Source organism: Corvus kubaryi, unplaced genomic scaffold (assembly GCF_017639235.1).
Source record: "Corvus kubaryi isolate FWS band 111438036 unplaced genomic scaffold, C.kubaryi_AGA036_p1.0 137, whole genome shotgun sequence".
Classification (NCBI taxonomy): Eukaryota; Metazoa; Chordata; class Aves; order Passeriformes; family Corvidae; genus Corvus; species Corvus kubaryi.
In genome coordinates, this window is record NW_024580671.1 from 24,734,086 (window position 1) to 24,806,174 (window position 72,089).

The following is a 72,089-nucleotide window of genomic DNA, read 5'->3' on the forward strand; positions in this document are numbered from 1 at the left end:
AGAAAATATTGTAGAAATTATAGTTTGGAGAGCAAAGCCCAAATACCATCTTTGCTTGACCCTTTGCTTGAGAGAAATGAAAATTTCACTTTGCAAAGTGGCCATTTGAAAAAATTACAGGATATTCTGATTTGCCAAATTTCTCCTATTCAAGTTTCTCCATTCTCCACAGATAGTTGAAGTCTTCAGAAAAATCTACTCACTGCAATTTCTGTGTCCATAAGAGAGTTGACAGAAAGTTCATGTCAAAAGGTTTTTGACACAATTAGTTACAATACATTTCAGGCAGGAACCTCTGTTTCAGTATCTTGTTCAGATCAAGCAGACTTTGAATTTGAATCTCTCATCTGCCAGGTGCATACAAACTTTAATTACTCTGCTTTTTAGAAAGGGTAGCATCCTTGCATGGTATAGAAACTATTAAAAAGATCAGAGAAGAGTGACTTCAAAATGCTTGTTTTAAACAGGAAAGGTAGTTGAGTTTTCCTGCTAAAGTCAGAAAATGTCATATTCCACAGAGTTCAAAAATTATTTCAGAATAAAGGAAAAGTATCTGCACTCCATAAAAGCCACAGAAGAAAACAAATTCTGTGAGTATTCTTCACTGAGATTCACTGCTTCACTGTTTTAAAATTATTTACTTTATTTTCCTCTATTAAGATAAAGACATTAAAATACACACCAAACTTAAGATCATACTTGAGAAGGAAGAAAAGAAGTCTATCTTGAACTTCTCAACTGACCTGCAGAAGCCTTTGCTGCTATTCCACAATGTCTTTGTTAGCGTGACTCACTGGGAGCCATGACTGATCACTCAATTAACATTTCTTGTTCTTGCAGCTGCACTCAACAGACCCAGATGTTCCATGAATAAAATAATTGTAGTGTCCCTGAGAGTGTCAATTTTTATTTGTCACTTCCCTTCCTCAGTCTGCTAGAGCTCATCCCAACTCTTTTAAAGCTGGTCTGTCCATCTTTTTGCTGGTGGTTTCTGTCCTGTAGGATACCCAAAAACAGAGGATATAGCCATTCAAAGATTTGTTCATTTCGGGGCCATGCCAATGAAAGGACATATATCCTTGAACAGACTTACAGTCAAGACACTATTTGCAATTTACATTTTAATAGTGGTCAAACTCTAAAGATTGTTAAGTACTTGGTTCCATTAGTTACCCCCTCATCCTTTTCAGGATTTAGACCCCTGTACCTGAAGAATGCAGGGTAGCACAAATAAATGCACAAAATATCCTCAAGGGTCCTGAGTCTGAGCTGTAGATTTTGTTTCTGCTCTTCTCTGTTTTACTCAATAATCTCCCTTTTGTAGCAGACAAGCTAATAAATAAATTCAGTGCAATCCCAAATACAATATCCTGAAGAAGACTGGTACTAAGTCCTAAACTGTGTTGTTCCAAATAAAACACATTAATCAGAACAGATTTGTGTCCTGCCATTAATTAACATAATCACTTTTAGGTTATGGGAAAATTTTTTGTCAGATTTCTATGTCTGAATTCTGTGAATTCTACAGAGTACTATAATATCACGTTGTTTAAACATTCCCAATATGATGCCATAGATTTTATTTGGCATGTTATTTTCTCTTTCCAAAGAATTTAAAAGAATCAAAACAAGGTAAGACAGCAATAGCTAGGAAATCAATTTACTGAATAATAAAAAGGTTTAAGTGGGACAGAACTCAGAAATTCAGAATATATGAGATGTAAGTAGTCAGGATGAACATGAGAAGGAAAGAAAATGGAAGAATGTCTGACACCATAACTAAAATAGAAAACGATTCTTTTAACATAGTTTTAGAAGAAATTTTAATGTGACCATTTACATAAGGAGGAGCTGTTACTAGTAGTGTAAAAATCTACTAATTGGAAAAAAATAAAGTGCCTATATGATAAGCCTGTAAGATAAGCTTTACTGTTGCTGTGTTTGAGGAGGGGTGAAAAGTGTTAGGAAAAGCTTTCCACTTACAGGACTGTTTATTCTCAACTTTGGTTCGTTAATTTAAATGTCACAGTTGAAGGTTTTTATCTCTACCTGTGTGAAAAGTGCAGGCAGGCATTTCACTTAATCTTCAGCTTGTTTCTGTGCAATGATTAACCTGGGTAAAACTTTAAATAGTTATTGATTATTCCATTACCTAAGCACCTAATAGAGCAGAGGTTAAGTTTATGGAAAAGTAATGAAGTTTTGACTGGTTTTATCCTCTAGATTTTGTTCTCTGAATACTTTGTCTCAGATCTACAAAATGTGTATGAAGTTCAGTGTAAATTGTGTCCCTGAAGTCAAGGATATAATTTGCTTACTTAACATTAAAAATATATTTAAGAGTTGTGATAGATGAAGGTCATATCTAATATAGCACAATCAAGCTTAAATGAAAGTGTTAAACTTTACATTAATTTATAATTCCTACAGTTAAGAATTTATAATTCCTACAGAGGAATTTAAATTTCACATGACAATATAGATTTTTTTTTAAAATATTTCTTGTTAGATTGTCTCCTTTTAGCTTTATTTTGATTGGATATGTGTTTTGGTGAGGCAGATGATGTTTGAAGAGCAAAAGTATACTGGAAACTTAAACCAAAAAATTATGTTAGAAAAACTTAAAGGCTTCTCTGCATCCTGAAACTGTGAGGTTCACAGTTACAGTGTGAGTGTTCACAGACACAGTGTGAGGATATTCCTATTGCTGTAATAGTACTTATTATTCCTAAGTATGCTACTGGGAACTTCTAGTTTCCTTTATGTTAATGAATAAGACCAAGTTTTATAAACAGACATCTAAGAATATCTGGAAAAATATTAGTTTTTGTTCACGTGGTAGAAATCAAGACACAATGACTTGCTCGGGTTTAATCACCTTTATCACAAACATGTAAAGCTAAACAGGATTAGTTCAATTCAGAACATCCCACCATCTTTCTATAGTGATCATTTGTTTAATTACAGGTAACAGTGAAAGGGATAAAGCAGTCTTCAGTGTTCCTGACTGTAGAAGACTGTACCTTCTTGCTGGTATATTTGAGCCAAAGTAATTCAGTTCTTATACTGGCTCAAATAACAACTGGGTCACTCCACTGCTGAAGAAGACACCTAGAACATACTAAGATTTAATGTATGATATATTTTTCCCTGGGAGTAGAGTTGCTAACATGCTAACCTTGTTCAGGGAAAATTGAGAAATTACAATCTAGTTAAATAGGATTTGTTTTTCCACTCCTTTTTATAATCAATGAATTCAAGAACACTTTCTAAGCTAATATTCTTAGTGTTGGCATACGGTAATCATGTTTTACATAGGAATACATATAGCTGAAGCTATTAAGGTCCTTTCTCTATCTCTCTGAAATTCCTAACCAGTAAAACCTGCTTCACTGAGTAAAGATAAAGCAGTAAAGTACTGGGTTTTCATCCTAATTTTAGTAATGACCTTTTACACTACAGAAATAATATCTACAGCACACAAAACAGTGGTTTAGATGGGCAGATTTCAATTTAGTATTTCTTCTTACAAAGTGAGCTTGGGAATTTCCTAAAATCCAAGCCTTTTATACTAATATCAATGTATATTGCCACAAACCCCTTATATTTTATTTAGTGTAAGAATGGAAAAATTGACTTAAAGAGATACAATTCATGTTCCATCCAAGAACTTTATTAAAGTTTAATAATACAAAAAAATTTGTATCATTGCATGTATATTTACTTCTACCTTCCATCATTCTATCTCTCTGCATTCTTGTCAAACCAGGACATCACTGGAAGTAGAGAGCTGGTAAGACTGATTTCTGTCTGTGATACATTCCTAAAAGGATTATCAATCCTTGATTTAAAAGAAATCAAAAAGTTTTCTAACAAGATTTCATTTAAATCAGTACTGAGAATTCAGGAATGTCCAAATCAGCATTCAGATTATTCACTGTATTGGGAATCACATCTGTGAGGGGGTGTAGAGGAGGGAGAGAAGAAACCCCCACAATAGTATTCTAGAATATGAAATGTGTGTATTCCAACCTACAGAATATCTGGTATTATATTTGATTTATATGGGTCTTAAATTATAGTTCATCTGTTACTGAGGTCATTGTTATCAATGGGGCATTCTATCAGTATTATAATTTTGATTAATCCATTCGTCATTGCTCAATTGACTTGCAGGTTTTGAAAAATCCTGCTAAGAAATTCTAACTGCACTTTCCTAAGTGCAATGTGAGCCATGCCAGCATGTAAATATAACAATGTTTCTGTTAAAATTGGTGGTACTTACACTTTTAGATATGAAGACTTACATGTTAAAATACTGAAAATACATTTCCCTTTTGATTTTAACTTGATATGAAGAGAAATACTAATTGTCTAAATATACTTTTATTACTAAGGATAAATTATGAAAAACAAGCAAACAAAACTGTTATCTGTTGTTGCTGTGTTTGGGGATTTGAGATGGCTTTGGGGTCTTTTTTCAGTTTAAGCCACATATAAATCGTATTATGATTATCCTAAATATACTAAATATGAGAAAAAAAATTTATAACTATTCAAATGGCTCCTCTATATAAAACCCAGGTTTGCTTTCTCCTGCCTGCTGGTTGCATATGCCAGTTATGTCTTGTCTTTCAGGCAGTAAACTCCTTGGAGCAGAATTCTGTTGTCCTCTTCTTTAAGGGGCTTAGCACAATGAAAAACTTACTTGATTTAGCCTCCACTTGCTCCTGCAGTATGTATTGCTTATAGAAGTGTTCCAACATCAGAAAGAGGTGACTAAGTTAATTTTCATTTTACACACGGCTTTGGGAAAGGCATGAAATTCTACAATTTTTGACAACTCAGTATTTAGGTGGCATTTATTTTTCATTTTAAGAAAAGCATTGATGCATAAATTGTTAGGGATTTTTTGAAAGGATGAAGCAAAATATGTGTGCCAGACAGTCTGACTATGATCAAGTGAAGGTTATAATGCTGGCACCACCCAGCAGCCCCAGCTCCAATATTTGCTCTTGTAAGCACCAGCTGAGCGCTAGATCTATAAAGTGATCTGGGATGGTCTTTCTTGCACTACACACTTCTTAGCTTCTAAAAGTCTTCTTCTTTCCTGATATAGGAAAATTATTTAGATTATCCCGTTCCTTATGGACTTTCGTACTAACAAGAGAGTTTTGCTTCTTCCATTGTGGTGTTTTGAAATGGTCTTTTTACTCAGTTCTCATCAATGTGGGAAACCTTTATCAATGAAGCACGTTTCATGCTTCAGTAAGACAACTCCTATGCCTTAAGTACTGAAATGTTTTGCAGAATGAAGATACTGGTTATGAAATTTTATTTTTTTCCTTCATCTTTTTGGACCACAAAAGCTGAACTAGTATGGAATATGAATTCTTTCAGCTATCAAATCTCCAGAGGTTTTCTTGTATGAGCCATTTCCACAAACTTGCTTCACATGAAGTATCACTAGACCCAAAACCACTAAATTTTTTGGTGTGTGTCATACATTTACAATAAATTTGCAAAAGATGTGCCATTATCTGTGCAGAGAGATAGAGCGACCTTTTAAAGAAAGTAATATTTTCAACCCTGCGGATTCAGTCAAGAATTAACTTTATGTACATGAGTGATGCTACTAACTGATCAACTCGTGTTTATGATCAGATTTCCTTAGAATATTAATTTGCCATAGCCCATCCTAATGGGAATTTTAAAAATTACCATAAGCGCTCAAGAAACTTGAATGCATACAGAAATTACTTTGGAATTAAAACAGACAGCATGATTTGCATTTCTGTATCTGTTCACAACCACAGAACTAACAATTATTCTTCAAAGTCATTAGCAGAATACCCAGACCAAGGAAAAAATTGGTACCACCTTTGACATTGGTTGTCTTATTTTTGGAAAGTCAGCAAAGGGCTGCTCATTCAACTCAGAACAAAGTCTAGGACAGATGTAATACTTGGCTTAGGGAAAACAGCAAAAGTATATGGATCAAACATTTATTATTGAGTATAATTGCAAAGGTAATGATGCAAGAAGCCACACATAAACTTTGTCAATTTATTTGTCTACTAGATGCAAAGAAGCTATATTCTATGATTCTATATTGAACACCTTTCTTTTCTCAAAGTAATGTCAAACTACTTCCTGTTCATGGTAAGTCTCTGAAAGGCAAAGAAAAAGGAGAGAAGGAAGCCTCCATTTACATATGCCAGCATTGAACTGCGAGCTGTGGATCATAGGGTCAGAATTATTTGGGTTGGAAAGGAACTTAAAGATCATCTTGTTCCAACCCTCCAGTCACAGGCAGGAATGCCTTTCACTAGGCCAGGTTGCTCAAATACCATCCAGCCTGGCCTTGAACACGAGCAGAGATGCAGAGAGCACAACCTCTCTGGGCAACCTGTTCCAGTGCCTCACCACCCTCACGGTGAAGAATTTAATCCTGATATCTAATCTAAACCTCTCCTCTTTCATCTTGAAGCCACTACTCCTTGTCCTACATGCCCTCGTAAAATAGATACTGGAAGACTATTATTTCTATCATCAGTCTTTATGGATGCTCATGGTAACTGAACAGAAGGAATAGGAAAACTGGATGTGTTCTCCCTCTATCTCATTCCTTCCTACAACACCTACCAAATCACCTGATCACAGTAATGAATTGGAGGGAGTGCACTCCTATCAGGATTGCAGATGGCAGCAAATCGAGGGGAACTGCCCAGGGTCATGGCTGCCATCCAGAGGGGCCTTCTGGAGGAATGGGCTCAGAGCAGCCTAATGAATTCATGGACAAATGCAAATCCCTGTACCTTTTTCTTCTAGGAAGAGAGCCTTGAAACACTACAGACAAGGTGGGGGACAGCTTTGTAGAAGAGCCCCTGGAGATCCTGGCAGACATCAAGTTGAGAAGCAGACAGGAGAATGCTCTGGCAACAAAGGCAGCCAACAGCATCCCAGACTTTTGTGACACAGCCTGTCAATTAGGGAAGTGATTATCTCCATGTGCACAGCACTTGCTGGGCTGTCTTAAGTACTGAGTATCTGCCCAGTTTGGGCCTTCCAATACGGAAGACACGAATAAACTGGACTGAGTTCAACACGTATTATTGGCAGGGCAACATTTGCCTTGTCAGGAGAGGCTGAGGGAAGGTGAGCTTCTTCCTCCTGCAGACTTCAGGAGGAGAAGGCAACAGCCCTCAGCACCTACAGGGAGGGCATCAAGGAAGTGGAGGACAAGGGGCAGAACAAGAGATAACAGGCATTGTCTAATATAACAAACATATGGCCAGATATAAGAAAAACTGTAGCATGATGAGGACATGTCCAAGGAGAATATACAACTTCCACGGTTACTGATTTCCAAGGCCAAATTGACTAAGCCCTGAGTAATCTGTCTGGCCTTGCAGGTCATTCTGCTCTGAGCAGGAGGCTGAACAAGAGATCTCCTGATGTGCCTTTGACCTGACCTGTCCTATGAACAGCCTGATCCAACAAGGCTTACATGGCTGAGAAAGTTTTTCAGCAAGAAAAGACTTCGTGGTCTTTGGGAGAAATTGGGGTGTATAGTTTTTGTTGTTTGTGGGTTTGGTTTTTGACTTTTTTGCACAAATCAAACATTTATGTCTCTTTTCTATGGAAAACAGGAGTTTGCTGAGATAGAGCAGAATACTGTGTCCCAGAGTTTTGGCCCTAGCATGGGTATGACAGGTATTCATACAAGTCCCTGAACCCCACAGCTGGAATGTGCTCCCAAGTCCAAAAGTTCACACACTGGTATAGGAAATAGAAAGGTATGGAAAGCATGTTTGTAAACTTGGCTGATGATCTTGGTGCAGTGTGGCACAGTAGCTGCAATTTGAACAACTTTCATGATTAGAAGAGAGACGTGCAAGCTGCACATACTGTATTTAGGGAGTCCTGTTGCTATATCAAATTGCACGCCTATCCACAACATAAATATTTTTTTTAATTCTGAGCCATAACTGAACTTCCAGTGTATTCACTGAATGCATATTGCTTTATTCTTAGTTGTAATATCATGGAATTTTGAACAATTCCTTATCAGTCATACGATTTTGGCTTTGAAGAAGAAATTTTTCCCTCGCTATCTTTCTCCTTGAGGGGCAGAGAGTGACAACAGGTATAAATCAGGCAAGTGACTGCTTTGTCAATAAAATGCATTAGAGTATAAACATGTTTCTTATTATAACACTTATTTTAGATGTTTGTTATAGGGAAAGCTAATCCAGTAACCTATACTACTTGTGTGCAATGTGGGCACACAAGCTTAAAGTAAATGTGTTTATTGGTTTGATTACATGGGGATATATCACTTCTGCACAGGGAATCAATTAGCTCACAGAACTGGAAGGACATATTTACAATAAACAAAGATGTCAAGTTGTTTATTAATGATATTTTATCTACCTGAAACATACAAAGCAAATTTCTGGAAAGCTAGAAGTGAAGACTACTTGGGTTTGTTTGGTTTTTTTTCGAGTGCAGCAGCACTGAATTACAAAGAGAAACTGACTTGCATATATGGAGAAGGTAATCACATGGGTGTATCCTCAAATGCCATCAGCACTGGGTTGTGCATCCTAAATGGGATGATTAAAAGATGCCTGTAAGTAAATGAAGCAATACGTAATAGGTGAGCAGAGACATTGTAATGACTGACCTAACAGCACTGGTGTAGACGTGAAGGTAAGTCAGAATGCATTTAGAGGTGGCATGCCACCTTATGCTATTATTAACAGTCATTTACAAGCTTTATTAGACTTTTTTTCCAGAAGCTACTTTTGAGCTTAAACAAAAATTTGAGTCTGATGCAGAAATTTCTAGGCAAATGTATCATCTGCATTACAAAAGTGGTCATATTATTTAGTTAGAATGGTCCCTTCAGGCCTGAAAATCCGCAGCTTGACAAACGCGTCGTAATTAACATAATCACTTGCTTGAGGTATATATGGTAGTAGAAAGCCAGGCTACGTGTAAGCATGCAGATAGGTGATGACCATAATGGTGTGTTACCTTCACAAATTGCTGGGTCTGGACATCACTCTGTTGTGGCATAATAACAAAGGGCAATTTTTGAGCTGTGAGGCAAGTGCTTCTAATCCACTCAGGTTCTTGTCATTTGAACCTAAAGGTGCAGTGTTCATCCACAACTTCTAATGAAATCAGTGGATGCAAATACTTAGCAGACGTGAAAATAATGCTCATAAAAATTGGTAGGTATTTCTTTCCAGAGATAAAGCTGAATGACAATCTCATAATTAAATTAAGAAGACTATCCAGTGTAGGTCTGGTTTACGGTACATATAAAATTTAATGGAACATTAAGCAATGGATCTATTTTATTTAGTTCTGCTATTATCTTATACAAAGAATTTTGGATTTTGAAGGCATTTATGGCTAAGCAAACGGAGTGTAGACAGCATGAAGACTTTAGCTACTTGGTTATTCTAATGGCCTCATGCACTGGGTTAAAAAGACAAGCTTATATTTCATTGCTGTTTGTTCACAGGTAAGTTGATCAGATATACATTTTCTTATTCTCAGATAGAAATAGTCTGTATGATCTTAATTACTGAAAGTAAACTGTACTGAGAGCTAATCAGATAAGAGTAGTCTAGGCCAATGTAATGTTGCTTCACCAGGCCTTTTAGAAAACATCTGATATCTTGTGAAATATTTAAACAGATTAATTAAATAAAGCACTTGTTTAACTGTGTTAAAATAGGAGCATCCTTTCTTTAAGGAGTTATTTGCAGTGGATATTAGAATCAACATTGCCATTTTATTTTAATATTTGAAATACGCTTTTTAAAACATGTTTTCACATTTTTGCAGTTTAACAATGTTAAAAATGTTTGCCTCAGAACTTATCTAAAGTAAACATGGCTCAAGAAGCAATGAACACATTTATTTATGCTAGTTTACAGTGTTTTCACTGTACTGAAACTTATAAAATCTGAATGGTTTTTACTGCTTGAGCGTAATTTCTATTATTTATTGCAGCTGGTAACACACTTTCTTATCATATCATCCTGTTCTTCAATTTGACCTGTGGATTGAAGTTTTCCCAGTTGTAGAACAGGGTTGTACTTGCCTGATGCTTTTCAGGCAGCTGATGTGGGCATGGGGGCAGAGGGTAAGAAGGAAAATGTTCTAACTGAACAGAACATTTACGTAGTTGCTTGAAGTTAATTCTCGTTTTAAGTGGCTTATCCAGAAGTTATTAGCTTAAATATATGATTCAAGATAAGCTTTTACTTGTGTCATGAACTGAATCAGTGTTTTGAGTACTTGGAGCTGAATTTGTCAATGCATTCTATAGACATACAATGTATTTTTGCAAGATACTAAATGAGATTAGCTGAATTGTAAGTAAATGGTATTCTACATTGCCATGTCAAATATGAAAAGACAGAACCATAAATAAGTCACAGAGCAATATAATGTTCCTGGAAAAGACTGAATTTTATAATGTGCTTCTGGAGCTCTCCATTTTGGAAAGTAACTCAATTTCCCATTAAAAAGTAGTTAATTTTCCCTATAGGGAAAGTACCTGGTAGGTACCCAGGTAGGGAGGACAAGTGTCATCCCTAAAGGAAATAATTTTAAGTGTAATACTACAATCTGATCTATAACTATGAAGTCCCTTTGGCATTAACATTTTGTGAACTGAAGAATAGTTTTGAAAGGCCATGATTGAGTAACAGTGATTAAAGTCTTATTTGTTTTTTAATTAGTAACCATAATGCAAAACAATGGGTAATTCTATCCTTTAGACTGGATTCTCACACTATTACAGATTTATGGGGTATTGCTCTAATGAATTAGAGGATTTACTCTTCATTTACACAGTGAGGGAAGAATTAAGTCCTGTGGTGCAACACATACCTTTGGTACCTTAAATTTAATATTTTCTTTTTACTTTTGAATGTTTAAATGTATTATCACTTCATTCTCTTTCCTCTTCAGCACATAATTCTTGTCAGCATAACAGAAATGTTCTTCCTTCTGATTCCATCAGAAAGACTATCATAGCAGGAGACCAAGGAGTTTTGCAAGCATAGAGAATATGCATGAGTTGATAAACCTTTTATATTTTCAAGTTTAAATGGGTACCCCATTGTTTTACAGGTTGCTAATATCATGCTACAGTCTTGATCAGAAAGGCATGAGAAGCACTTATTGATTTTTCCTGCAGCACTGTAATTACTACTAGCCTGCTTTTTGTATCCTACAGGATGTTGTGGTAATGATTTCATTGCACACAGTCCATTCATATCTAATGACTTCTTAATTTGAAATTTGAACGTTTTCCACTAAATTCTTTCTTTTTTTACATACTCATAGAATAACAGGCAACATAAAGAAAATAGAATATATATTTCAACCCATTATTTTTCTGTTTTCATAACCTTGCTAAGTGGAAGCAATCACATAATATTTTCTTACAAAAAAAAAAATAGGTCAGTACTCACCTCTGCAAATCTGATATATTTATTTGAGACTGGGTGGCTGAAAGTGATTTTACATGGGGTGCTAATCTTCTGCTGCATAATAGTATGTGAAATTGTGCTCCAGACTGTGAACTTGTGTCTCCCTTAACAGATGTCCCACTGAATTCTGTCACATTTAGTATCTCAAGGACATACTGTTAGCTTTTCTCAGGGAAAATAATATCCTGCTCTGTGAGCTGTCCTCTTCATATCTGTAGAACTGCTATTGAATAAAGTAGTAGGTGAATATAGCTGTGAGAACCCTTTATGTCCAATGATCATAATTTATTTCTGCACTAAGAGTTTTAAAAATAACATAAGGTGTCATTTTTTTTATCCTAGGTGTTAGAGCATCTGCATTCCAAACCAAATAGTAAGTGTTAGTAGAACCATAGCAAAATGCTGATTGATAAAATCTTTCACTGCATCTGGGCAAATCACTGCACAGGGTCCCCCATAACATATCTAAAACAAGAAAATAAAAATTCCAATTTCATAATGCAACTAATTCCTCATATCACAGACAATACCATGAATAGATTTATCTGAACTTGTCTGCTTGGCCTGAAGGCTGAAGTTAAGATGATGAAAATAATGTTCCCCTTGACTAGGAAAATCTAAGACTACACTTTGTCCTTTTTGTGCTGAGACTCAACTTTTCATTCCTGTTCCAATTTGTGTACACCAAGCAAAATGGATTAAATCAGATGAAAAATTCTCAAGGTTTTGATCACAGTCAGAAGTACGCAGGGTATAATTTTTCACAGGATTTGTATAGCATAAATAGCTACACCGAAGGTTACTTCAGAGAATTTTGGTCAGCTTTCTGGTCCAGTTAATACTAGGAGAAGTCTATCTTCCCACAAGGTCATAGGTGACCTGATAGCTAACTTAGGCATAAATAGCCAAAGGCATAAAGTTATACAAACATAAATATTCCTCCATGCCACTTCAGCCACTTGCATGATCCGTAAATTCTACTCTGAATATATGGGAACAGAATAGAAATTTGATGTAGTGTTAGCTACTTTCATAAAATCTGCACTGTTTTATTCATCACACTCCTGTTCTCTTCTTTCTAGTTTTGTCTAGTCTATTATACTCCATTCTATTAGAATTATGTTTATTTTATATAGTATACATATTAATATAATCAAAGCATAACTTATATACTTTTACATATAAATACTTAGAACCATATATTATATAGTTACTTATATTCTTATGTATTGCAATATATTCTGCATACACACACACGTCCCCCTAATATATATTTTGGGTTTGATGTGCCAGCCTTTGAGGACACATCTGTAGAATTAGATTTCAGTTTTCTCATTTCATCCCTCCTTCCACTGAGAAGTTATGTTACAGGAGAATGGAGAGGTAGAAAAAACACTGTGACTTTAAAATGAAAAGCATCTTTTTCTGCTTATTATCACCTCATACAACACAGAAAACTTTATTAACAGAAAATATAGATACTATATATTCCCTTAAAGAGGTTAAGTTTTTGATGGATAAGGAAGAGAAACAGAAACAGGGGAAAAGAAATTATGTCATATGTATGAAATGCACAACTCCTTTTAAACTGTGTGTATTAAGACCAGATGAGAAAGTAGAAGGCAGCATCCAATTGAGAAATGAATCAAGGAACGGCAAAGTGAAATGACTATATTGCAATAAACAAAGAACAGAGGCAGGAAGTGGATGAAGCATCAATGAAAATAACGCTAAGGTAAATAGATGCCCCATTACTGAGGACTCTTACAGATGTAATCTCTCAAGATGACATTCTCCAGAGAAATCTTCCCTCCAGTAACAACAGCCAGGCAGTTCTTAGCAGAACTGTTTGGATTAGAACCCCCTTCTTTGTCAAGGCCTTAAAGTTTTCCCAGTTTTCTCTGTGTGGTAAAGCAGTTGTGGAAAGGACATATGATAGACAGATCCTTTTTTATTTCCAGGACACAAGGTATTAAGGAGATCTGTGTGTTCTGTGCCTGAGATACACAAAGGGGGGACATATAAAAGTGTAAGGAAGACATTGCTGTCTTGTTCAAGCAATAGAAGGGTACCTTATGCTGGTATAAGAGCAATAGGCCAGGCAAAGAAAATGGGAAAAGATATGCCAAATTATTGCTAAATAATTGGCTAAAGAGACAGCTGTTAAATATCTGAGGGAGAGCTAATGACCAAGAAAGCTGCTTAGCACAGAGCACAGATGCTTTTTCTGAAATTTCTGAAGAATGTGTTAGCCTGAATGCTAACAAACCTGTTTTACTGGAGTGGTCTTATATGTGCTTTGTAAACAAATATACTCCCTGGAAAAGTGATTCTTGGCAACACAACAGGTGTTAATTCCTGGCATGTTTGGTTCATCAGACTGTAAATGTTGAGAGAAAGGATCTAGAGTGTTCTTAACTGTAGACTGCCAAGCTGCCCCTCAAAGAACAACTCTTACAAATATGCTTGAAAGAATCAAAACAAGAAAAAACTCATCATCATTATAAATGAAGACTAGGTTGCACTAACGTATCTTTTGAAATATTTCTCTTTTGTTTCTTACATATGGCACAGACTCAAAAGCATGTCCTAATATTCAATTACTCCAGAATTTTTAAAGGCAGGAATTGAAGGGTTGTAAAAAGAAATAAATCATTTTTAAAGGAAGTAAACCTCAAATTCTGAGCAATACTATCTCCAACACAGATTTCATTTCTCCAGTTTAAATTTTTCCTCAGGAAAATTACCAGAGAATTTCTTATTGTTTAATTAAGAAATGCAATAAAGAGGCAAATGACCCAGAATGCCTTACTAATTTAAAAATTATTTTCAAAATATTTATATTTCTAAAGTTCTATGATGCAAGAAGAGAAAAAGCATCAGGTCTGGGTTTTAGAAATGACATCCAGTGTGTCCAGACTTTAATTTATATTTTATAGGTCAATCTCAAAGTTAATCCATATTGATAACATTCTGCTTCAAGGAAATGTGGATTTTTTTGCAAATGGTGTGACCTTCTTCAGTTCCGGACTCACAAACTGTGATCTAACAACAATAATGATCTCTGGAAAGCAGAAAGTTGTTGATGCTGACTTCTTGAAAATTTCATATGGCCTCAGGCTTTGCCTTGAGGTTAAGCCCTTGGGTGAGATTCAATCACTCACAATCACTTTCTTTTCCTCCAACATTCCTGGTCAAAGCCATGTTTCAGTATGATGTTTATCAATTTATGCATTGGATTCGCAAGAAACAGATCTATATTTTTTATGAGATTCAAAACATATTCTGTTCTTAGATGTGAACTTTGAACCCTTGATATGAACATCAATCCTACAAATACACCTATGAATGGTCTTCATGCATGAGTGGTCCTATGGAACTGGACAGGGAGCACTTGGATGAAAGAAACTAATCACATGCCACATGCATAAGTGTTTTTAGAACTGAGCTAATGTGAGCTGTTGCTTCTATGAGCAAGTACCTCTTGGTAAACCTTCCACATGCAAAAGTAGAGATTTTAACATTCCCTTATAGTTTCAAGATATTAACAAGGCAACTCAGAAAGACACTCCAGTCATGCACTGTATTTCAGCAGAACTTAACTCTGCATTGTAGTGCCTAGTGCTTCTGGGACTGCTTGCAAAATATTTACTTGGCTTATTACAGACATAACGAAGGATACCCACAATGCTCTGAGCAGACTTGAACTCACATCGTGTATGTTCATGCAAACTAATACCTGTGTAACTGCTGACAGTGCAACGCTGCACCTGCTAATGAACCCTTCTGAGAGGCACGGCTCAAGACTGGTGCTGTTTGAATGTGGCTTTTGAACCAGGGCCAGCCTGATTGGAGACCAAGCACAAACACACATTATAGATATGGCCCTAAAGGTACTATGGGGCATATCCAGGCATTTTGCCAACACTCTATACCAATGGCAAGTGCAACAGACCACCAGGACTTCCCTTATCCTTCCAGACCTGCGGTGCCTCCTCCCCACCCCTCCCTAGTTCACTGATAATCTAGGTAGGAATGCGGAGGCAAAGATTCAAAAGATATACCTACAAAGGGAATTCCCCTTAACCAGGAAACTTTCTTTCACTAAGCATCTCTCTATGACGGGTATTCTACAGTGAAAGCTAAGCTGAAGTATGACACAGACTCCAGAGACTTGCTGAACTCAAGGTTTTTGTAGAGAAAGGAGAACTAAGATGTTCATACTATTCTTCTGCTTAATTAGAAAGGAAATTGTTGGCATGCATCAAGAGGTCAGTATATTAGGAATATTGCATACTGTTCCTGCTCCAATTCAATCAAAACTAACTAAAACTCAGCTAGCACTAACCACCTAAATACTAAAAATTAGTATCTGAGCTCCTCATGGAAGTTCCCTTTTGCAACTACAGGATACAAATAAGCTCCTGCACAGTGGAATGACTTTAATCTTAAAATATGTAACTATGATATACGTACTGATTCTACATTGGGAAGTCTCCACTCTGAAGTGTCAATATGATTAGACAGGCTAATATTGAGTTGCATAGCTAGCTGTTAAAAACTGAATTATGGCAGACGCACTGGTGTCAGCTCCTACATAAAAAGCGTGAAAAGGAGGCAAAGGCTTCCAGCCTTGAGCCTCCTGGAACAGACCTTCTCAGCTGAGCTCTCTGCATGGCGTCAGCCCCATGACAACACAGTAAAAGTCAAGATGAGATCACAGTAAAGTTGCAAAGTCTGACACTGGAAACCTGCACAGTGGTATGTGGTTTAGTCTCTGCAAAGGAATGTAGGAGCCTGAATTTTTTCCTTGGGGTGCTGTTGACTCAGAAAAGTCTTGCATCAAAGTACTAAAGATGTGAAGAAAGTTTGGGATTGAATCGGGATTCATTCTTCTCCACGTAGCTTTTTGTTGAGAGCTAAAGCTGTCTGTATTCCCAACAATCATCTCAGATGTGTTCTCTACCTAAACATGAAACATTTAGCAGCTGCTCCCGCTACTGGTGACCTCTTTAAAACAATGCTAAGCAACAATATTAACATTATAATGTTCTATATATTTTCCTTTTCTAGGACACGTTTTTGCCACATAAGACCAGGGATTAATATTATTTTCTTTAAGGAAATGTTACAAATTCTTATTTCATAATAAAATTTAACTGTTTTCTAATAAACAAACTTTTTTCTTTGTTTGTTTTAATGATAACTTCGCATCTGCAAGTTATCAATCTCTGTGTTTTCCTTTTTTTTATTAATTTCACGGTTTATTTCACTTAACAACTATTTATCTTCTATTAACCACTACAGGCTGAGTCCTTGACAAAATGAGGCATTTCAACAACAATCTTGACCCCCTTGTGAAACAAGGTTTCTCTCAGTATGACGCAAATCTTGGCCTCTTCATCAGCACTTGTAAAACAGTTGACTCATACAACTGACTCTTCCCATACCTGTTCCTCATAAGATCACAAGTTTCATTCTCCCAAATAAAGGTCAAGGCAAAACAAAACAAAACACAAGTCCTAACACTCCAGTAAAAACGGACAGACTGCAAAGAGCAGTGTGCAGAATGGAACTTCTCTGCTTTGTCTGCATTGCTGGCATACTCCATTTTCATTCAGTTTACTTCACAGAATTACACAATAGTCTGAGTTCTGAAGGACCCACAATTATCATCAAGTCCAAACTCTTATGTGAATGACCCATACAGGGATCGAACCCACAATCTTGGCAACCCTATTCTAACCAGCTGAGCTAATCTTGAAGATATTTTTCAGACTGGTTGCTTTGTGGAAGTATTGCTAACACTTAAACTGATTTCTAGAATTCTGCCATAGAGAACCTAAGTTTTTGGTGGAAATATTTCTGCCATCAATTCTTCACCTTCTCACAAGTATATAGCATGCTCTGGAGTGCATTCAGGTTGCCTACATGGGGCCAAGCTTGTGGCCATTTAGTAGCCTTACTCATAAAGAGAAAGCTAATGTCAAAAAGTGATAGCACTTTCCATGGGCACCTGGGAAATCCACCTACATTCAAGGCAATTCCTTCTTTTTTCCCATTTGTTTTCACTGTTCAGGCTAGCAGAATTCCCTCATGTAACCTCAGGTTGATTTCAGTATTTTATTTTCAGGGTGGAGCACTACCATGATTATTTTCAGTAAACTGCTGCAGAGTGAGATTGTGAAAGAGAGGCTGAGAGTACTCAGCTGTGTAATTCTGGCACAATGAGCAGTTTCAATGGATCAGAATCTTTGCTATGATTTAGGGTGAGTCACTTTGGAAACTATCCCAATTTACATAGAAATATTCCTTTCCCCCTCTACCAATATTCATTTCCTAATTGCTGTATACTGCCCATTGAAGTTCAGGGTCTTACCTATAAGTCACATGGAAGGCAGCTCAAGAAGCAGGGTCCTGCCTGTAACACTTCTTTGATAACAAGAAACATTAATTGCTCCTTATTTACAGGATATTTGAGATGGTATAAGTTAATGAACTGACTTCCTAAAGATCTGGGAGACTAAAATAATCCAGTATAGCCACAAAATATTGTTACTGTACACAGTGGATAATGTGCTGTGAAATATGCCTTAATAGAGACCTACGAAAACTTAACAAGAAAAATAGTTACACAGGTATGTTTTCACTTTTTTTTTGACTCAGTAAAACATCACAAGTTCCCACTACTTACAAGTTGGGGCAGCTACATATCACCCCAGTAAGTTACTCTGGATCACTGTCAACACAAAACTCTGTCATGCGAACTGGTTGCCTGCAGTAGAATGCAAGCATAAGACATTAAATGCTAGAAAGAAATCTCTAGAAAAACAAACGAATAGACCAACAACAACAACAAAACCAACCAACCAAACAAACAAAAAACCCAGAAAAAAGCAAAGAAAGGGTTTATAGATCAACCATTAAGAAAGTTCATATTATTACTGACTAGTATAGTGACTGTCATTTTTGAGAAGCCAAACCACTGCCCTATAAAGAAAACTACTGGGTATATATGAATATTATTGAGAACACTGGAAAAATTCAAATAGCCATTTGATCTAGCAGCTCTTAAAGGGAAAGAAAAAAAAAAAAAAGAAATTACATTGGAACAGACCGTGCTGTCTCAGTACACATGAACTTCAATGCTATTATTTGTGGCACCAATGCAGCAAGGTACCTAAACTGCTGTTTAACTAATAGTAGACGACATGAATATCATGGCTTGGATGTCCTCAGCACTGTGAATTACAAAATCTTTATTTCAAGTATGCTAGTAAACAATATTTCATATTCTGAATATTCACTTGCCAGTTACAGTCTCTTTCCATCTTGACTCTTTTTGCAAACTAAGTAGCACTTCACCTTATAGGAAGTCTTGTCAAAAGGGGGTTTCTACTTATAAGCCACTGTAATTAAGATAAATAAATGTCGGCTTTCCCTAACAGAGAAAATGTTCCACTCCACCCAGTCCCTTCCTATTTTCTCTTGGAATCACATCCTAATCAAGAGTGTCTGTAGGTCAGTACTTCAACTGATTGCAGTCTCAGTATTTAAAACCAGCTCTTCCACCTGCCAGCTTGTTTAGCTGAATGATTTGTTCACATTATTGCACTGCTTGTACTTAACTGTTTTGTGGGGAGTTTGCTGTTGATCAACACAAACTTCATATTATCATCTATCACTGTCACCTTCAGAAGCAATTTAAATAAATGAATGTAGTCATGGCTAGGATTGCATTGTGCACCCAGCCTGGTTACAGAAGAGTCAAACTCACTCTGAAAGAAAACCAATAAAGATTTGATTAACTTTTGGTGGCAGATGTCCACCTGTATTTCAACTTGAAGTAGAGAAAAAACAGTTGGAAAAGACTAAACCCATGGTCCCCCACAACAACCACCAACGTTTAAAGTTAAATATATAAACAAGTGCTTTCTAGCTCCTGATGTACAACATTTTCAGAATCACTAAATGGCCTGGGGTTTATATTACCTTATTGTAAGTATTACATTTAAATTTTTTTTAAAAGCATTTCTATTTGTACAAGCGATAGTAATTTATTTAAACAATTTAAAGGATTGTTTTTTATGTTGTTGACAGTGCATTTTCTTCACTTGCACCAGTAAAACATTTTTTGCAAAAATGTTGAAATTCCACTTTGTAGTGAAGTACTTTTTCCATATGAAAGTGTGTAAAATCACTTCCTCTTTCACAAAATCCTACAATCCAGACCTTGTCTGGGTTCTGCAGGCTGCAGCAATTTCTAACGTTAGTGATTCTAATCTCCAAGATCTCTTTCTTTCTTCCTCATAGAGATATGAAACCTGGATTTGTCTTACAGAAAGTATTCTTGGTTCCTTTCCACATGATTCTCTTGGCTCCAATGCTCTGCAAATATATTGCTACAAAGAAGAAGAATGATGAACTTTATTCAGGCAATCTGATAGGAAAGTAACTACGATGAAAAGAACATGAAAATTTAAAGGAAAAAAAGAAAAAACAATGAAGAGTTCAGACTGCTTACTTTACAAGTCTGCCAGTCTTTGGCCTCTTAAGCCATTGCTGAAGAGAAGGTGCCGTGATGTCTATTAGACCTGGCCACTGCAGGCAGTCTATTTAATTAGCCATTGCAGTGTTTGTATACCTCTTGCTTTCATTCTGTTCAATGTTCCAGATTCCTTAGACAGATATTTCCCATTATTTAGTACAGTTAGGAGTAGCCATGGTCCTTTGCAGCAATTCAATAAGAGGTTATCATGGAAAACCAGGCCAAAAAGGCACTTGAGCAAAAATAGGGTATTAAGCCTTTAACTGCAACTTGCTCAAGTCAGCATGGAAAAGGAAATCCTTTGTTCCCAGTAGAAGACTTTGGAGTTGGGGTTTTTTTCCATATAATTGCAAATTTTGCTAGGGAAAAAATTTCTGAATTTATAAACTGTCCTACTGACACTCGTAAAGAGGAAGAGGAAAAGAAGTGAGGTATTTATAGGGATTTTTCAAAAAGGGAGTTCAGACTGGAAAGGAAGTAGTCACAATCTTCATCATCTCAAGAACACTTGCTGCTACCAAAACAGAGAGAAAAAAAAATGTTCCACACTTCCAGAAAAAAACCAAACTAAAACTAAACTAAAAACGCACCGCTCATTTACAAATATTTGGAATATACTGTGATCTTTCAGCAATTTTCTCTCATGTGACACATTTCATAAACATTGATTTTTTTTTTTTGACATTTCAGTTGCATAATTGGATTTCCTTCTTCCTTACCTGTCTCATGTGCATACACATATATACGTGCACACACATACACACACATATATCCGTAGTGAAATGTAATAAAATATTTCAGAAAAAACTAGATGAAGTGGGATAAAGCAAAAATAGTATCTACTGAGGTAGACTTTACCTGTGGTCATTAACAGGGCATTTAAAAAAGTACTTGATGAGTATCTCTGCAATAACTACAATCAATTCCTATCCAGAAAAAAAAATAGCAAGTCTTTATTCATGTGCTGCAATGCTTTACTAAAACAGTCTCGTGCCTGTTTTTTTAATATTTTCATAGACCTGCATAGTAAAGCCTTGTGTCCCCCTGCATATTCCATTCCCCACTGTGAGTGATCACAGCTCTGCCTCTCACAATTCTGACTGGAATCATACACGTTTGCACATCTAAAATCCTTTGACCGGCAGATCAGTTCACAGGCCACTTATTTCATCAGTGTAATCAGTGTTATACAATAAAGCATAGTATAAATGTTAGACAAAGGTTGCCTAAATATACAGAGCTTTAATCCACTGAAATGTTAACATGATGGAAAGCATCAAAAGAAGGCATCCACTGTAGAGAAGGATGAGTGATATTCTCCACTGAGGTGATCAATACATAAAGAGCATTAAGTCTTGAGCTGCAAGGATTCTAAACTACTAAATGACCAAGGGGCTTGCAGAGATTCCCAGAAGCTGTCTTTCAGGTCCTCACTGACTGGATCATATGCTGTAAGTATCTGTTCTGCTGCTCACAGTAAAGGGCCCATGATTTTCAGGTGAATAATAATGTTTACAACCTCCTGCTAAGGGTTTGCACATTCTGTACCAGTTTCATTTATTCTGACCTGGGAAATGCTGTGAACTGAGAGGAGAACAATTAAAACATTAATTGCCAAATCAGTTTAAGTTATCACTTAAAGCTGTTCCAGAGGTCAGGTCTACCAGTGTGCCCTGGCAATGGTGGAGGCTTAGTAGCACACCAGACTGTATCAACAGAGGGATAGCCAATGGATGAAGGAAAATGATTGTCCCACTTTACCTGGAACATGTTAGGCTACATCTGGATCCTTGCATCCAGTTTTAGGCCCCCAGGACAACAAGGATGCTGATAAAGTGGACTGAGTTCAGCATAGGGTGACTGCGATGGGTGGGCTGGAGGAATTGGCTGGTGAGGATAGGTTGAAGGACCTGCACTTGTCCACCCTGGGGCAGGATTGGCTTCAGTGGGACTGACCAGTACCCATGGACACTGAGGAGATGAAGACAGAACTCACAGTGGAGAATGAGAGAAGGACATAGATGGAACAAAGAGGGATGCCAGACAGATATAAGGAGACGTTTTCAACTACAAGGATAACTAAGCATTGAAACTGGTTGTGCAGAAAGGTCAAGTAATCTCCACCTTTGGCAGAGCTGGTAAAGTCCTGATCAGCCTGATCTACTTTCAGTTTTGCCCCTCTGAAGCAAGAGCACTCTAAGGTCCCTTCCAAACTGAATTACTCTGTCATTTGGCAGTCCAAGTCAGACAGAGAATACAGTGGGTTAAGTAAGAATGACAGCACATACAGCAAATGAGAGATGGATGGACAGAAACAGGCAGTTTAAAAAAAAAACTTATTGCTATGAACAGTGCTTTTACAGTCCTTTGTTTATTGTCTTTTTTATTCTTTCTGAATGAATGACCACAGCAAATACTTCAGTGCTAGTGTTGAGAACTAAAGGTCAGTTATTCTCTTCTTCAAGACAGAGGTTTGGGGACTTCAGGTGAGGGGGTTCTTTGTAGTAGGAGGTTAATATTACTCAGAAACATTAATTTGCCAGGATAACTTGCATTTAAATCTAGTAAAGAAATCCAGTGGAGCCATAGTGTAACACAAAATGAATTTGCTTGGTTTTGTTTTAAATAGATTAACAAAGACAGGATTAAAACCAGGAGAGTTAAGATGGAAGACGGGTAGTCACCTGTTATTTGACCTACCAAGCAAAATCTCTGGTGAGATTCCATACAGTCCAAGTTTTAAATTAACTTGTAGTGTTACACTGTGTTACACTCTGTCCCTCTTCTGCCTGACTGAAAGATGCATTTTTTTTATATGGTTTATTTTTCCCTGGTGTATTTCTCATTAGATCATTCCTTCCTCGTTTTAGTAGGCTTCCGGATTCATAATTCTTAAGCTGTCTGCATTTATAGAAGACCGCCATGTGAAGTATTACATCCTCTAGTCTTCAAGCTGCTAAATTCCTCCTCTTACACCCCCAAAAGTAGAAAGGAGGATTTGTTTATTTTGTTTCCAAAATAATATTTAGTGACTATGAATATGATGTGCAGGATGACATGAGGGCTTCAGTGACACTGATTGTATATTAACATAGAAGCAACTGAAAAGTCCAGCTTATCTAGAAGAGGTGGTAAAATTCACCCATTTAGCACATAGGTGGGATCCATGTAAATGTGGGGTAAAAATAATGGGCTTGTACTGCACTTTTAGAACAAGTTATTTCACATGTTGTTTTTTTGCTCCTAGTTAGATGAAGCCATAATGGTTATTTAGTACCAAATACAAAAACTCTTCTAATTACAATCCGAATCCTCTGGCCAGATCATGAAGCAACAAACAGTACTAAAGTGGCAACAAGAGTGTATGAACACATCAAAACAAAGGTGCAATAAGCATTGCCACCTTAGATGCAATGGCCAAATAACATAAAAATAGACCTGGCAGCAGCATTGCATAAATACCTGCATGGGATACAATTTTAAGCACATAACCATGAAACTCCAGTGTACAGTTTCATAATATGCTAACATTCTGCACCTTCAGCCTGATCAGAAACCTGTGGCAACACCTCCCAGCTGCTACTGTTATCTATTTCAGCTATATTCAAGAAAGCACAGTCAGACTTTGGCTCAGATAAAATAGCCATACCCTGTTTCAGTTTCAGTAGAGAAACAGAGTAGAGTTTGCTCAGGGGAAACTCCTCACCTGCTGAGACTGGAATAGAGGAACACTGGCAAACAGAACTGGAGGAGGGAAGAACTTGCACAATACTAAAAGCAGGGGAGGTGGGAACCTCACAGGACTATTTTGGCTTTGAAATTTTGTAGTTATATAAACATGCAGTATATGGTATAAGCTACAACTCAGTTCCGTCTAGGCCATCTGGTAGACAAACCAACAATTTTTGTGAATAGTGAATTCAAAGAAAAGTAAGAGAGGTCACATATTTTTCAGTATTTTTTTCTTACATTTAATGAAACAACAGAAGTTACAAAGTATTTAAGTATGAAGGAAACCACACCCACGAGTCATTTTAGCGAGGGCAAAGAGCATTTTGCAGATATTACTGAAAAAGAAATACCAACTTATATTTTTGTATATCAGGGATGCACAGAATATTCACTTGCAACAGCTAGTGTTGCTTCTCTGATTTGAGACCTGTACAGTAGGGAGAGAAGTTTTAAATCTGGCATGTTTTGTTGTTAGGTTCTTTTTTCCTTATTCCTTGCAGTGAGTTTTATTGCCAGCTGAGCTCTTCTGTCAGGATCTCTCAGCCCTATTTAACAGGTTTCTACATGTTTCAGTGTTAATTTGAACTTGAAAGACTCACCCAACATATCATCAGTGTTCCCATCATTGGTCACGTTGACACTGGCTTACTCCCAAATCAAACGTGAATGTGTTTTTTCCTTCTCACTTTTTTTAAGGTTTCTGTAGCAGAGATTAGTCAGTAAAGTAAAAAAAAAAACTCTCCAAAAACCCCCCACAAATAAAAAAACAACAAAAAACCATAAATGTGCAAAAAACCCATAAACTTGAAACAAAACAACAAAAATCAAAGCAAAACCAAAAACAATCCACAAAAAAACCCCACTATACTTTAAAATAGTATGTAACATACATTATTCCCATCTTAACTATTTAAAGTGCACAAAGGAATAAATATCTAAAAGAAGCAAGTATGAGATATATCAGAAATAGTACATTGTGGGGTTTTAGGATAACAGTTTAAACCAAATAAAGGCATGTAGTTCAGATCACTGGTACTGATTAAATGTATTGGGGTTACTCACCAATGTCTTCTTACTGGCCTCAATTCAACAAAGAGCTACACATGACTAATCAGGAATACAAGCATGGAAACAGGATTTAAACTTTAGAACGACCATATGGGTGCTTACAGCATCTTACTAAATAAGGGCTTGGAGCCTTAGCTAGCAACTTTATTCATGTAGTGTTTTACTCTCAGCTTGCTGGAGATATCATCCCTTCAGTCTCGTGATTTTTTTTCTCTCTTGTGCTCTTGTATTCCACATGGCAGAGTTTCCATTTCCTCCTACATGCAGGGGGAGAATTTGAAGGGAGAAGACAGTCAAGACGTATTTAGTTAATTTCTATGCTTATATTTGACGCGTACAGCAATGTGCTATTTCTTTGTTTATACAATTCGGTTATTTCTCACAGAGTTTGGTACAGTGTTGTGAAAGCCTGTATTTTTTATGAGTGCCTCAGTACCAGATTTGAGGGCTGGAAATGAGAAGAATAATTTTGTACAGACATAAGCTTCTGAGAAAAAAAATTACACTGTACTAAAATGGCATTGTATAGCTGCTTATTGTTTCTAAACAATTTCCAGATGAAATCTGAAAACAGGGAGATCGTTTTCCTAACTGCCAACTCTGCAAACACAATGTGGGAGAGTCAAGCAAGAGTTATGTAACTAATTAGAACCAAATTAATTTAATCAAAACCATTAGACACCCATTACCCATGCAGCTGCATTATCTTTTCAGTTTACCTTTATCCTCTCCCCCTTTCTGTTTTGGTTACATGCACCTCTTATTTCTGGTCTGAAAAGAGACCGTTTTTCAGGAGAGGAAATGCATCTCTCTGTGTACCAGCATATTACCTGTCTTGATCTGGATCAGGCACAATTGTATTGCAAATAAAAACATCAGTGGAAAAAGACAAATATAAACAATTATATGGGTAACTTGCTATTTTCGGACATTATTCAAGATAACTAATTTGAATGTTGTCAGCCATTCATTCAGTGGAGAAATGTTTTCCTAGCACTTGTGGTCAATCTTGGTTTCCCTCCATACAAAAAAAGAACCTTTTAGGATGACATAAATTTACAACTTGAACAGGTGAATAAAGATATTTTATTCAGCCAAGTAATCAACTTCTGAAATCTGACACCTTCGAAACTGGGTGAGGTTTTTTACAGAGCATTGGGAAACTTCATATTGCTTCAGAACTTTGAAGATTAGTTTTATTGCAATGAAAGCCAGAGGGTTTACAAGTGAACATTAAAAACAGGCAACATTTAATATAAAGAATAAATTTTGCAGACGCTGTATATAATTTCTACTTTGGGATTATTATTTAATGACATGATGGAAAGAAAGACTTTGCTTTTATTTGTGTGGTATTTTCTCCTAGAATGGGTGCTCAAGGCAAAATCCTGGCTTGCAATGCAAGGTGTGCCAAGTAGGGAAAAGAACAGAGGCAGCTTCTTCCTTTTCCTCATGCACCTGTACAGGTTTGGGGCAGGATGGTGGCACAGTACTGAGAGACTTGAGGAGTGAAGGGGTGGCCCACGGTACCTAGAAATTAAAGATGTGGATTACTGTACTATTTGCAGAAAAGGACCCCTCCCCCTCTCCCTCCCTCCTTCCCTCTGTAAATGCCTTTGGGATTCTGCCCAAGGCTGTGTCTATGCCGCACAATTGAGTGACACGATGGAAACCTCAGGTTGGTATACCTCAGCTAAAAGCACACCAGGACATGCCCAGGTTTGTGGCCCTGAAGACACTACAGGTACAATAGTTTATGCTGTATCCAGAGCACTAAGTATTGCTGGAAAAACCTTTCCCAAGAAATGGCTAAGACTATCAAAAAGGATTGTCCATGCTAACCCTAGAACCAGAAACAAGGGACTGGAGAACATGGAACAAGGGTGCCTGGCTTTGCAGTGTACAAACTTGAAAACTGGAAAGAGAACAGTCAACATCTGATAACTGAGAAGGTCAGATTCTCCTTGTGGCTATGCCACTTCCAGACCCAAGTTTGCCTTCATGCAGCCAGCTCAGAAGTCTTTGCATGATATTCCCAGAAAGCTTCAGGAAACTTTGGAAAGGATGGAGATATATTTGTCAGTGAAAACTCATATGCATGTGGCACTTGGGGATATGTTTTATTGGTGAATTGCAATGCTGACTTAACGGTAGGGCTTGATGAGCTTAGAGGTCTTTTCCAAACTTAAAAACAGATTCTATGATTCTATAAAGAACATGTTGACCATTATTTTAAGTACTTACCTCATGAAAATTAAACTTAAAATCTGGATTCATTATGATAAAAAAATCGTTATGATCAAAAACACCTTGTGTTTGTTCTATGAAGAACAAACACAATTATTTGACAGAAGGAGCAGCCTGAACTTCTGCTGTATTTACTTAATTTTTTTATGCAACACTCTTTTGCACAGTTTGAGAGACACAAGCATTAACCCTACTGTGATCACAATTACTGAAATGACTGTTGTGTCTGAGATGTAACACAATTCCTTCTCTCTGTCAGAAAACCTCCAATTTGGAAAACTCTCATATCAAGGTCTGAAAAATTGTAAAAAAAATTAGTAAGTGAAAGCTGAGTCTTACCTGTGTAATAAAGATCTGCATAACAAAGCATTCAAAGTCATCAGGGATATTCTGACAAAGTATGGAATTGGTAAAGAAGCTTGAATAGGAGAACATCCTTACTCACCTCAGTGCCTACAAGGAATGAGGGAAGATAGGGCCTGCATTTATCAACAAATTTTTGTACCTGAAAAGTTAGTGAAAAGCCTCATCGGCCTTTGTAGCAAGACTCCTATAAGACCAGTCATACCTCTCATTTGAAAAGAGACTCTGAAAAGAGGAAATAGTTTCCTAAGTATGTTACCCACATTCATTTTAATTTTCATGTTTGTGGAAAATACAGGAAAGATACAAAAAGGATCACAGGGTCTTGCAGCTGTTATGAAGGAAGCTGCTAATTATTATTGAAATATGACCCCAATTGCCATATTCAGGTGAAAAGAAACTGAAAATCACTACATACCACAAATGAAGAACTACCTGCTTTATCTCTTCTTAGTTTCTTCATGACAAAATGTGGTAAGTGTGCTCTTATAAACAAATTTATTTAAAAAAAAGGAAGAGGGGAAAGAACATAAGAGAATACTCATAGTTCTTTCTTTTCATTGGTAGGAGGAAAAATCATTTATTTCATAGAAAGAAATCACTTCATGTTAATATGACTATACAGCTGTACAACTGGTATGAGCAAAAACACAATCTGACCCTGTAAATCAATAAGGGATTTTTTATTAACCCTATTTGCTTGGAACATTTCTCTTTCAGTTCATAACTCCCTTAGCACTCAAGGCACTCTGTTGAGCTTTTGATGGGATACTCTTCTTTCTCAGACTAGGTAAAAGAGCAGAGGAGGCTGCTGTTCTGCTAAGTTCTTTATTTCATAGTCTCATAGCTTTCTTGAAGGCAGAGTTCAAGAGGGTTACATGATAAGGCCAAGCAGCAACAGCAAACAGCAGGCAGAAAATAGCTTCTTCTTCTAATTCCAGTTTTTCCAATTATTTTTTTCTTAGAGAAGTGTGGATTATATTTGTTAATTGACCAATAAGATTAACACACAATTCTACTTTTTTCTATTCTTAACCTATCCTGGTCTAATTCTAACAGTCGTAAGCCTTACACAAGTATTACATAGGTATTACACAGATTTGTGTATACAGTTTCTATCAGCTCTTATTGTTTATGTGAACACTCTATCTAAAAAATGTGAGCAGTATAGTTCCATCTATATTTTGTTTAAAGTAAAAGAATTCTGTGAAAAGGTAACACTACTGCAGTAAGAACTGTGTTTTAAGGTTTCTTTGCTGCAGCTTTTCAATGTTTAAGGCGCTTGGCATATATATCTACTAAAAGTTAAAAATCTATATTTCTATTTCACTTTGGTGTGATTTCATGTATCTCAGCTTATCCAAAGGTTTTAATTCAAACCCTGTGCTTTGTCTTTCTTCTGGGCCTGAGTCCAGAAAAGCTTTCACTCCAACAGCACTCCATAAAAATGGGCTTCCCTGTAAGAAGCATACAGAAATTTTGTCTAAAATTGAGGTTTGAAGAACAGCAAATGTCCAAATGGGAAGTTTGAATTTATGAGGTCTTTGTCCAGATTTTATTTGACAATTTCTATGCTAGTGAATAGTAGCAAAATACCAAAGATAGCAAACTGATGGAGTGTTATTCCCTAGGTGGCTCAGAGGGGAGATGCACTCTAACGACAATTATTGTCTCTGACACCAATCATGGATCTCTAAACTAAATCACTGATGGAAACAGGGCCATGTTACTCCTTGTCAAAAAATATTGCTCCCTCTTTTAGCTTTCTTTTTTGTTGTGGAAGCATTGTAAACATCAAAATGGCCCAAGCAAAGACATGGAATGGAAGGTTATTGTTCTCAACAACCAATCTCAGCATGAGAGTGAGAATAACTGGTCACTGATGTTTCTCTGATTTTTGATATGCCACCATTCATGCACAATTTTTTATGCTTCTCATATTCTTTACTGTGTCCACATTGTGATAATACTGTAATGCTCTTTTTTAGAGAGAAAAATAAGATAAATCTGGGGAAGAAACATCCCTCGTGCAGGAGCAGTGAGACCAACAGATGGAAATGTCATCAGGGCTTATGACTTACTTCATGGATCTCTTCTCTAAACACATAGCCTTCTTATGGAAATAGGAAAAGTGGAACAGAGCAGAAAAATCCCTGCGCTCACGGAACGGAACTTTCTGATTTCAGCCATCAATTTAGCTTTAGGATCCGCAAACCAAATAACATCACTCAAGATTAGACTCATGGAATGATATCCATATATGACCCATGGAAACAAATTTGATACTGTTTGTGATGGGTATGAAATGACACATTTTATGAGTTTCTACCCCTTTTACCCCACAGTTTCTATTACTCTATTGCTGCCCTACTGTATCATGTGTATTATACAATAGAAAAATAATTGGAAAAGAGTGTGTCTGTGCATGCTGTGTTGGCTGACATCAAGAAGCATTTTCCAGTGTAACTGAATCAATGTAATTCTAGTAACTTCTTTATGTTCTCAAAGTTGGAAGATGACAAGTCTGTAAGAACTCCATAATCACTTTTATGCATGTAAATTACAGTTTTTTCTTGGATATTTTTACCTGTTTTAAATATCACAAACTTTCAAAGTAGTTATCTCCCTCTACTACTAGGTCTTCCAGAAAACCATAAGTAGTTTTACTTACATTTGTGGGTATGAAAACTAAACATGATAAATAAATTTGAGAGCTTTGCTGCACTATATTTTATAAGCCCATAATAATATTTTTTATTATGTGATTAAACTGTTCATTTAATCCAAATCCCCTTGAAGGCCCCAAGCCAAAGTTTAGAATGTTGATGACAACATTTCCTGACTATAGGTAAGGATCTTGTTCTCGATGCTCTTTTTGTTGTCAGTTCAGAAAGCTGACAGTAGTTCTTCTCCTTTTAACATTTTAACATGTGTCTACTTTTTTAATACCATAGAAGAAAAAGAAAACCCCAAAATAAATCAGGTTTCATACAATTAAGCCATGAGGAGGAACTTTTATTAAAGCTTAAGGGGCAGAAATGGTTTTCCTCAATATTTTAAAAACAATCATTGCCCAAACACCAACATATGGAACATCTAACTTATAAAATCTCTCATTTTTCATGTTATTAAAAACTGTTACAGAGGATGTCTTTCCTCAGAATACCTAACATCAGTTTTTGACTGATTGTGTTTAATGTATGAGAGGTTTTTTCATATCTAGGACAAGAAAGCTTGGAGATAAATACAGTCTTCAACAAACTATATAGAATATATAGATATATAGAACATATTTATATTATGGAAGATTTATACAATATATACGTGAGCCTTTATGCATTTACCTTGATGTGTACACATACACACACGTATTGGCCTAAGTTTTTAAACCCAGAGTTCAACTGGATGCAGCTGGACACCTTCTGTCTGGAATTATGATGGCTAAGCAAGTCTCCAAGGACAGAACAAAGGACAGAAGCTGTATGGAGCAGAGGGAATACTTATTTGGAAATCATGATGTGGAAATTGACTTGAACCACACTTAGAACAAATACATCTGAGAAGCTGCAGTGTTCTGGCTTTGTTTAAATGCAAAATTTTTGCAGGGTAGTAAAGGGATAGAGAAACATGTGCTTGGTAAATGCCACCTCTTCACCCTGGGCTGATTTGTCAACAGCCGCCTGCTCACCTCTGATCTGATGGTGGGATCATTACACAAACACTTCCTTTGCTCCTGCAAAGGGAACAGACCAGGCATGCAAACACCTCATTCAGCATAACAGGCATGACAGTTGCCTTGACCAACTCCTCTTAGCATGAGCTACTGCGATATGAGGAACTGAGCATGCCTAGAGGAATTGTTTCTAGGACAGCCTCGTGGTTTCTAGCTGCCTGTGCTTCTCAGGCTTCCTTCACTGCTTATTGTAACCAAGCCACATATTTAATGTGAACCTGTCCACCATAATAGCCAGTTCTCAACACTGTTTTTATCTCTGGTTTATACAACATTCTGCATCAGAGAGTATCATCATTTAGTCAGGCATCATGTGGGAAAAAATGTTTCTTTTTTTGTTTTGTTCTTGCTCACTTAATCCTGGTTATAACAGACTATGATACAGCTCCAAAACTGATGGTGAATGGGAGGCCAGTAACCTCTCTGAGAAACAGAGGACTGAAGGGGATTGTCATCACAATCCCAGTGAGATTTCCAAAGGTCTGTTTGTGCTCTTACATTTATTCAAATCAATCTTCAGACACTTAATTAGAGCAGAAAGAATCTGATAGCCTATGCATACTGAAAACACGAACCAGAAAATTTTAGAGCTTTCTGTTTATACCAATTTTCATTTACTCCATCTTCTGCTTTGGAAATTCCTTTGCACTTATATAAATAAATTTGCCACAATTCTTCAGAGATCATACCTGAATGAAATAAACCATACAGTGAGAACATTTCTGTTGGCATTACTATGTTACCATTATCCAACTAGGATAGTGATGTTGCTTAGTGCACTGACTTTTAATGTGCCTAATTTACTTAGCGATGCTGGCATAAATTTAACATATAGACTAGGCTTTGCTTTCATTTCTTTCTTATTTTGTTTTGCTTCATTTAGCTCAAATTTCTTGTTAATTTACCTATATCAAACTAAAATATGCCTTATGTATGCTGAAAAAAAAAGTATTTCTACTGGTTTAATTAACCTGTTTCAAAAACCAAATGCTAAATCAAACAAGGATAGATCTTTGTAAAGTACACAGCAGAACATCCAAAAAATAATTACAATAGGGATAACTTTGTAAAATGTGCCATGAACACAGTATAGAAAAACCACTGAGCTTTGACGAAATGTGGAGAACTCAATTTTATAGGAGGCTGTTCTCATCTTAAGTTAAGCACATGAATGAAATCTAAAATTATAGCAGTGCAGTGAGTCAGGTCTGGAGAGGTGCTGACATTAGACATTGGGACTGCAGGCCATATAGAGAGCGTGCTGTCACAGAAAGGATCAGGGGAACAGGACATGCCAGGGGAAGGGCTGATGCTTGACAAACTCGTATTCCTCTTCTTGCATATCTATCAGCGGTAGCTCTTGAACTTGTTTTTGCTGAGTTTGCAAAGATATTCCCTGACAGCCCTTAACACTGTACCATTATCTGTTTTAAAGACTCATCTCCACTCCCACTGTTTCCTTCTACAATGCTGGACTTGCTGTTGTAATTACTGTAACAACTGTCTTTGTCACAAGTGGTTTCTGTAAGTTTGCATAGCATTTAGCCAAAATGGGGCCTTGATACTTCTTGGGGTCATTAATATATTACAAGCAAAGAATGTAATCAAATATTTATGTGGCTATTCCTTTCCATGTTAAATTTTATTTTATTTTCAATGAGATTTTTGAGCCTCAATTTATAGCTTTAGTAAGATCACGCCAACATCTTTCTGGGGGGTAGCAGCCTTTTGACCTCTTGTGGAAGGCAACCAGGGAGCAAGTAGTGTTTCACCCAGAGAACTCTGACTGTGATTGTAGACCAGAGGAATATGTGAAGAACAGGTAACTATAAGTATTGACAGAATTAGATAAAAATTCCATTTCTGTATCCTAGGAGTTTTTTCCATAGTACACTTTATTACACCATGGCAAAACAAAGCTCTGCAGTACTGTAGGGCAGTCAAATAATAAGCATCTTGTTCCTGGTTGTTGTTCTTCAAGAATGGTTGTTCAGACCTCTGTCACAGACTGCTCCTTTCATATCTATCCAGTAAAAATATAGGGCTTTTCAAGAGTGTCAGAGATTTAAGAATTTTCTATAAACATTAGGGATTATATTTCTATGGTAAAATTGCCTATCTCTGTAATTAACAAAACTCACTTAAACAAAATGTATGTACTTTTGCCTTGCAAAATAAAGTAGTTCTTTAGTTCTTTCTTTACTCACCAAGTTAGCTGAGATATTTCCATGGTTAATGACGTACTTTTGCTATTACAACAGCTGAATTGCTTGCCCTTCAACCACCTTGAAGTACACAAACAGCTATTAGCTTGCATTAGTCATTAGCAACACACTGGTTTAGGCCTTTTCTGGTGCACTGAAATAGATATATTGGGACATTATTATGTGCTTTGAATTCTTCTGATTTATGTATTCTATGGAAACTGGACACAACTTGTCATACCGTGTATATTTGGTAATACTTGGCTTTCACGAATTAATGAAAAAAAAACCAAAACAACTGAATTGTGTCTTCAAACATATGAAAACTCTGCTCTATGCCCACAATATTAGGCATACATACAGCATGCAAAATACCTGTACCATTATTTATGACCTTCAGAAATGCTGATACAACAGCATATATTCAGTGTTGAGTACAAACCCATCGCATTTCGGTTGGACTCCTATGACAGAAGAACTATAAATATAATGACTATGTACACACTTGATAAGGACACCATTATGCCATTTATACTAATATATGATTATATCAGCATAAAAACTGCTTTCAACATATACAGAGCACAAGACACACCTATAAAAATCTTGCAAATAGGACTTCTTTCAAGGCACAGCTGCCAATACTGTAGGGTTTGCAGGGTATATTTGCTTTGCTGTTCCCTGTCCTCCCCTGTCCTTCCCTGTTCCATGTCATTGATTCAAGAGGTACTGAGGCACAGAGTGTGGCATAGGTCAGTACCTGAGTGTTAAACACTTATTTTCAGGTACAGATGGGTCCCAGACTGGCTCTCAGACCTTAAAGCAAATGCAGGGAAGGGGCTTTCACTTCTCACAGTTTCCTTCCTTCTTTCTCTAGGGTTTTGAAGTACTTTTTTGATAGTTATAGCTCATTTTGTCTCTGCTATGCTTTTGTTGTCAGAAATATGGAACTGTCTGATTTATACCATTCTTTTTCAGATCCTTTTAGAGATGGAGTTCATAGCCTGAATACTTGCAGATACCAATGTCCATCCTATTGATCTTCAGTACTACAAAAAAGATTAACAAAGTAAAGAAAAATCAAGGAAAACCTGCATATGCTACAGGCACTCACAAACCTGTTACACATAGCTGTCCTGCTACCCTGGTCCAAGAGATGAGAAAATGGGTTTATACCATGGGGTATATCTGAATGAAATATCTGCTAGTGCAATCTTTTTTGTTGTTCTTGGAAACCATTTTCCCCATTTACTTGGTTTATATACAATTTTCAATTTGGATTTTTTTGTTGTTGGTTGTTTAGCTTAGTTAATTTAGGAATGTACAACTGTAAGAAATCACTCACTGAATCCAAACATCTTCTCTGACTCTGAACCTCAGGTACACTAGACGTATTGTAAACCTTTTCTTTTACTTGTATTGTTTTTATATAGTTATTATGATGAAATATTGGTTTAGTTTTGGTTTTGGTTCATTTGTTTGTTTTTTCACTCCCCAGGGTTTATTTCACTTGTATGTCAAGAGTTCAGTAATCTTAAGGTTATTTTGGCGATGCTAAGCAACTGAGAATCTTTATTTCCTACCTTAGGGTAGATTCAAAGCCCCTTAATAATCCTCATAGCAAAATCCAATGTTAATATTTCATGCTCAAATATGTATAAGACAAGAAGTGCACAGCTCACTGGTGCCATATATAATTCCTGTGTCAAATGTAAATAATTATTACCTTCAAATTTCAAAGGCCATTGCAGTTACTTCTTCAGTCTCAGTTCTAAATAGACTGAGGGATTGAGTCTTCTTTGACAATGCTGCTGATTCCTAACTCTGTACAGATTGTCATCTCCTTAATATTCCTGTAACCCTTGTACTCTCCTTTTTTTTTTTTTAAAGTATTGTGGACCTTCCAGTGACTATTATTTCACTATGTACTAGTTCGATAATACTTTCACTAGAGACTAACATTCTCTTCAAGACTTGTATTGCCTTTCTCAGCTGTAAATATTTATTGCTATATCTGTAGTGGGTGTGCCAATTCACTTCATTATAATTTATTTTATTTTGCTACATCTAGTGAATGTATAACAAATTCATAGCATTCTTTTATTGGATAGCAAAATAACAAACAACTAAATTAGAAGTAATGCATTTTGACATGTATCAGCACTTACAAAAGCATTGTTATTGAACTTCAATTATGTTAATTAAAACGGTATAGCAGCTCCTTCTAGTAGTCATTATATACCATTATATTCATTGTCATAGCCCTTGTGCTTCTCCACATTCATGTTTAATATGGTAGAGATAAGAATGCAGGTGACTAGCATCTCAGGGGAAGCAAGGTGTTACCTAGGTGTGTGTATTTATGTATGGAGAAGTGCTCATAGTATGAAAAGTATCTCAGAGTTTTACTCAGTCCTTTCTGGATGTAGTCTTAGTTCTCCTTTGTCTGCCATTAAGCAATCCCTCTTATCCCCTTTCTCATCACCAGCAGTATCTTCAGAATGGAAAATCTACGGAAACTTGTTCTCCTTTGCCTGTTCCTAATGACCACCCTCAGCAATGATGTGCTTGTGAAGAACATGTGAAGCCATTTATTTATTGGTTTATATATATACTTTCAAGGATTGTAAGAAACTGACTAAATCCTTTCTAATACAGCATGCAGCCTGTTCAGGATGATTCAAATCTTAAGTTAGCTTAAGTTCACCAAAAGTTACCTTTGAAGTGGCTAGACTAGAGAATAGAACTGGGCCACTGTGAAAGCCTTCAGACATAAACAGGGAAAACTGGCTTGTTGGAACTCCCATAGAATGGATATGATAAGCATTGCTAAACTGATTGGAAACAATGGTAATTATAGATGAAACATTTTCTCAGCTCAGTGACTAAACTCAGAAGGGCAGGAGACAGAGGTATTTAACTACACAAGCTTTTATGCTTTTCTTCACCATGAATTGTTATGATAAAATATACTTCCTAAGGAAAAGAAAAATAGTCAGCCATTCCTATAAAGATATCAGGAAAGTATGAGGAACATCTATAAATTTTTTTCAGTAAGCTGACAAACAAGATGCTTGCTCTATTAGGGTTGGAAGAAGAAATAAATAAATAAATAAAACCTCGGTAAGAAAGATTTGTTACCAAATCCTGATTGTGAAAGTTGGAGAAAAGTGTAATAACCTGAGCAAATACCTATTTTTACTTCTGTCTAATCTAAGGTCACACTAAATAGAGCAGCAATTTTTAAAATTTTTGCAGTACATGGAAAGAAATGTTTCAGTGTGAGGAAGCATTTTTATTAATGTCATTCCAGCCAAAAAAACCTAAAGAAATTAGAGAAATTTTTGGACCCTAGTATCCTTTTTATGATTACTACAGGTTTTCTGAGCCAAAGGCTTGTACATTGTTGAAGAAATATCTGTTGGTATAATAAAAGATATTATGTGTTCATAAAAGACATGTTCGATGGTAACTTGGAAACAACGTGGCTAAAATTCTTCTGTTATAACTTGCCTATGAAGGTACTCCTGAAAATCTAGAAGCTTCAGCAGTCTCAGGGGTTAGCTGTAAGACAATATTTTAACAGTCATATATTTATTCTTAAAAATTGGATTCAATATTTCTCCATTAATATTTACTATCAAGTGATTTTTATTAATATGTTGTTGCTTTAAGTTAGTAAAAAAAAAAATAATCAGTCTTTCTGTCACAAAACTATGAAAACTAAGTTCTTCTAGTGTTTTCTTATTTTGTCATCAGAAGAGATTAATTTCACTTGTGTATTTTTCTTGCCAAAAAGGAAGAATTTTGTTTGTTGCCCTAATTCTTCAAAGTATGATGCCCTGATCATCCTCCATCTATTTCAATGTTTATTTATGCTCCTACTTTCTTGACACATGTTCCTGAAACATTTGACTGGGAGAACATCTGTGTTGATAGCATTGGGAAGAGGAAGCTTCTCATATCTGAACCACAAGGTCTGCACATTTCTTGTGGAAAAATAAAATCAGCAGCTGAAAAGCTCCAGACAATATTATTTGTAGTCTGCTTGTTTCAGTTTATGTTTCAGTGTCTTATAGTTGTGAAAAGGGATAGACTGGCAGTCAATAGAACAGGACCATGGAGATAGTGACACTGCACTCTCCAAAGAAAGTCTCAGCCAAATCCAGTCCAGAGGAATCCTCTCTTGTAATAACGAAAGTGTATTTTCCTTATACATTCAGAATTACTAGTTCTGGGACTGAATACTATGTCTCTGTGAGTTTCTGGATACATCTATTTGAAACAAGGGTTTGGTCCATCAATACCAAAAGTTCTGAAAAGGGTGGAATAAGAAAATATTTGGGGTTTGGTTTTTTGTTTGGTTTTCTTTTTGGTTTTTTTTTAGTTTCAGTGATTTTAAATGGATAAATGAGTAATTTATTTTTCACAATTGGTATGGTTTTAAGAATATTTTGAGCACATTTGAAAGCAAATGATTGTTTCAAATTACTGAAATCAAGAATATGGAATTATCTTTTTTTGTCCTGGAAAAATTGCCTCAAAATCTCATGTTGATTTTGGTCAATCATCATGTGTCCATTTGGGTGGAAAAAAAAAAAAAGGTAGAAGAAAAAGATTACTGAGTACACATTTTTCAGGAACACTACCAGAATCTGTGAGCTTACAAGAAATCTAGAAATTTGCTCCAGGTATTCATCAGCTAAGTAAAGATATTGGGCATTAGGAGTGAGAATGGACTGGGTGAAAATACATTCTTCCTCTTCCCTCAATCAGTTCCCAATAGAATTGTCTTGCATTATTTATTCTTAAAATATAGAAAGATTACAAGGTACTACAAGACTTTTGCTGGTGCAGTTAGAGATCATATTTATCTGGCACTATGAAGTTATAGTAATGCCACCTTTGATAAATATTAATTGAGATAGGATGAGGATGTGGATGTCTTTCTTCTTAATCATCTGTAGATATATAAATATCTCTATGGTTTTGGAAGAAAAATTCACCACATCTCTCTCTCACTGGATGCAGAGGAGAAATCTTTACCATGTGGAAAACATCCCCAGAACATCAGAAAGGAAATTCTCACAGAAAATTTCAACCAGTTCCATATGTTTCCTCATAAGAAAGACTGATTGGTCTCAATGTTTACAAAACCCTTTTTCATGTATTTGTAAAATCAGTGTGTGGGTAATATTTCACTGCATCTAGGACTTAGGCAGAGCAAAGTTCGTAAGTAAATCAACAAGTATTATACTTCATTAGATCAACAAGTACAGATGAAAAGTTTTCACAAGGCTTCAGACACAATTCATACTTCAAACTCCGAAATAAGGCCTGCAGAAGGACTTGTATAGTCACAGTTTTGCTTTATTTTACTTCTATTATGCTAAGTAGTTTTATTCAAAATAATATATCTAGTTATAAGATTTTCTGTGTTTTATCTTTTCATGAGACAACTTGTGTTGGTAGTTCATAATGAAAATATACTCTCAATCATTAATTCAGGGAGAAAATAATAATAATTAGAAAATAATAATAATTTCCATCATGTATTGCTTCTACAGAGTTAAATGCAGTTTAAAGAAATTAATCTCAGTTATTTTGTTTCTGAAATTTTCTTTATGATGACAATTCTTCATTATTCTGCTCAGAAATGAAGCCAAAAAAAAAAAAAAAACCAACAAAACCCAAATCACACATTAATATCTTTGTAAATAAATAGAATATTTGTTTATTTCATCTTCTTAATCCAGGGTCTTTTTGGTAACTGCCTATAAAAAAATCTGTCATTTAAGAAAGAAAAAATTTATACAGAAATCTATATTTCACTACCTTAAAATTTTCACTCAATATTTTTGTCCTTTATTTGTACATAGATACCATTTTCTCACTTTCTAGACATAACAAAACTTTGTACATACATTACACAACTTTATATATGTTACATTGAACTTTGTTCAATGTTGATTTGAAGTATGATGTGTCAATGTTGTGTACAAACATTTTCATGGGGAATTTTTTCGGTTTTATTCCATTTTCTTAAAGCTGGTATATAACAGTATGTTAGTAGCTGCAGATAGAACTATACTGAGGTTCTTGCTTATGTGATTATATTTGCAGCAATGACAAAAACAACTGACTTTATACTGGTAATTGGCACACTGGCCCTTATTGGACTTCAAACATTTGAATAATTTTTTTAAACAATTTTTTAAATCTTTAACTCTGGCTAAGAGCAGCCCTGCTCTTCTACCCTGGGTATTTACATAGGTTTATGGAGCGGGACTAGGGTGCTCAGTGCCTTACAGCATTGAATCCAAGGATTCTGCAGCAGTCACAGCTCTTAGAGGTTCAAAGAGCCAGGCTCACTTCTAATATGCAATATATGTGACTAGCGAACAGAAAATTAGGGACAAAAGTGTAGCATTTTTGAGAGTGTAGACAGAGCCAACAGGCTGCAGGCTATTGGTATCCTCTCCAGGCAACCAACAGTCAGCTAAGCTCCAAACATAACCAGGCACACATCCTAACCTGGGCTGTGGGATTCAGATCTCAAAATGCACAAAAAATTCATAATTCTCTTGGAGAAGTCCTTCAAGTGCGGCCCAAACTAAATCCAGTTCCCAAATATCAGTGGGAAGTGAAGCCAAGACAACACTCCATGTGTCCTACAGGAATTATGTCCAAAAGCCTGATGATCTCTTACTAGTGGACACTTCCAGTGTAAGGGAGACCATCTCTAGAAATTGTCCACAAGGAAAGCATCTTCCATCTCTGACAATTACTATCACATCACTGAAATAATTGCAACTATGTTGTTCTGCAACAGTCAAAGGTTTTGCTACTTATGCCCGATATAAAATAGTGCATATATGTGTGCAGCTCTCTTAGGGCCTTACGAAGTGCATTCTTTTGCATTTTGCATTCACACGGACAAAGCAAATTTGTTAATTGTTTCTATTTTATTTGGGCTGTCTCACTGAGGAATACCAAGAGATGGGTTTCTTTCTACAGGAGAAAGCCCAGCAGTAGCACTCACACTGATCTCAAAGCCAGGTGGATGCAGTGATGTGATGCTGCTGAACAGCTGTCAGTGTTTAACACCAGTCCAGCACCCATCTGACACATGTTCAAATGACTGAACGACTAAATGTGGGTCAGTAAATTGGGATAACAGGAATAATGGAATCATTGCAGAGTTTCTGTCCTTTGCTTCTTGAAAAGTGTCTTGGTTTCACCTCTGTCTGTCCCAAGAGGCAAGTGGCTTTCTTTGTTATCACTCGTCTATTTCCATGCTGATGGGGTGCTTGTACAACTCCCTCAATAATGTTCTGAGAATTTAAGTTGCTGATAAACAAATTCCCTAATGCCTTTTGTCATAGCTTTTGAGACAGTGCTTTATGTGATGGAGATAAACAATTAAGAGTAATTCTCTGAAATCAGAATGTCTCCATGTTTTTGGAAAGTTACAGCAATTTCTTCAGAGAGTTCTTCATTTCCATATGCAGGGTGTGGTATTGAATTCAGCAATTCTTTTACTGGCCAGGACTGAAGCACCTTCATCCTCTGTAATACTTAAAAAGTACTGTTGTTTTGGTTTTTTTTAGAGTTTTTTGTTTTGTTTTGTTTTGTTTTTCTATGGATCTTCTGTTTTCTTTCTAGATATTTTAATGGTTATTTTATTTTTTACATTTTACTGTACCATCATCTGAGTGCTTCTTCAGTGTGATCACAGTGATCATTATATTAGGTAGTGATTTGCATTGGTCTAGGTAGGGAAGAGCAAACAAAGAATTTAGCAGACTTTTCTATTTAGCATCACTCAATGAAGCATAAATACAGTCAAACATCAAAAATAAATACAGATACATCAAAAGTTCAGGACTATACAGGATCTCTTCATCCTCTCTCCTAGGGTGACAGATGCTATAAACTGTCACCCAAGTCCTATCAAACACCAGATATGTGGTATTTCTTTGCCTATTTATCTTTAGATAGAATTTGGACTTGTTTTTATATTTTTCCTTTTATTCTTGTTTTGAAAAATATCTCTAATATAAAAAAAAAAGTGCAGCTTGTGACATTGTAACAAAATTGTTCAAATAGAAGTATATAAGATGATTTTCATAATGAAGACACTTATATTGTTGCCACTGTCACAGTTAGTATCTTTCCATTTTGTACAATAAAATTGGAGAAAGAACAGGATGAGCTAGCCTTGTTCAAGTTCTAAAAGCATACAGAAACAGAAACTTATTATCATTTTATATACATAGCTGTCATGTTAAGTCACCACACTTCAAAGTAGTAAATTACCAAAGCATATTATGTCAGAACTTGAAAACTATAATACATTGCTCTTGATACCCTAGACCCCTAAGGCAATATCACAGTCTGTAGTTTCTAACACAGATATTTACTCTCCAACAAAGTGGTAATAGCAAAAGCTCACAAAGTCTTGTGCTCTTTGGCTTCCTGGAGTTTGGCAGGCTGTTCATCCACCTGACACAATTAATCCCAACAACTAGACAATGTAACAACATCAACATATGAACTTTTTCTGAGAACCACTTTATCATATGTTGCATAAAAATATTTGAGGGCTGGACAAAAGTTCAGTTCATGATTATTTACAATACAGCAAACTTTAGTCTAAATGCAGACTGTGAACAGCTTTGCCATCTGTTGTTTAAAAAAACAGAAAGAAAGAAGATAAAAATGAGTTCCATTTGCTTCAAACAGCTATGGGGTGGTCAAGCTAGAAAACTTGGCACAGGAGATGTTTAGAATTGAAAAGAAGTTTACATCTGGTCTCTGGTCACAGATTATTTAACTCATCTGTAGCTGCCTTTGTTATCCCAAGCTTTGAAATCTATTTCTGCAGTTTTTCTTTGGGCTTGCTGCAGTTAGTCCTGGCTACCAAGAGCAGGGTTGTGAGGCTACCCTGGACTATCCATGGCTGTGGCAGGCAGTCCAGGGCAGGAGTTTCTGTAAGTACAGCTTCCCCTGCAGACACAGGCTGCCAGAGCACTCCCAGATGCTGAGGCAGACAGCTCTGCTCCCAGGAAGAAAAGTGGCAGGGAGCAGGATACCTGCGTACTAAGTAGGAACCAAGTTCTTAAGTCAAAGTCTCATTTAAGGGCTACACTGGTATTTGTAGGCTGTGGATGGTGTTTGGATTTTCAACAGGAGCAATTTTGGGCACCAATGAACTAGAAGAAGGTGAGCTGTAGTTGCCACTGTTATTAAAAGTGCTTAACTTGGCTGTGTCAACACAATCAACACCACAGCTAGAGAGGTTTCAGTGGTGGAAGAACCCTTTACACACACAGTCACAATTTGGCCTTAGGAGGGTTGATAAGACATCATTTGCTTTTTTACTGGAAGAAATCTCAGGACTGGAAGACATAAGTAGAACCAAGAGAGAGATTTAAACTGTTGAAAAAAACCCCTGTGGACTCCTGTCTGAAGCAAGCAGTTTGAAAATCTCCATGCAAAAGGTCTTTTACAACTGAATATTTTCACAGATTTTCAGATGTATGTGTGTTGGTGAGTCATATCCTACACCTGGGGAAAGCCAGTGCTGCTTGTCTTCCACTGTGCTATATTATTATTATACTACCAGGAGAATACGGTGAGCATTCAATATCATATAAATTCCCTAGAATGTATCATACACAAACCTTGCAAAATTAATAAAAAGATCTCTGGCTACCTTTAAATTTACCTGGCTTTCAACTAACTCAGAAGTGTAAAAAAATTGAACGTTCAGTGAGGCAAAATGTGTTTGAGACACTTTCTGAAGACTCATTTATGTAAATCAACAGACTCTCTGAACAGACTTTTTCCTCAGGTGATAGGTACAATAAAGGCAAGTCTTCCTTTATCAAATAATACAAACATAATCTAATAGAAGTTATAACTAGATGTTTAAACTTTTCATCACATTTTACAGACCTAAGAAAACAGGATACTTATAAAAAATAGCAAATTATTTGAACCTTTGATCAAATATTGAATTTTTGCCACATAGAAGTTTCCAGAGATGAAAACTAATTTCCTACCATGAACTGTTTCCATCTCCCCTCCCCTCTTTTTTTTATTCACTTACTGGCCTGCTTGGTTATGGTCTGGACTGAAAATAAAATCAAATGATGCATGGAGATACAGGCCAACATTTCTAGCTCATTCTAACTCATTTGCAGAAGAATTCTTGTGTTTAATTCAGATAAGGTTTGGCAAAGTCTCTCTGTATCTCAGATGAAATAAACTGTCAAATTTATCGAGGTTAGACCAAAACTAGCAATCCTGGGCAACAAATATGGAAGAGGTTGAGGGAGCTTCAAATCCCTAAAGTCATGTGTTTGTACTGCTATTCCTCATAAGTTAGATCATGCTATCGTAGTTCCTTCCCCCCCACACCTTTGTCAGGGTACATCAATACCTGCTGTGTGGGTAGTAAAAGCATGTGATTGTGTGACAACCCCATAAATGTGGTGCAATTCATGCCTAGCTAAAAACCCCACCTTGGTGAAAGTGTTGTAACTGTTGAATATTGAATTAAATGGATCCACATGTACTTTCATCATGTCTTCGTTTATAATATTTTGATCCTGAAGATGGACCATTCCACAGTATCATACATTCATGGGATCATTTAGGTTGGAAAAGACCTTTAAGATCATTGAGTCCAACCACTAACCTAACACTGTTAAGGAAGAACTAAACAGGAACCCTGCAAGAGTTTGCCAGTGCAAACAGCAAAGTGCAACAGGCTTTCTGGGGATGTCCAGGCTCTGGAGTAAGTCTATAGAAGAAGATAGAGGGATTGCCTCCTTTGCTTTTTGCCCCTTTGTGGCAAAACCAGATTTTAGTCTCAGACAGGGCCTTGAAGTGAAATTCAACTCTCCTATGTGACAAGGAATCTGAAGGCAATGAGCTAAACATTTTTTATATGCAGACTTAACCCATAAATTAAAACAGGCTTGTCTTTTTATGTTGTTACTAAAACATATTATTCTGCAATTACTGACTAGCAACACTCTCATCCCATATTTGGTGTTGCTCAAACCTGGAATAAAAATATGTCTAAAACCCAGTTGGGCTAAGGATTTTCTTAGTGCACTCTTTTGCTGGATAAGGTCTATACGTTTGTAAGGTGTTCCACAAACTTTTAAAGATTATCCTGTTTATTTAAAACATTTTATTCTTTTCTTAGATAATTTCTAGATAATCTCACCCTTTTTTACTCCTTTTCAACAGTTTGAGTAGGACTTGAGGGAGGTCTTAGCCTCAAATGGAAAATATTTGCTGAAAAATCTGTTGAATAATTAGGAGATACACAGCATTTTGTTTATCAGCTGGTGTAAAAAGTCCTTAATCCTTTACAGTCATTTCAGATATCTGGTGTTAAGAGTAAACTGAAATATCTACCCGAACTTCAAAAAAAAAAGTTGTGTGACTTCATCTTAAAACTTGTTGTTTGTTTGAAGTTGTTATATATGCCTCTACTAAAAGTAGAAAAATTTAAACAGCTAGATTTTTCTTCCTATTTTCATGTGTCTTGTCTAGGAAGACAAATTCCTCAAATCTTTGCATAACCTATGTAGCATCTATTACATGTAGTCACTACCTGCTACAATGCTTTGGCTGCAGCACATTTCTCACCCTTGGGATGAGGGGTCAGCCATTTACACACAGATTGTGAGTAGATTTGCCAACTCTGAACCTCACCTGAGATTTCCAACATATGTTTTAAGCTCCCTAGTCAGATTGAGAACTGTGTTGTTGGACACCTTATATTTTGCATTCCAACTGGAACAGACAGTCACAGGATAAGAGAAGAGATGCCTTAGAATATTATTAACCTCTATCTGTCACTACCTAGCAAGTGATGGCTCTTAAAAAACATCTTTTTCAAACTTTCATCTAATTATAGAATTTATACCTGTGAGAAGGTGTTCCTATTACTTTTACAGGGATTTTTTCTATTGCCTGGTGTTTTTTTGATCTTGAAATTTATTTTTACATCCAAAACCTCTTTTTTCCCCCTATATATCCACCTAATTTCTAAATTATTCTGTAATCATAATCACATGTGCTCATACAGCTCAAGCAGCTCTACTTTTAATGCTTACTAAGACAAATCATAGTGCTTTTCAGATGACATTTTGTTTCAGAACTTTCCTAGATTTTTGGGGAATTTCAAGTCAATGTATTTCTGGCAAAAGCTCCATCACTGGATGAACTGATGAAATAATTCAGGTGTTGTGGTCTCAGTGAGAGAAAATTATGCTATCCTATGATATGAAATCTGTGCTTCTGCAATACTACTACGTTTTGCAGAATCATAAAAAAAACTACAAGAAGGTCATCTAGTCCATCTGCTTGATTTGATCTGCTTATACCTATGGCAATCCTGGCACATGTTTGTCTAACCTTTTCATAAAGGCATCCATTGACATCTGCAGTAAATGGTTCTTTATTTCTCCAGTGCAAGTGTAAGTCCATTTTCATGCACAAGCACACACAAAGGGGTGTTGGGTGAAACTTTGGGCCTCTGTATCCCTCATATGTTATAGCTAATTTTTACAAAATCTTTTCTATGAAAGCAACAACATTTTAAAAGCCGAAATTCTGACAGGTGGTCATTTTATCTGGGTGACAAAAGCAGTGGCTAATAGTTATATGTTAGTGAAAGAATTAATAAAACAAAATTAAAAAAGAAAACTCTCCAAAAGCAATTAAGCATGGAAAGCAAGACTGGCATACAACACTCTCTTTTTTTTCATTAGATTATTAACTAATTAGTGATGTCTGTGTTGACCAGATAGAATGGGACAGATTCTTATTTGGATTAAGGTGTGTAGGTCAATACATTTAAAACTACTCATATAACTGTCTCAGCATTTAAGTCTACATATAAAGAGAAAAATTAGTTTGATATATTATGTTTCATAGACCTCATTTTGAAATATTTTCATTGAAATTCAACATATTCATTTATAAAGATGAGCAGTATACACATTAGTAATGAGTACTACGTTCTTTAGAAACAATTTTTCTCTTTGGAAACAATTTCATGTCATGAATGACTGACAGAGAAATATCAGGCAAACTTAGCAGAGGAAGAGCACCAATAAAAGCAATTATTCCTGTCAAAGCAAGTGGAATTGTTTCCAGTTATTCGCAGTTTAGATTCAATCAGTGCATGTCTAATTTAAAGTCAGACCTTTCCATCCTGTGCTGTGCTTCTAGACTGTGATTCTCTTTATCAGTTGTGATCATGACAGTGCAAAGAAATGGAAGACCATGCCTTACTTAAAGCAGACATTTAGTTCTGATTTGTGTTTGCTTACTACTCTGCAAAAGTGACCACTCACAGAAGTCTCTCGAGGGAAATGCAATACAGTTAGAGACTGCATGCTTGTCTCACATTAAGCCAAGAGACTTAAATTGAAATCTTTAATGGGAGACAAGTACAACAAGCCTAATGCTTTATAGAAAATTCATCTACAACCTTATCTAGAAAACCCTCCTTTTTATTCCTGTATATCACAAATCCTAGATTTTATTCCTGTATATCGCAAATCCAAGATTGAAACCTACAGCAAGTTCCTGTTCATTCAGAAATATATTTAACCAGAATATAATTGTGGGTAATGCAAAGCTGGGTGGCTGTGGCTGGCCTGAAATTTGTTGTCAGCAGGAAGAAGATTAATTTCATTTACTCTCTTTGTCATGTCTCACTGGCTTCCTGTCTTTTTAGCTTGTTACCTCCAGTGAGCTGCTGCTGTCACTCTCAATTCACTTTCTACTCAGTTATTTGTTATCTGATGGATCTGTCTACACATTTTCCCAATATGACATTTTTCCCCTCCTGAACTGGAACTGTTATCGCTAAGTCTACACTAGGAGAGAAAACCTACACTAAACTTTAAAAAGGAAAGGAAAGGAAAGGAAAGGAAAGGAAAGGAAAGGAAATTACATTTTTATGATTCTGCAACAATGCTCCTGTCCAAGTACTCTGTCTGCTTGAGGAAAACTGCCTTTTTCGTTGTATTTTTTCAATGTAAATGAAAGAAGCAGTGATAAGGTATGAAAGCATGTATTTATAGGCTCCAGGCCTTACGTCTCAGTCCCTGCATCTGTGAGGAGGCCCAAGAATAACAGGGGTACTGCACAGTGTTCTGAATGATATGGTACGTAGACGAGGAATTGTTAAAAGAGTATATTTGGAGTATTTGAGTCCATTTGCAAAGTGTTCTGGAATCAGAGGATGTGGAGTGTTCTGCCAGCAGTGCTGAGTTTTAACAGGATTATCCTGTAAGGGGACATCCATATTTCAAAATATTTATTGTATGTGTATGTACCTGTGCCTGTGGACATGCTGTTTCGATTACATTATCTCCACCTGACCTAACAGATCTCTCTTTAATGCAGCTCTGTAGATGCTTAGGGACAAAATGGGAGGACCAGGGTCAGACTGCCTTGCTCCTTCCCCAGGGGAGCAAAGGAAAATCTATTCTACCATTTTATACCCTCTGGCTGCACATAGGGTATGTTTAAGTGATTTGCTAAATTGCCTTTAACCGTTGGGCTAAATGAATGCTGTACAGTGCCAAGTGAGAGACAAAAGGCTATCCTCAGTGGCTTTTCTTACAATATGCAAGGGTCTTAACCCTATAGTTTCTCCTAAGGCTAAGAAAATTTCATAACTGAGAGTGACATTTTAATGTGCTTAAAAACCATACAGGTTTTGTTATAAAAGTAACTTCCCAAAATTACACAGGAACAAAAGTTTTGTTATCAGAGGTGTCCCTGCCTTTTAGCACCCTGCTTTGGTGTAGGACAGAGGCTGTTCACCAAGGCCAGTTTTGGTGAAAGCCTCCAACACTGTAGGCTCCTTTTATTGCCAGGAGAGACAGACTTCCTAAACAGGTAACCCTGAGAAATCTTGAAATTGCCTCCAGGAGGTGTTCCTCTTACTGTGGACAACAGAGCCAAAAGAATCCACGCTTCTTTTTATAGCATCAGTCTGTTCATTCTTTACAGTTTTAAATGCCTCCAATGCTGATCAGCAACATGACCGTGATTTCAGGTGTGTTTGAGATTATATTTATTTCAGATTGTCAGAAGATGAGAAACAGTTGAATGATCACATGAGGTCTAAACCTGGGCAGCAAACATAACAGCAAGAGAATATGAGGAATGGGTAGGGGTATAATAATGTTTCCCCATGACCTTCCAAGTTTTAACTGATTTGTTACTCAGGGAAATACAAAATGACTGACAGTTTATACTTCTTTAAAATCAGCCCTGAAAAATCCTGTGTTGTGAGCCCGCTCTGTGATCTGCCAGCCTTCCTGCTAACAGTATAAAGTTCTCATTTGGGGGTGTACCCAGAGATATATCCTGGCAGGACTGAAAGAGAAAACTTGGATTATCATAGAATCATATTAAAGAATGGCTTGGGTTGGAAGCGACCTTAGACATCATCTAGTTCCAAACCACCTTCCATGGCTGGGGACACCTTCCACCAGACCATGCTGCTCAAAATCCCATCAAGGCTGTCCAGTGTCCCACTGGATGGCATCCCTTCCCTCCTCTGCACAAGTCCAGGTAGATGACATAAGTTGCTCGTCTCTTATCCACCAACATCGTGTGTAACCACATTGTAAAAGGCCAACCAAATTTGTCAGGCACAATTTGCCCTTGATGAAGCCATGTTGACTGTCACAAACCACCTCCTCCTTTTCCGTGTGCCTTAGCATATTTTCCTGGGGGATCTACTCCATCTTGTCAGGCACAGACATGAAACTCACTGGCCTGTAGTTCCTCAGGTATTCCTTTTTTTTTTCTTTTTAAAAATGGGGTTTATGTTTCTCCTTTTCCAGTAAGGAACATCTTTACTGGATTGCCACAACTTCTCAAATATGATGGATACTGGCTTAACCACTTAATCTGGCAGTTCCCTTAGGACCCACAGATGCGTCTTATCAGATCCTATGCATTGTGATGGATGGAAACTCAGTGAATGACTTGCTTTGCAGGAAGAAATAAAAACCTATTATCCAAAAGCTCATACTTTTACTGTTGCATGGTAAGCTCAGTCTCCAAACTTAGTCATTAAGCAGAGTGCTATGTCAAGAACATTTCTAAAGGGAAAGTTACTTAGCACTCCTAAAATGCAAAGGAAATCCTCTCCCCACTTCTGGAGTGAGGGGAACGCATTGAGGAAAGTTCTTGCACTAACTGTGGAATGTGAACTTGCAGTACATGGCCATTTACAGACAGCTGTGGCAAAACACCCCTAGCACTACTCTCATAAATCTTTGCTGTTGCCCAAGTCAGCTGGAAATTTTCTGCCTGAAAGTTGAGTTTTACCATTCTTTAAAAACAAACAAATGAACAAAAAATATCTGGTACCTCTTCAAATAAAAGACAGATGTTTTCTATTACAGCAAAGTGGTAGCTTTACTACCATGAAAGAATGCTAGCTTACATTTTAAAAACATTATATAAATTTATCAAAGAGAAACAGACACTACAACTAATTTGCTTTGTAAGTTAGGTATGGTCCATGCAGTGTCTTTTTCAACATACATCAAATACATAAGTACATTCTCAAAGTATCCTGGAAGGTGACGGTAGCTAACAACACTGAAAAAATGGAAAATGAGATCATTTTTCAGGCAAAAAGAATAAAGAAGGAGCTATAAAAATTAAAGCATTAGTTTTTAAACTAAAGCAGGGAAACTTAAAGAAAGAGCATAGTGTGAAATTATTTGACAAATCTGAACACTGTAATAAATTGTGAAATTGGGGTGTGCCCTTTTCTTTCCATTGTTTAATACAAAAGAGTTGATAATATTACAGAATATTGCCTGGTGACCAGAACTAACAGTTGTGAGCTTTAATGTACTATTCAGTTTCACTTTTGTAATCTCTGTAAAGTCTGTAATGACTTTGCATTCGTGCTGTTAACCCACACGCAAACCAACCACAATGTTTTTTCAAATTATGGTTGACAGACTGTCTTTGTCTTGCAGTGTTTGAGCAACTAAGCAAACTCATATCTTTCCAGGATTTTTCTACAACTGTTAATTGTCTGTTAATACTGTCTGTTAATTTGTTTGCCACTTTCAGTTGCCATCAACAACGTCATTGTTCAACAGAGTAGGCTGGGGATAGAGTGGTGGCTATTTCCTGAAGCAGTATTTTCGTCACACTTGATGCAAGCATGCACACAAATCTGATCCTATACAAATGAAAGTTTCATGTTCAACAATCATCTAATTCTAGTTTAGGTCACTTCATAATAATTTTCTTTTTCCTGCTGTTTTTACTACAGACAAGAAGAGATGAAATAAAGTATTCTTGTAGAAAAGTTTTTGTTTCATCTGTACTGTTTGACATATGAGAAAAATATATCTTGAAGTAACAGAATTATTTTTAAAATAGCTGTTAAGGGATAGAAAGGAAAAATCCACAATACCTACAATGACATCTAAATACAAAAGTGAATTTAATTTATTACACATACCTTTCCCATATGAAAATCAGGCTCTTTCATGGTAGCCAAGTTCTGAGAAGGACTTATGAAAGGACTGATCTCAGCTGAATAGCTAGGTTTATTTACATACAAGGAATCACACAAGCACATGATATATTTATATATATGTTTATGAATAATTTTGGGCAGGCTTCATTACCTCCCAGCTGGAGAACCAGATTACTAACAATAAAACATTACACAAGACTGAAACATTCTACTATATGAGTGACAAACACTACCTCTATTACAAAATGACATTTTAGAATATTTTAAAGCATTTGCATTTTCATTGTGACTGTTTGTTGTAGCCTTTCATCTGTAAACCCAATTTCCCCAGATACCATCAGACCTTCTCTAGAAGAGTCATCAGATACCACAAACCTATTAAAATTTTTTATTTTTAATTTCTTGAACTGCAAAATTTTGTAGTTTAAAAATCTGATATTGCTGGGACATTCCAAGGCTAGAGGTGAATATAAAATCCCACTGGGAACTTGGAAATCTCCTCTTTCCCAGAATGGGAATCTGCACTGGCAGGGTAAATAAACAGGACATGATTTTTTTGTCTTGCATCTTAGGATGGTATATCACTAACATGTGGTTTGGGGCTGCTACAGTTTAAGGAATTAAGGGGAAGACATTTTTTGCCAACACATTTAAAAATATATGCATCCAAGTAGGAATTTGGGAATGTATTTACAACTACACAAAAGAGTAATAAAGGAAGAGTACAAATGAAGTAATTAATGCATAGAATAAAAAGAAAATAATACCTAGCACAATACCAAGATTTATCTTATTTATATTGTTAACATAAATTGTGTAAAGGTGATACTACTATCCTGATTTTTCTCAAATCAGAGACATCTAAATTTTGTGTAAAAAAATGCATTCTAGGTTGTTTGGGTTTGTTTGTTTGGTTGGATTTTCTTATTATTAAGTATAGGCATTAATTTGCTAATAAAAAAGTAAATTGTCCCATGTAGGAGAATTCACAGACAAAAATACTATTTTCTGAATCTCTTTTTTTCCCACTTTTCACTTGTCATGAGTGCAATGGCAATGACATTACTCTGGAAGCTGGGAAAATATTTCTCACCATGACACTGACTCTTAAGTTTGGCCCTGGACAAGTCAGTCAACATCTCTACTTCTGTATGCTCAACATTGGAACAGAGATAATAAAGCTGTATATACACTGTAAATCCCTGAGAGCAGGATTACAGCATCCTGCAGAAATACTTTGAGAAGGGATTAAAAAGCTTTGCAATTTAGCCCTGACACTTCTCAAGTATTGCAAGAAGTTCTGTGCCTTAGAACTGGCTGTAACACCTCAGTTAAAAATCTGTAGGGCCTGGTAGTAAGGTTTAACTAATTGTCTATGATATCAAGAAAAAAAGTCAAGACCTTTCCACTCAGCCGTAAAAAGTGTGGCTACACCTCTGAATTGAGTTCATACAGTTTACCCTGGTTCCCCTTTTTTTTCTTTCTGCACCTGCCCTCACACGAGAACCCTGGCATCAAGTGGATGTGCCATAACCTTAGGATCCTTTCCCCACTGCCTGTCCCCCAGAATTCCAGCTCTTCCTTCACCTCACCTCACTCTTCCTCACCTCACCTGTCCTTTTTCTTTGTGGCTCTCAAGACTTGTAGAAAAAGCAGTGCAAAGCCATCATACCAAGAATAAGGCTCATCTTCTTATATGTGAATATGCTGATTTCCTTTATGAATTTTGCATGAAGTACTTAATGTAAATGGGAAATACAATTACCCTCTCTCACAAAAGTGCTGTGAGAATTAAATAGTTAATGACCACTAGGCTTTGTTAAGTATCATTTTGCAATTTTGATTTCTCAATTCCAAAGTATTATTCTAGTAGGTATTGCATCTAATTATCTGTCAACCCTTGTCTGGAGCAAAGATCATATATTTTAACTGGACTACTATTGCAGAATCTCCTTTATCTCACAGCAAAGCTGTTATCTAATTTGGGATGAAACAATTAAACACTAAATGTTCTGTTCAGATCCCATTACAGACTCCAAGCTTTGAAATCAAGCTTTATTTTTGTATGGGATTCCTTTACAAATAATTCATTTGAACTTCTAATGAACTTCTGGAATTTATGTGATTGGTAACAGACTGGTATTACTACCACTATGACATCAGTACATTTTTTTTCCTAAGAACTTAAGCTTTATTTTGAGGAACTGCAAACTTTAATAAAGCAGGTATATTCATTAAGGATGCTTAAGAGCAGGAGCAGAAAAGTAATGCTTTCATTATGTCAATGAGCACAATATTCTTTGCAACTTTTATCTTCTTTAATTGGGTTAAAACATCCCCCAAATTAAACCTTGCTCAGAATTTTTCACCACAAAAAGTTTTGTTATTAAAAGCAAAGCTTGACACTACTTACATAATATAAATTAGGACCAAATTCAATCTTGGGAATATCTTGAACAAGTATCCATTTCACAGAACTACAGAAATAGAAAATTTATTTACAAAGCTATAAATTTCAAATAAAAAGTCTGTATTCTTTGCATCTTAGTGTATTACAAGAATTCTATTACTAAGTTACATGCAGAGGAATGTATTTAACAAGTTACTGAAGAAAAAGAAAGTAGAGTAAAAAGGAATGACTATGAGAAGAGACTGTATCCTAATAATCAACATCCTGTAATCTAATTGTAAAATAATCTGACCTAAGAAAACTGGAATAAGCTGTACAAAAGGCTTTATTAATGAATAAACAAATTATTAACAAATTATTTCTTGCTTAGTCTATGCTAAGAATATTTTTCCTCCCTTAATTTAGGAAGCAGGTTTTTTCAAAAGGCGATTTCTGAATTTAAAATCATGCTTGGTGGGTGTATGAATCATATGTACTCAATCATTAATTTCAGGTTTTTCCATGGACACTGTTTGAAAATTCTATTTGTAAATATAAGGATAATTCAAAATATTATTCTGGTAGAAGAATGATCAAGGAAGAGCACCTAGGAGCCTAGAGAATGAAGTCACTGAATGGCAGAAACTAAGAAGGGTTTGAATTAATCCCCAGTAAGAATCCTCATTCTCCTGGGTAGAAGACCAGTTCCAAATCTGAACCTGGCTTCTAAAACCATCTCTCACTTTTTTACTGAGCGAAGTCAATTTAAAAAAAATTGGATGAGTACTATCCCTAAGCACTGATGGTAAGGATATGTGGCTTCCTTGCTAGGGCACAGCAGTGGTCTAACTTGATCTAACTCTGCCTTACTGGCCTCAAGACCTCATCTGAGAGTGCTGAGCTGTAAGGTTTGGATGGAAGGTTCCCTCTGGACCTAACTGAAGAATATTGGCCCGTTGTTGCTCCAGAGTGGTATAGATGTGCTCTCACACATTTTATGTGTAGATTGTTTGGGGCCCTCTCCTTAAAAACATCACTGCACCTGGAGCTTGGATTGTAGTCTGATCTGCAATTAATAAAGAGTACAAGTGAAAGATAGGAATGCTGCATCTCATTTCCATTTGTTCTCCAGATTCTTAGAAATCCTGAGAGATATTTTCCTTTAATATAAGAAAGACATGCAAGAAGTAAAAATCAGTGTGTTTTCAAGAAGAATGTAGAACTCTGTGTTAATTGAATGTTTTGAGCTTCCTTTCATACACTGTTCAGTTGTTATTTCACTAGCAATTTATTTTAAAACATTCATCACGTGGAACTATTCAAATCAAGTCAACAACTCTACCCATAATAATAATAACTAATATGTGGTATTTAAACAGTGTTTGTCCTCTTCAAAGCATTTTACAAATATTGATTCATGATCTATTGGAGAATAGGAAAATTTGGGGTGGAATATATTAATGTATAATCTTTGGATTAATTAAGATTTATAGTGTCACTCTTGCTCTTGGCAGAATTCTAAGTATTTTCTTGGAATTTGCCTAGGACAATTTTCACCTACTTTATTTGCCCATCTTCCTGGGAGGTGTTAGTTTAAATCTGAAATGCTAATATCTGGAGTAGCATCTTTTTTTTTTCCTTCTATGTTTTTCATTTTTATCTCTTGGATACAGATCTGCTTTGCAAATTTTGGACAGACAACTGAAAGCATCAATACACAAATGCATCTTGGGCCATTTAAAAATTATCCTTCACACAGCTCATCAGCAACAATAATGGTGATGGGGCCTCACCCTGTGCAGCTCTCTATGAACCACAACAGCACCAAACTGGGAACATGAGTAAGGGCTGAGGGCAGGAGGGAAAAATCATGTGTGCAAAGAGTTCACAGGAAAAATTTCCAGTTTACAAATACTGCAGGAAAATCACAGAGCCTTAGAATGAACTGTGCTCCTCAATTATCACCTGGAAACAAGGTGGAATAAAAGATTACCAAAAAGCTTTTACCACCTGCTGTAGCCACTTTGTGCTAATCTTGTGCTGTAGAGAGGTCCCAGGGAAGCTCTTTGGTGTGAATAACAGGCAAGGACCCTGTTCTTTCAGGAGCTCCCAGAAATTCCCGGAAGAATAAACCAAGTAGGCTGAGTTTTGGGTTTTGGGGTGCATTTTTCTGTGTCTGATCTTTATCCATCTTAACGCTGAGAAAATGTCTAAAGTTCCTACTCTGAGGCAGGCTGAATACTCCTAAGGCTGACTTAAATTTCCTTTGTTATATGAGATTTTTGGAAGATAGATTGACTAGATGGGAAAGTGCTCTCATCTATTTCTAATCAACTCACAGATCCTCTCTTTTCTTTGACATTCCCTTCTGTCATTGAACATGTCCCTTTTAAGTAGACAGTGATCTGAGGAAACATTGTTTTACTGCAATCTCCACTTGCATATACTAAGAGAGGCAATGTGTATATCTACCTCTTTGCATGACTAATGTGTAAAGAGCCTTAATCTGCTTTTTTTTTTCATTCTATGTCCCTGATGATTGTTTTACAGACCAAATGAACTCCGTTGATTGATAACTTCAGAATAGCCACCGTTAATGACCCAAGAAGAGGTACTTTATCTTTTCTTAGTAGAGCTGCTCTGCATCTCAAATGTTTTGCAACTATTTGTCAAAATCTAGATAAAATATTCTTATAAATAGAAGTTATAGTATCCAGAATGTTTTATCATTCTGGAAAAAAATCCAGTATTTTAATGCAGAATTTTCACTTAAGTAGTGTACCTCTGGCTGTCTATAAAGTGGATTGGTATTGCATTGCATTATCTAAAATATTTTGCTATTTCCAGTGATGAAAACAAAGCAGTCACCTGGCAATTGAAAAGACAGATTTCAAAAATAAGATACCAGGTAGGAGACAATAGTAGCTTCACCAACATATGTAAGCAGAGTACAGGTTTCCTTAGGAATAAACATAGATCATCTCTTTTCTTTGGCATTCCCTTTTGTGTCCTTATAAAGATACACAGCGATATGAGGAAATTTAATTTCTGCTTGACCATTTCAGGATTCAACTCATTACTGCAAGTTTGTTCAAAAAATTATGAAACACATTAGCTCAAAAGCATGCAAACATCAAAAAAAAAAAAAATTCCTGAGCATTAGTGTACGTTTTTAAGACTATATTAAACATTTTTTTCTAAATTTTACAAATAATTGCACTAACAATAGAATATAAGACAGTCAATTTGTAAGTAAATACTATGTTTCAGTATTGTACTACGTCTTTTTCCTTCAGATGGAGAATTGTCTGATTAATGCTTCTGCAGAATCTGGTATAGCTTAGTTTTTCCAGCTTCCATCCTCAGATCAAAAAATCATGAGGTTTTTTAACTTCTGCTTCAGAAGGTTAAAAAACCTAGGCATAGTCTTTTTCTGAAATCTTTCCATCACAATTGAACACCGAACAAGGGACACTAGAGCAGCACTCTTTTCCTGATTCTTCGAGTGAACTAGTTGGAAATTTCGCAATGGCCTTCTGTTGCCAAATAAAGGCATGGACTTTCTTTCTCTTTATGGTTGCTACATGGCTTAGTAACCATTGCAAAAGCTTTATACCTATGCTTATCCTGAAACCATCTGTTGCTCCATTCCAAACGTGCAATACTTACGCTGTTTCTTATACTAATCTTTATTTTATCTCCTGCTTTTAATTGTTCAGTGTAACCAAATTGATTGAAGATTTTTTTTTGCATCAGTTGAGTTTCTTTCTTCCCTGTCTTTCATGTAACTGAGACAACAGGTAAGTATAAGCATCCTTCAGACATCTCTTAACTAATGAAATTTTTATATACCTACCAGCTACTGTTAGTTCCAACAAAGGCAATTATTGTTTTCTGGCACAAAAAAAAGTAATGTAAAAATATTAGTTATACTGCAGTGTAGTTCAAAAGTCCAAATGAATTTTTGAAGTTTTGCACTTAACATTTATTTGCAGTTTAGCTGACAACTTAGTGGTCTTGTCTGAGTATTTGTTCTAGCCTTGAGTCTTCATCCTACATATGTATTTAGGAGATACCAGGCAAATAAATATGTGACGTCTTTGTGCTCTTTCTTCATTGCTACTTCCTGGCAATAGCCCCATTCTTGTGGCAAGTTCCTACACTTGGTCCTCTTGTCAATGAACATATAACACTTTAGACACAAGGTCATTTATTTTCCATCACATATTTGATGGTACAAAAATGTCAGAAGTCCATCTGTGGAATAAAAAAAAGAAGATAGTAGAGAGAAGGAAAAGAACTTGTATGCAGATTTGACTGAAATTTAAATAAAGCACCTACAGAGAGTAAGGTTTTCCTGTTGGAAGTTACTAACTCTGAAGTGCTTCTTACTCTTAGTATTCTCCGTAGGGAGAGCTAATTAATATTAGTGTTAATTTAAATATTTCATTCAGGCAGCTAAAATCAAGTAAGGTGAATCAGGGCTTTGGAACTGATATTTTCTATTGCTTGTGTTATAAAGCAAGCTTTGGAAACACTGTTGGAGTTCTCTCCTCTGACAAGCTCCACCTTCATAAGAGCTTGGGCCTCAGCTTCTAACTGCTCCAAAAAAGTATTTTTAAAGTTTTTCAAAGATTTTCCAAGCGAGGATTTTCAACACATGCACCAATTCATACACTGAAGTTTTCTCAAAAAAAATTAATCCCTCCAGTATATGAACAAATTCTGAGTTTCTCTGAAAGTATGGTCCTCATTGTAAGCACTAGAAGTATGACCTTTTGTCTCTAAGTTGACCTGTTTGTAATACAGCAAATCCTTATAAGAAAACTGGATACAAGCAAGAAGTCTGTGTATGTATATAAAGTTTCATTTAGGTAACAAAATTCTGAATTCTTAGTAGAATTTTCACATCTGCACTAGTCTTTAAAATAAAAATTACTCGGAATGTTTTTCTTGGAAAGAAACCAACCAAACACCCAAAGACTTCCCCCCACTTCTCTCCCTTAGTGGACTGTCTACAGATATTGTTGTAATTCAACACAACCTTTCAGATCATTAAAATGCCGGCATTGCCTTAAGAAAGATCGCAGTGTTCCCTTCCTCAAACACCTTGGCAGTGTTGATTGCACAGCTCGACACTCTGTTCTGCACGCGGGAAGGGAGCGTACCGGGGGAGCTGCCATCACTCACTGCTTTGCACACAGAGCGTACCTGTGCAGGTACCTGTCTGGCCACAAACAATAGCTCGTAGCCCTGCTTACTATTTCCTTCTATATACACACACTAAAAAAATAGAAACTCTGGCTTTAGTGCCAGCCCAGACGCGTATTTCCAAAGGTCAGTTTAATTCATCAGAAATAGTTGAAAATACGCCAGTTGAAAAGATGCCTTTCCACTGGGTCTTTTTGCTCTTGTGAACAAACGTTTCCTAATGTTGAATACCTACATAAAGGGCAAGTTCTCTCTACAGAACTACACAGTGCCTTTATTACCGATACTGGGCTCTCACCTCATATACAGACTTTTCTGCTGCACTGAAGTAACAGCTCAAATATCAAGCTCAATACACTTCATGAGGGACTGGGGAGATATGTTTCTTTCCTCTCCAATATAAACTTGGAAATAAATGATGGTATTATCTCCTTTATCAAAATTTAATACTAGTGTTTTAGCAACATCCATAATATCAACAGTCTGTCATGCTGTCTAGTACATACATGCCATGGAAGCACAACGGGGATTTGGAGACCTGAGATGAGCACTGGCTGGTGAGATGTTATGTACAGGAGGACACAGGCTGGAGCACCTCATTTTGACTCAAGGTTTACAATGCACTAAAGCTCTGCCTCTGTATAGGAGAAAGGTAATACACAAAAGGTATGGGAGGAAAATGAGCACAAACCAGCTATAAGTTAGCAATTTCATCTGCTTGGCAGGCTGCCCAAGACTCTTGTGAACTCAGGAGGAGGAAGAAGCCAGAGGGACTTCGAATCTGTTTCTGGGAAAAACATAGCAATGATGACAACAGTAATATGAGCAGGAACTATATATTTATTTGCACATTCTTGTATATATTGGATAACAGTGCACTGTAAACACATTAATTCATAAAGACAAAGGAATTACTTTTAATCTTTACTTAATGGAATGTTTCTGACAAATCAATATTATCTGCATGATTTTCCTGTAGATCTGTTTGTTGGGGTGTTTTTTTTAGAAAGGTAGAGCAGCAACTGAGAGAAAAAGTAAGAAAAATTCATCTTTAATAAAAAATTGCTACTATTTGTTATCATTGGATTGTAAATTTTTTTGCAATTACCAAGAGCTTTAAAAGAAGTAGATGATGCATAAGAGCATAAGAGATATCAGGACAAGCAGAAGAACACAGGAAATAACCTTGGTAATAAGAATACAACTAAATATTATGGTTAGGTATGAAAGGAGTCAAAAGAAAAGGTCACGCTACCATTTTTCTAACGAGTAATAAGTAAACATGCCAGAATATCAACTACAGAAAATAGGTTCCATCAGATTTAACTAAACTAGTCCTCATATCAAAAACTAAAATGGGTTACAAATTGCTTAAGACTTCTGTATTTTGGCTTGCAAACAGGGCAGTTAATAAAAATTTCTTCCTCAGCAATAGAAATACCTGAAGATAGCAGAGGGCCAATCACAATTCAACTCCTGAAAACCACTCTTTGAATCACCTTTAGGAAAGGTGGTGCAGAACAGTTCATACCAGTCCTGAGGTGAGGAATAAACAGTCTAATGATGCAACCAAACATGAGTTCTCTTCCCAGCTATTTCCAGCTCCTCACCTCTGTGCCTGTGCCTCCAGGCCCTGCTCCACAGAACAGGCATGCCTTGCAGACACTGCTTTTGCTGAGTTTCAGTACTATTGCACTCAGCACTTCTGCGACCAGCAGCATGAGAGAAAACACACCACACAGGGCCCCTGCCTGTATTAAGAGCACTCAAAGGAATTTTGAGATAAATACTACCTTTCCCAAGAGTAAGGTTTGGTGTATCACTCTAACTTTTCAAGGTATTTAGATAAATGGTATTCGCAAAATCCATTTCACGAGCAGAAATAGAGCATGGTCATTCCCTGGCTGGGATACCAACATCCTTTAGTGATGAGTCGCCATGGAACTCCTAACACGGTAATTTAAAACCTAGACTGAAAATTATTATGAGTAGGTTTTAGTTTCATTGCCTGCTATGATTCTTTAGCATAACTATTCATATGTCTATTTATACTCATGAACATGTCCTGGAATAACTTTGCCACTATACTACAACATCCCCATTGTAAATACTTTCCAGCAGGAACAAGAGAAGCCAGTTTCCCAGCCAAGAAACCAGACTTCAGCAGGAAGTGATCTCAGTAGGCATATCCTTCATTTCTGGTGTTATTTGCTTGAGCCAAAAGTCAAATGAGGACACATCTAAGCACACAAACTAGTGTAAAGAAAATGTGCTACAAATTAAAGGGAAATCAGTCAACAGAGGGCATATAAAGTACATTAGGCTCTCTCTGTTTTGTCAACAATACACACTTTGCAATTAAAATAGCAATATTTTCTAATTAACGTACTAAAGTGATAAAGCATCATTTAGTGCTAAAAGACTTCCAGATATTCTACGGAAATCTAAACACACGTGGATTAAGGGGTGTGTTAAAAAAAAGCCTGTCTTCAGATGAAGAAGGTTGCAAAATCTTATACAACAGTGTGAAGCACAGTAACATACACACAGAATTCCTGACAGGAAGCAAAGATCTTTCCCTTGCCTACTCCTTATGCTGGAGGCAGTATGCAAAAGGTAAGTTACAAAGACATTTGATAGTGATGACTGGAAACCTCAGAACATATAAATATCTTACTGATTTGTGACTGCTCCTTTTGCTTTCTTGATAAGATTTGGGGACAGTTTATGAATCAGGGCTTCATAAATATCTGACAGTTTTTAAGGATTTTTTTTTCAAATACAATGATTACAGTTATTTTTTCAAAGGGTACCTACTTATTTATGATGGAAAGATACTTTGAATGCTGTAATTGATACTTTGTGGTTTCTATCACTCAGTATGGAGCCTGTATTTACTGTACATCATTCATCTCTGAATACATTATTTTCTATTTTTTGTGATTTTTTTTTATGCTGTGTATAATACCTGAATATACTGGAAATGATCATGAAATCAGCACCTCTGTGAGATTTACTGGCATTATTATTTCCATATCTCAGGGACAGGAAGACTATTGTTAAGAGTCCAATATATGCCTAAGCAAAATATTTATCTTCATCTAGCCTTCACCTAGTTCTTCACCCTAAGCTCCTTGTCATTTCTACCCTCCCTTTAGCTTTTTACAACTGTTGATTCCACACATTGGTGCATCCTCCTTTTGAGGCAGCAATACAAGAAACAAAGGACAAGTTCATATCCATCTTTCAGCACCTAATATGATAATAGTCCCTGACAGCTGAGAGGGACAACTCTAAGGAAAATTCTGCCCACACCTTCCAGTCCTGGATTTTAGCATGCCCAAGTCAAATGAAATCTTCAAGTCTTTCCAAACACCAATAGTCTCTATTGTGAATGTGGTTCTAATGAGACTCGAGATTTAAGAAGGTTCACAATTTGGCAAAATATCCACAGGTGTCACACCAGCTGTATTTCTGACACCAGAATGACCTCACTGTATTTTGTGACAGAAAATGTAACTCAGTGCAATACTTACTGACATTGTCAATTAGATGCAGTTTTCCCATGCTCAAAATCACATTTGATTGGAAATTCTATCCTCTTCCCTCACCAGTGAAATTACATGGGAGGCAACATTTTAGTTCAAATGGTTAAAATCTGGCAAATTTACAAGCAAATGAAATGCTAGAGTTGAAATTATTGAACAACTTTATATGGCTTCTGTGTGCATTCTCCATAATTCATCAGGAAGTGACTAAAACAAAAAAGCTACAAAAAGCATAAAAAGTGTCATAAAAAAATAAACCTGTCTGATAATTGTAGAGGAAATAAGAAGAGAGTGACAAAGTTAATAAATAAATATCCTTTACTGAAGTCTTTAAAGAGAATAAAATTCCCAGTTGGAACATTTTGATTTTAAATTTAATTTTCTATCTAAATTTTCCTCTATTATTAGTCTATAATACTTCATTCTTTGGAACACTTATGAAACAGTATGTCCTTTTCTGAATACATTTCATGCTTAATAGATTAGACATAATTGTGTTAAAACATTTAATCCTTAAAACTCTTTAATGAACAATGATTCATTCTAAATAATAAACTATTTATAGCTAACTTTCCAAAACTTCTAAGGAATAGGACAGGAAAAGAACAAAAATGTATTGTAGTAATTTTCAACATAACTTGCTTTTTTATATATTTAAGGAGCAGTGAACTATTTATAAAAATCAGCAAAAAAGACTGGCAGAGTGTATCACAATACTGAATTGTGACATCAGCACTTGTTTCCTGCTGAGGAACAGACACTTCTTGAGTATTAAGATTTATGCAAATGAATTTCTTTTGACTTCCATTAATTTAATCCAGGTTTTTATTGATGGTGAAACAATCTATTAAATTATTTGTTCCCCCAGAACTTCCAATCCAAATCATTTTTAGGGTTCCTCAAATCTTACAGGAATCTGTTGAGAGCAGAAACCAAAGGGGCATTTTAATCCCTTACACAATATTTCCAAAAGCTTTATTTACACATAGTCTGAAATATATACTGAACATCTGTACACAGCAATAATGAGAAATCTGTTAATTTATTATATGAATCCAATAACAATATTTCCTCTGGGTTTTCAGTTCCAGTGATCAGAATTAAATAGCAAAAAATGGGAAGGGAGTAGGGGAAGTGGAGAAAACACTTTCCAGAAAGCAAGTAATAATTCTTTGAGATTTGTACATATTCTGGAAGATTAAAATAAGATAAACAAAAGTAAACACAGCTAAATGCTCATGCAATCCTTCTTGTTATTAAAATGGCTCTTCATGAAAATGTAATTGTCATTTTTTGCCCCTTCAAGGGCTTAGGGCTTGACTACACTGCAAATTAAGACATTTTTACAATATCAGGAGTCATAGCTGTACTAGTTTAATCTGGTTAGTACAGATAGCAATAGGAGTGAAGATAAGACATTAGTTTCAGTAAAGTCTAGAACTGCCAAGAGCCATTAAAAAAATCCATGTATTTTCCTACTGCCAAAGTTTGTGTTTTTTACTGTTACTAAGGGAATTAAAACCAGCACAGATCTCATACTCTTCTGTTTACTGCACAGCTGTGCAAAAGCAGGAGTACAAAACCTGTCCCTGAGTATGATGATTCATTTCATTTCACCTATAGTGCTTCCATCTATCTCCCCTCCTTCCTGAAGTCTCACCAGATATCAGCCAGGAGCAACAGCAGATTTAATGTTCTGGCTCTGGCGAGCTGCTTTTTAATGCCATTTTTCCTGGGAAATGATGGTCTCTGTTCCATTACACAACCAAATTGCAGGTGTAACTCTCACACGGCATTTGGCAGTTCCAGTGGTCCCAAAGGACCCAACAGACCAACATGCTGAAGAAAGACGGTGTCCAAAACCAAGCTGCTATCTCCAGAATAATTAATCTGTCGTAGTGCCACTTCCTTTTCAGTGATTAAAGTTCTGTTGAGAAAGAAAGTCATCAGGAAAAACTCCAAATACTGTTCAAGTAGCAACATGCCACCTCTGGCAATTTTTTGTTGCAGAAGCTGTACAAATGGAAAGACGAGTTGTCTTCACGTAAATGTATGTTCATATATGGGCAGTAGATCGAAGTCCAGTGTTTCCATATGCGGCACATCCAATCACGAGGAAAAAGAGTAGCATCATGATCTTCAGAAGCCTCCACTGGAGTTAAGGAGTCCTACTGTGGCAAGAAAGTTGGCCTACTGTGCTCCAAGTCTTCCCAGAGACTTGCTTTGAAGAGTTTGAAGGCTGCTCATGGAGCATGACATTTTGGAAAGAAATTAAGGCTTCATTATCTATTTAGCTGTTACTATATATAATGATTTATTTTCACTTCACAATATATATACTCATTATTTTCATTAAGTAAAATCATATTCATTCAGAAATCTGTTTGTACAATTTTAAATTTTCCTATCAACTTAAGATGCAACAAAAGTCTATCTTCAGTAAACTACTACAAACTAAAAACTGCCTTTTCTAGAGATAGTAACTTGCTAAACAAATGCGGAACTATTTAGTACATGAATGAAACATATACACAGGCAGAAAAGGATATTAGAGAAGAATACAAGATTAGAATCCTGGAAGAAATCAGTAATCTTAACTAATTAAAATTTAAATACGTAAGAGTAAGAAAATGCCAGAAACAAAAATCAAACAGCACAAAAAATTAATTCTCAAAAATTAGATTTCTGGTAGCTAAATAGCAATTAAGGAAAGAAAACAAGGAAAAAACCCCAAATTTACTTCCCATGGAAATGCATATGAGATCCCTTAAAGTTTAAGTATACATATGGGATAAATTTATTGAAAATATTTTGAAACCAAAATAAACAAAGACCTAGGGTATGGATGAGACCCTTGTAAAAGAATGTCTGACTCTTAACTCTTCCCCAAAGAATTTTGGCCAGTTGATACTAACACTCAGATCTTAGAATGAGGTCATATGTTTCTATCCAAGTAACTAGTCTTTCTGCAGATTTAACTGGAATGTCAGAGCACTGTCTATGCAAAGGTTTACATTTGCTCTAAATTAGACATGGCACCACTAAGAATCATGACACATTTGTAACCAGCAATAAATTTATAGCAGTCATAGAGTCTCTCTTTCCCCAGTTGCACTTGTAAATATTTCCTTTGGCAGTAGACTGTGAAAGAAGCCATACTCAGTATTCGAGCTGATGATGAAGTCATACCACACAGAAAAATATCATAGGAGAAAAAGTGAGTAAATCATCCTTTCTGTAAAAATAAATAAATAAATTCACAAATATATGCAAAGCAGGTTGCAGCTATATAAAAACTAAATATTTATGTGAATCTTGCAGAGAAAGATTGAAATTTAAACCTGGGAGACCAAGATTGTCACCAAGATATATTGCTTTCCCAGATAAAGACCTAATTTTTAGCAAAAACAGGTCACTCATTGTTTGGATGGAAACCAGTTGTTACTGATTATTATGCTGGTTATGACTCGAAGAGGAAAAATGTACCCCAGACAAAATTCAATGATATGGGTGGAGCTCTCCTTTGAATTTTTGGTTTGTTTGAACTCAGTACTCAAAGCTAAACTTGGGGGACATGAATCCACATGAAATTAAAACATTAATGTGGACCTCTTTTGAACCAATTTACTAAGATTACACAGCTGTTGCTATAAAGCTCCAAAACAGAAAACTATTTAAAAAATGTCCAAAATTCAGGATAGAGATGAGCCATCTGTAATAAAATTTCTGGAATGCTCAAAAGTAATTCCACAAGTCAGAGAATACTGTAATCCAATAAGAGGTATTAATTTGCTGCATTCTAAAACACAGCATGTGTCCAGCTTCCACAATCCACTTACTGCATACAGAAGAAATACATTCCTGAGCTGGGAGTGAAGTTAAGTAAAATCCTAGCTTTAGGAAGATATTTTGGAAGTGGAAGCCATTGTCCAGGTGAAGCTGACAGCTATGTCCAAGCAATCCTACACCATGTTCTCCTCAGAAATATAGCCCTTGCAATTCCTTCATGAACCTGAGTGCGTATTAGTAAATCATTTGCACTATGTTTTATAGTAATAATATAATTTTATACTCACTTGAAGCGTATGAAAAGTGCCCTATTAGTTAAGTTTTTCATTGAACTTTGGTTCAGCACATGAAGCATTTCCAAAGTGTGAGAACTGGCTTCCAGGTGGGGGACAATGAACAAGAGGGTCCAAATGTGCCCATCTGGCCCTTGGAGCTCTTGGTTCTTGTCATTAGAAGGACCAGGTGAGTGTGAAGAGTTTCTAAGTGCAGGAGTTGTGGAAATCACGTCACCAGCACAAGCTGGCTTGCTCCACATGGCTTACTCTGTTCAGTCATATAACTTGCTAATGCCATTTTAATGCACTTGATTTCATGCATTAAACCTAGACTTTTTTATTTTATCCAGTAGGAAAAAGTCTTTAATTGCAGCAATCTAATATTTTTTCCTAATCACTTCAAGCAATAAGTTCTGAGGACTTTTTGACTAAGTCTACATAATGTTTCTGTTCCTTAATAGATTCCTTGAATTACTGAATGCAGCATGTAAATGACTTGAAGTATTCTATGCAACATGTTTAAATTCCACCAGTGGTACACAAGTAACAGGACATATTCTGTGCCTGGAGCAAGCATCTCAAGAAGTTTCAGACTGCAACTCTATGCCTTTCCTTGATGATGTCAAGCATAACAATTTGTCAGAGAACTGAAAATGTACTTCAAACCATTGCCAATTTTTGAAGACAGTTTGGAAGCAAATAACCTTCAGACTGTAAGGTTTTCATGCAAATAGATAGATGAGAGTAAAGTAGATGCCAATAAATATGAATTTTCATATAGGTCAAAAGTAAACTGATTCAGGAAAATTGCTAAAAAAGCAGTGGATTTGGGAGATTTTTAAGATTCATCAGCACAGTTGTGTGAGAAACAGTAGATTATTTTGATTAGATAAATTGGCTTCTAAGAGTGATCTTCACATGAAAAGAATGTGATTAGGAGACACCATTGATCTATAATATTTTTCTGTCTTAGGTCTCCATTTATTTCATATGGGAAATACATATATGTACATCCTTACTTATTTTGCATCATTATGTACTTGTATATTAATGTGTTTAGTAACATATAGAGCTTATTTTCCTTTGACTTTATTTAATTTCACTTAATTTTCCTCCTTCACACTGTACCTGTCTCTTGCCTTTTGCTACTCCTTATGACTTCTGCATGACTGACCATTTTCTCCTCTCTTCTGGCTACTCATTTCATAGCTTTGTTCAGCCATTATCAGTCTTTTTTCCCCATGCAGATACATCTGGGTGTCTTCTGTCTCAGCATCTGGATCCACTAAACTTCTCACTGCACATTTCTCTTCTCTCCGTGTGAGATCAGAAACAGTCCCTGATGGTCGTGGATAAAAAAAGGAAAAACAAAACCTAAGAATGCTGCTCCAGGCTACTAGTCATTTTAGATTGTCTTTCCTCAGAAGGTATCTATTCATCTGGGTGTGATTAAGAAAGGTAGGTTCTCCTAGGCAGTAACGAAGGGTCCTTGTTTAGGGTCTTACCTTCTCAGAGGCAACTAAATGTAATGATCTATGTAGAGACACAGGTCTTCTGAGTGAATGTTGATGAATATTTCCAAATTTTACTGCATTTTAGTAGCAGGTATTTACAGGATTACATTAGTCTACAGGAACTAATTTCACCAGCATTGTCCAATGGAGAGATACATTATTCCAAAGGGAGTTGAATGTCTAAGCAGAGCGACATTTTCACAACACTGTTCATCTGATCTAACTGTGAGCTACAACTGGTGATCAAAAGGCAAAGATATTTTTTCTGCTCCTCATCTATATCTCACATAACCTTGTGATGGATCTATCAACTCAGTTTTGTGGTACTGAACTGACTAAAACACTTGTTTTTTTGGAGTGCCAGTTTCCAGATCATCAGGGAGATGATCAGATCATACTCCCAATTGCTCAGCCTGGCAAATGGATTGTGCCCCCACAGACAGGAAGGTTCAGCCACAGGCAAGACAACGAGAGGCTGTGGTGTCACATCGTGATGGCTGCTGGCAGTTAGGTCACTGAGGAAGACATTGGCTCGGAGGAGACAAGTGTGGTTTTCTTCACAGAAGGATCCTAGAAGCTCAAGAATGCTGATACAAAGTTAGGTTTTGTCATTATTTCTCCATTTTCCAAAGTATTTATAGCTTCTTCCGACAGTACATAGAAGAAGTCTCAGAAACAGAAAGAGATGACATCAATGTTCAGTAAATTAAAATACACATTTAGAAAAAATATTTTGGACAGAAAAGTAAAATATGGTAATGTATTTCATTTCAGTAGCATAACTAAAATTTCTAAGTTATGTAAATAATTACAAAAATATTTTCCACTAAATTATTCATTAAATATCCCAATTTCACCAACATAAAACTTTAGCAAGTATAATATCTAACACTGAATATGTATTACATTACATATATTATACCTGTTACACAGAACAGAAGGGTGTAGGATATTTCATCAAACAATTGATAGGTGGAAAAATAGCATATTTGTCTAAATGAACACAATGCAACCAGTCTTAATATATTAATTTGTAAAGTAATTAATATGATCCATTTTCTCTTCCTTTAGAATATTAACAAAACCTAGAAACTGAAATAAAAGTTGGGTTTATGTTTTCTTTTACTTTATTAGACTAAGTCACCTTCTACCCTGCCTACTCTACTTTTATTCATGTTCACTTTTCAAGCTAGAAATTCCAGACACAAAACCAGATTCAATCGAGAAGAGACCGGCATTTTCATTCAATTTTTACTACAAAGCAATTTAAAAGAGATGGGAAAGGAAAATAATTTGTTATTCAGACAGCTTGGTCCTGGTGTTCTTTGTTATTTTTCACATTCACTTAGCATAAAAACCTGACAAAATATTAAACAATTATTAAAGATTAAACTCCTTCACCATTTGGCTAAGACTTTAGATCCCAAACCGCAAACACATAATATTTTTACTGAAAGTAGAACATGCAATCAAGAGACATTCAACTTTTGCAAACTGAGCATGCATATAACCTTTCTTGAAAACTGTATCTAAAAGAGGTCATGAACATCACTAGATCCTCCATCTAAACATTAAACAAAACAGGAAATAAAAACGTAGCATTCTTGATATTTTCCATTACTCATTGAATATAACCATTACAGAAATTATGATCTCTTTTCTTTTTATCCAGGTGAGTAAGGCTAAAACTGTCATGTTTTTTCATTTTTTTTTTTATTTAAGGAATAATTTATGGTTTATTTCCTTGTTCTGTAACCAAAGAAGGAAAGAATAACACAGAAGCTCTTCTCATAAATATTTTCTATTTGTTTTATTTATTTGTAAAGTTTCATTCTCTTCTGAAAAATCATGTGCATTTCAATTAAATATCCAGCTTAGTAAAGGTACAATAACATCAGCTGAAATCATGCTGAAACCAGGAAACTGTGGCTTCCTTGTCAAAAGAAAAAAAAAAAAAGGAATCTTTATTATTTGTCTACAGGACACAGTGACTGCACAAAAGCCAATAGTCTACTAACATTGCTCAACAGTGAAGTTCCCAAGTATTAATAAAAGTCTTGCACTGGTTTGGTTCTCAAAATACAACAAATACTAAAGGTCATCTTCTCAGGTAACATCATGATTATAGATGACAAATGACATGAATGAAGCAGAAAAATTCCCAGTCACATTTACGTTTTGTGTTACCAAACTTTTTTTCTGGGTTGCAATCCAAATGCCTCCCCTTTTAAAAGCAGAGAGCACTAAAGCTTTGCTACTTATGTGTTACAAGAAAGCAAGAATCATAGAAACATAATGTCTTTTAGGTTGGAAAAGACCTTTAAGACTATTGAGTCCTACCATTAACCCAGCACTGTCAAGTCCACTGCTAAACCATGTACCTAAGTGCCACATCTGTATGGCTTTCAAATACCTCCAGGGTCTGTCTGATAAGCATTTGACTCTCCACAGGTCTGATCCATATATAGTGGCACTCAATTCTAATGTCTTCAACAAATGTTTGACTGCAATACCTTTCTTAACCCAGAGTTTTAAAGCTTTAGTACTACTCCTTTATTATAATTTTTCCTACTGATTTCAATACCGTTTCGGATGGCTTCTGCCTCCATAACCACATGCTTTTCTACAATACTTTAACCATTGTCAGCCAAGTAACACAAATTAAAGGATCTAATATCAGATCAGGCATGCTAAATTAGTCAGGGCCAAAACCAGTTTGTAGTACAGAACCTTAGTCAGTTTTACCATTTGTAAAATTATTTTGTGGTCCTTAGTAAGGTCACCTACTCCATGTGGAAAAATACATATTCTAAAAGAAATTCTAGCCAACTGTAAATATACTTCAAAGGAGGGAGACGGAAAGATGGCCCTATTAAATTACACATAAAATTCATAACACAATCATATTTTAAAGGTTTGTAAACAATTTCCATTTTTAATAAGCAGTGATATTTTATACCCATGACCATAAGTATCAGTGTGCAGGACAAGTTGGGAGATGAAGAAGGGACAACTGGATTATAATAGAAGATCAGCATTAACTTTGCATAATCCAGGGACAATGGCTGAAGTCAATGTTAATCAGGATTTTGTCCTTATTATTCCACTCAAAGTGATGAATTTTCCATAGCACCATAGTTCAGTGAATGTGTGCAATCCTCCCACTCCCAAAACACCACAGGAGTTCTGTGTTGGCACTTAATGAAGACTGTCTTCCTTTAATTTCAAAACTAACAGCACTTTTCTTGGGGCCATAGCTGAAAATTTTCCCTCTTGCAAGTAATAACATAGTGCAAAACAGCTGATGAATGGGAAAAAAACCCTAAAACAACTAAAAGAAGAGCAGCTGCCTAAAGTTAGTAATCCACACATATTTTTCTAACAGATAATCAAGCAAATAAATTATGCATGTGTTAAAAAATTACCCCAGGCAACTATAAATTATGTACTTGTCCTGGATGAAGTAGCAAATTCTTTAACTTTACCATACATCAGCCTGTTCTAACCCTATAAAGTAGTCACATGCTATCACATAATACATTACACGGTTCCGTTTGTGGTAGAATAATTAGACTGAATAATTATTCATGCACTAAAACACAAAAGAGAATCTACATTCACTTAATGAATACATCAATAGGTGCTGCATAACTTACCCCTTCAGTCATCAATATACCTACCACTTATTTGAAAGAATTGGGCAGAGAAGAAGTAAAAACTGTTGTAAGGAATTTATTTAAAGAGTTTGAATATAGTCACGTGCATGGCAAAAGTTAGGAAAAACAATACACTTCCAGCTGCTGGATAAAGGGGATGCTGCTGGAGCAGTGTAAGACCAGCAGCAAGGAATACCTACACCTGCAGTGGGATGTAGATAGACCCAGGATTCAGTGCAACCCTCCCACAACCCCTTTGGTCACAGTGTGGCTGAAATTCTGGGGTTTACAATCTCTCTTACATGCAATGGCTTCATTATAAACCACAAATAGTCAGTTTTGCCGTGTCTGAAAAACAGGACTTCTGGCATCTGTGCTGGTCAATGCTGTCTGAAAGAGCCCTTTCTGCAGGCCAGATCACCAGTACCATTCAGTTCTGTAAAGTCTGGATATTTCTTAACCCCTGTATGCCCCAACCCTTCATTTCATTTCAGCCCAACCAGCTTCCAGAAACACAAACTGTGGTTTTCAATCTTATGCTCAAACTAATAGAGCAAAAAAAATTATATTAAAAATGTTTTTACCTAGGTATTTTTAAAAAATAACTATTTGGTGTGAGAGTTAAGAAATATGATGAAGGCATTCTATAGCTAAACAGATGTTAATATAGTTATTTATTAGATTTCTGAAACCAGTGCCAGGTAGGCTGATGAAAAATGAGTCT